Source organism: Abramis brama, assembly GCF_963993115.1.
Source record: "Abramis brama genome assembly, chromosome: 6".
Classification (NCBI taxonomy): Eukaryota; Metazoa; Chordata; class Actinopteri; order Cypriniformes; family Leuciscidae; genus Abramis; species Abramis brama.
Genome location: NC_139968.1, coordinates 27,351,159 through 27,423,247, shown reverse-complemented (window position 1 = coordinate 27,423,247; position 72,089 = coordinate 27,351,159). Strand labels below are relative to the sequence as shown.

Below are 72,089 nucleotides of genomic sequence, written 5' to 3'. Positions count from 1 at the left end.
CGCATCAGCGCTTTGTTCACTGCCATCATTTCCAGGCAGTTGATATGTTGGAGCTTCTCTCGTTCTGACCACAGGCCGAAGAACAATCTGCCCTTGAGCAGCGCTCCCCATCCCGAGGAGGAGGAGTCCGTCGACACCACCCTCACCCTCGAGGAAGTCCCCAGGCTTACACCTGATTGGTACCAGCCGTTCGATATCCAAGGCTTCAGAGCTGTAACACAGCTCTAATCGACTTTGAGACGCAGCCGACCGGATACCCATGCTCCGCGCGGTATCCGCGCTCTGGGCGCATGCGGAGCAAACCCAGCTGAAGAACTGGCGATGCTGAGGCCATGAGACCCAACATCCTCTGATATTCCCTGAGTGGGGTGGTCGCGCCGCAGCGGAAAGAGCTCGCTGCGCGCTGAATACTTAGCACGCGCTGTGGCGACAGCCGTGCCGTCATAGACTGTGAGTTCAGAACTGTGCCCAGAAACAAAGTCACTTGGCTGGGATTCAGTGAACTCTTCGTCCAATTGACTGTTATGTCTGACCCTCGAAGGCGAATCTCAAGAATCGCCTGTGACCTGACGCTATCTGTATTTGACAATACGCGTCCTTTAGATCTATCGACATAAACCAGTCTCCCCTGCGAACATGCGCGAGAATTTTTCTGGTCGTGAGCATCCTGAAACTGCGTTTCATCAATGCTTTGTTCAACCGTCTCAGATCTAGTATGGGTCTGAACCCTCCGTCTTTCTTGGGAACCAGAAAGTATCTGCTGTATAGCCCCTCCTCGCTTTGAGCTTGAGATACAGGCTCTATAGCCCCTTTGCTCATTAGTTTTGATATTTCGGCACGAAGTAGGTGTGCTACTTCTGAATTCACCATAGTTTCGACGCGCGCTGTGAAGCGGGGAGGGCATCAACAAAACTGTAGCGAGTAGCCTCTCTTTATAATGTCTAGCACCCATTCCGAAACCTCTGGCGACAGAGGTGCTTCGGCGTGCTGTAACATAGGCGTTATGCCTGTGAGATTCGAGGCGGGGAGCGCGCTGATCACAGCGGGCAGAGCGCTCGTCCTTGACCCCACTATGGTGCTTAACCGAGAGAGGGAGGGCTGAGCGAGTCTCGTGGGACTCGTTGTCTGTGAGTAAGTGTGGGGGGGAAGCGGGCACATTTACTGCTTTTGACGCGCTGTCTGCCTGAGCAGAGCGAGTTTGCACAGGTTTCGTTTTATAGAAAACACGTGACACGTGTGACATAGTATTTGTGGCACTGGGGAATGTGCACATTTACTATGTTGGGTGCGCGATCGACCTGAGTCGAATTTATGGGCGCGAGCCCCGTGTGAGGGGCTGTGCTTGTGTGTAGTGATGGGCACTGGACAGTGGGCATCAGTACTACATTTATAGCACCATCGGCCGTGGCCGGGACACCAGAAAATACATCCATATGGGATATTTCTGGGTAGCTGTAAAACGGCTTTTGTGTGCAGGCAAACAGGCACGGGTTGTAACACGTGGTCGTCGGCTGCAAAATACATATCTGCAGTCGCCTCTCAAGGCTCTGGCAGAGCGATTTGTATTTGGCGGCATAAAAACTTTTTACCGTCAGACCTGGGAATCGAACCCGGGTCGCCCGCGTGAACGCCTTAGAATCTACCACTGGACCACAGTGGAAGACACATTGACTTTCAGTTAACGCGAGTATTCGTTTGCAAGCATGCGGGTAGCATAACATGCAATATCGACATTTTCAGACGCACTCGACCTCGCCGCGGTGTTAAACCGAGTGAGGGAGGGCTGGGCGAGTCCCGTAGGACATGTAATGTCTGTGAGTGAATGTGGGCTCGGAAGAGCGGACACATTCACTGCATTGAGCGCACTGTCTGCCTGAGCAGAGCGAATGCGGACAGGCTTCTTTTATAGAAAACCCATGAGGCATGCAGAACATAGTGTTTGTGGGCACCAGCAACGGGCACGTTACTATGTTGTGAGCGCGATCGACCTGAGTCGATTCTATGAGCGCGGGCCGTGCTTGTGTGTAGGGATGGGCACTAGACAGTGGGCATCTTCTCTACACATATAGCACCATCGGCAGTGGCCGGAACACCAGAAATACATCCCAATGGGATTTTTCTAGGTAGCCGTAGAACGGCTTTCGTGCGCAGACAAGCGGGCACGGGTTGTACCACGTGCTCGTCGGCTGCAAAAATTCACATCTGCAGTCGCCTTTCAGGGGACTGATAGAGCGAATTGTATGTGACGGCATAAATTTTTCTGCCGTCGGACCTGGGAATCGAACTAGGGTCGATTGCGCGAAAGGCTATGAATGTACCACTGGACCACAGAGGCAGACAATAGCCTTTCAGTTACCGCGAGTATTAACCACACTAGCGTTTGTTGCAGGCATGCGTGTAGCACAACATGCAATATTGACATTTTCAGACGCCTGAAAAGTGTCAGAATGTGAGAAGAGTGGATATCGCCCGGTTTCAGCGGGGCTAAAACACTCCATTCTCTTTTCGCCAGTGACGCACGGGAACCGTAGAAACGGTGTTCGGTTGCAGGCAAGCGGGTACAACGCGCTTGCTGGTTGCAAAAATGCACCTCTGCAGTCGCCCCCGGGGGACTGACCGAGCGGAGCATTGGAGCAAGACCGGGAAACGAACCGGTCTCCCATGCGAAAAACCTTTCATTCCACCACTGAGCCACAGGGGGATACAAGCTTTTGGTATGCGTGAGCGTCAAAATGTATTCTTCGGCGTTTGCTGGCAGGCGTGCGCTTGCTGCAAATGAAATTTCCAGTCGCCGACAGGGGACTGGGAAATGTAAGAGAAAAGAGGCCGGTAACTACGAACACACTTTTCTCCTTTCGCCGGTGAATGACGCGCAGAGGCAGGGTAGTTTTTCTTGTAACGTAAAGAAAAACTAACCCGACCGTCCGCTTCCAGGAGGAGCAGCCTCGGAGAAGGATGCCAGGTGAGTCCTCAGAGTCACCATAGGCAATCGGCTCGGAGTGAGAGCGCGAGAGCTGCGAGATCCTCTAGGAAAAAGGGGGCGTCTTGAAAAAGACGCCCGGCTCTTTTAGTGTAAAGGTACGTACATAATACACATATACACAGAATATATATATAAGGATATACTTTATTTATTTTATGATTGATTGTCTGTGAGGACCGGGAAAATTAAATAAATTGGAATTGAATTGAATTGAATGGCCAGAACACATTAAACGTTTTTTTCTTTTCTTTTCTTTTTCAGTAGAAAACAGTCATGTAAGCGGCCCCTGAGTTAATGACTTATGATTTAAATTTTTTAATGATTTTTAATTTTTTATATTTTTACCAACCTATGACTCGTTACCTGTCCCTGATCTATAAGATATATTTTAGTGTATCTATATTATTTATACAATATCTAATATCAAAATCTAATTTCCATGTGTAAAGTCAGTTTTTCGTAAAATGTACAATATTTGCCTCTGAGATGAAATGGAGTTGAGTAAAAATCTGAAGATCTTTTGCAGCCACTGAATCGAGATGCAGCTTTTGAGTTGATTTGAAGTAAAACTTGAAACCGATGAACTCTGTTTACTCTAAAAACTTCAGATGATGTTTCGTTGTCCTGTCGCTTCTTGTAAAGAAGATAAATGAGTGAAACTCTTTCCTCATGGAGGAGGGCAGTGATCCGGCTTCTCTCCGGTGTGAATCCTCTCATGTCTTTTCAGGTTTACTGACTGACTGAAACTCTTGTCACAGTGTGAACACTTGTAAGGTTTTTCTCCGGTGTGAATCCTCTCATGTCTTTTCAGGTTTACTGACTGAATGAAGGTTTTGTCACAGTGTGAACACTTGTAAGGTTTTTCTCTAGTGTGATTCCTCTCGTGTGCCTTCAGGTTTCCTGACTGAATGAAAGTTTTGTCACAGTGTGAACACTTGTAAGGTTTTTTCTCCAGTGTGGATCCTCTCATGTCTTTTCATGACTTCTGACCATTTGAATCTCTTGTCACAATGAGAACACTTGTAAGGTTTTTCTTCAGTGTGGATCCTCTTGTGTGATTTCAGGTTTCCTAACTTAATGAAACTCTTGTCACAGTGTGAACACTTATAAGGTTTTTCTCCAGTGTGGATCCTCTCATGACTTTTCATGGCTTCTGACCATTTGAATCTCTTGTCGCAGTGAGAACACTTGTAAGGTTTCTCTCCGGTGTGGATCCTCTCATGTGTTTTCAGAGATGATGACTCACTGAATCTCTTGTCACAGTGTGAACACTTGTAAGGTTTTTCTCCAGTGTGAATTCTCTGATGCTTTTTCACAACAGCTTCTGTAACAAAGGTCTTTCCACAATCAAAGCACATATAATTCTTCACACCACTGTGTCTTTTCTGGTGTAATTTCAAAGCACTCAGCTGACTAAAATTCTTTCCACACAAAGAACACATGTGAGGCTTCTCCTTTGAATGAACGTTCAGGTGGCTTTTCAGGGATGATGCTGAAAAATATGATTTACCACATTGATCACAGCTATATGGCCTTTCTCCAGAATGAGAAAGCACATGTGATTTAAAATTTCTTAAATGTGCAAACCTCTTTCCGCACTGATCACACGTGTACGGCTTCTCTCCAGTGTGGATTCTCATGTGACTCTTCAGGTTATCTAGATACGTAAAACTCTTCCCGCACTGATCACACGTGTGCAGATTCTCTCCAGTGTGGATGTTCATGTGTATATTAAGGCCTCTTTTTTTTAAGAAAATTTTCCCACACTGATCACACGTGTGCAGATTCTTTCCAGTGTGGATTTTCATGTGTACATTAAGGCCTCTTTTTTTTTTGAAACTCTTCCCACACTGATCACATGTCTGTCGCTTCTTTCCAGTCTGGAACTTCATCTGAATTTTAAGGGTTCCTTGTTGTGCCAAACTCTTCCCACACTGATCATAGGTGTGAGGCTTTTCTCCAGTGTGGATTATCATGTGTCTCTTCAGGATTCCATTTTCTGTGAAACTCTTCCCACACTGAGGGCAGGTGAAAGATTTTCTCAATAAATTACTTTCAGTCTGTGAGCGACTTGATTTTTCACCAGCATTGACATGATGTTTTACCTTTGCTTCTCTAAGTTCTTCACTCTCCTTGTCATCCATCAGATCTAAAAGGAAACAAGGTTTAATTTTCAGTAAATCATAAAGAACTGGAGAAATGACAAGGGAAAGAACATGAATTTAACCTTGATATTTTATCAGAAAGAAACCAATAACTACCTTTACCAACAAAACGAAATCTGATATATTTAAATTTTCTTTCTTAATCTGATATCTATCCAATCCCAAATTACTTGTCCTTTGTAGGGTCACAGTAATCCTGGAGACTATCTCAGCATCTCTAGCCATAGACAGGGAAACACCCTGGATTGATTCACACCGAGTTCACAGATTACAGTGTTCACAGGTAGGTTAACTTGCTTCATGATTTGTGACATATTTATGTGACATAACATGCCATTAGAGGTGAACACTAATTCAGATATGTATGTCCTGTTTTGTTTGTTACTTTCCTAATGTATAATTATTCCAGTAAATAGGGGTAGGTGATTTACCAGTAGAGATAAACTGGAGAGAGTTAACAACAACCTCTATAAATTTGATACTATCATCATGGTTATACTCCCATAACCAAGGGTGCACATAACTTTTTTGGTCTGGTTTTTAAGGGAGCACCTGGAGATGATGATGCTCGGTACTAGGGCTGCACGATACTGGGAAAATATGCGATATTGTTGTTGAGTATTGCGATAACAATATTTCTTGCGATATAATATTGCTCTAGAGAAATGCTATTTTTCTTAAGTTTTTTTATCATTTATATATGTAATGATCATACTAAAATAAACAGGTAGGCTAATAGATATTCTTCTGATCTTCACAAGGAGTTATACGTTACACATGCAACACTTTGATTAATGGTTGTCTGTGATGCTGCGTTCACACCAAACGCGAATATGCATCTAAATTCGCGCCTGCCGCGTCTAGTTATACGCGTGACCACTTTATGTTCATTCGCGCGTCAAGAGCGAAATCAACGCGTGTAAAAACAAAAGTTTGAAGCGAAATTTACGCACGTCACGCGTGTCAGAGGCGAAAGTTTCGAAACCCGTTGGCGGCCATCTTTTTTAGATGTCTATCGAGCATTAGCATTAGCATTAAGCGAGAGAGTCACCGCTCGTATATGCTCTGGAGAGCAGAAACAGCTGCGTAGGGGACATTGTCGCTGTACTCGGGTCCACCAGACCCTCCGGAGAGTTTCAGGAGTTTCACAATTTGCTCCAGGAGCTAGGTTTGGTGGACCTAACGGTGAGGACACTGACGAGGACAGCGTAGGCCGTATAAGGCCTCGGCCTCGAGTGGTCGCTGCCTGACGAGCCCGCGCTGTACAGTCCGGCGCGAGGTTCACCCTCGCCCGCTCCCACCTAATCTGTCATTTATTTTTTGTTTTGATAATAAATGGAGCCAGCCTCCAAAAGTGAAACCTGTTTTTTATTTTTTTATACACTAAATTGTGTTTGTTGTCTTTACATTAGATTAATAATGTTTCATATAATCTAGAATAGATATGGAATAAATAGCATTCAATACAAAATGAGTATCTCTCACATATTGAAATGGAATTTTTATGTGAAAGATTTGCTTTGTTGTGCATTTTAGTCATATTACTAAATTTATTGAGGCCAAACATAAAATAACATTATAAACTGTCACTTCACGTGACAGCAGCAAGCAGGCTCCTCCTGATTGGTTAACGCGGCACGAATTGACGCAGAAGTTCAGATTTTTGTACTCGGGCGGCAGACGCGAATTCGCGTCAAACGCGTGAATGCACAAAAAGCACTAATAAAATCAATTTTATTGATTTTATTAGTGCTTAACGCTTAACGCGCCAGACGCTCAATTTGCGAACGAGGCGTATTCGCGTTTACCGCGCCGTGCTCTACGCTTCATTCGAGCCGCAGGATTTTTTTACGCTCGTAACGCGTCTTTGCATTGACTTAAAGGAGAACTCGGCAACTCTAGCGAACTCTAGTCACTTCTTCGCTGATTTTCCCTTTTATTGTCGCATGTTTTCCCCACGAGCTACCCCTACAGCTGTGGGGGGTGTATATGTCACAACATGGTCGTAAAAACCTCACTTGCGGCGGGGTGTCTACCGGGGTGGGTAATCTGGTAATACATCATACATGCGTGTGTGTTTATGTCGAATTGCCGTAAAGCAATTCGTGTTTCGCGCTCGCTCTCGTTCTCGCTTCTCACGAGACTTCCCATTTCTATCTCGCCTGGGAACGCTGGGGGGAGCGGGGAAAGTCACCAATATCACCAGAACAGGTTGTTTAACCATCCAAATGATTTCTAGACAGTTTTATTAAGTTAAAAAAGTTACCAAGTTCTCCTTTAACATTGAAATCACTCGCGCCTGACGCGCTATTCGCGTCCGGTGTGAACGCACCATTACACACAGGTTCTTCACTGTTGTCATTTTCCTCGCTTGTCTCTACTTCTGCCATTAGTTTTTATTTTCCACTCTCTGCTCTGAGCCACTAGGTTCCCCTTTGATCCCCTTTGATCGATCTAGCCAGTAGCATAATAGCACCTACTGGGGAGGCGGGTATAAAGATAGTAAGCATCTAATTGGTCGAATATGAATAAACAACATATGCATGCATGCATCACACACATGCTTGGTACATAAAATAAATGCAATTTATCGCACCTCTCTGCGATACGGATATCGAATATACTTTTATCGCGATAGTGATAATTTTTCGATATATTGTGCAGCCCTACTCGGTACTCACACTTTATGTGGCACTCTTGTCCTACAAGCTGCCTAAATGTAAAATAACACTATTTGTTCACTGTAGAAATTAAATACAGATTAATCTTTGTTAAAGCTGTATTTTTCTATATTATTAACATTAGCAGGAATATTAGGCTGCTGTCACTTTCTGAAAACAGGTAAGTTGCATCACACACTATCTTGGAACGGAATGTATATTTAAATACAGGGTTTTCCTGCATAGAGAATTATGAGGCGGCCGCCTCCGTTAAATTTCGTGCTGCCTCAGGCTCTCGACAAAACTCGGACAGACAGTCAACATGGTCAAATACACTTTTTCCACCATGACGGTTCTGTTGCGGTTACCGCATGTGTACATTCTCAAAACGTATAGCGCTGCGCGGATAATCGCCAGGTCAGGCGGGCCAAGTAATAAAAACATTCCATTCCAATTAATCGAGGGTGGATGACAGATAAATCATTATAATGTGTTGAGACACGGAATAAAGACACGAAACTCTCATCATGGTAAAATGCAATGAACAAGCATCTATTTTACTGTCGTTTTCAAAAACGTAATTCTCTTCAGGGAAAACCAATCAAGGAAAACATATCAGGGCTCAACAATAACACTTGTCCGGGACACGTGCTTTTTTATCTTGTTTTGAAGGGAAAAGTGAGAGAGAATTGTACTATTTGCCCGACCGGACAAATGCCCTGATTAGGGCTGCACGTTTTCAAGTTTTTCATTAACCGTTAACCGAGGCCCTTAGCGGTTAATACTCGGTTAACCATATAGTGTGCGCGCCGCAACCCCGAGGCGTAATTTGCGGGTGGGACATGTCCCCACCATATTTTCTAAGGTCGATATTGTCCCCACCACTTTGAAACATCTCGCGGCACGAATACCAATACAAATAAACAAAACATCTCCAGTTAACTAGCAGAGCATTCATTTCGTTCGTTTTTTTTTTTTTTTTTTTTTTTTAGGCGATCTAGCGCTGAAATGTTTTGTTTTTTAAATCAAGTGATCAAAGTGCTCGTTGCCGCTGCGATCGAGAAGGGTCTTGTAAATCGTGCTGAGGTATTATTAATTCGTGGCCACAAAACAATTCACCTGAATATTCACCAATTCACAAAAAAAAAAAAGGAATAAAAAGCTGTACGAGATAGTCGGCCTTCACTGAAGAGCTATCTTCACAGGTAAGAAAAACAGTTTAATAATTATTATTAATTCGTGGCCACGAAATAATTCACCTGAATATTCACCAATTCACAAAAAATAGGTCTTTAGCATTCACTATAATTAATAGTATCAAACTGTTTTTGGCCACGTTGTAATTCGTTAAATCAAAATGAGGGAGGGAATTAGTTCAACGTGTCCACGATTTATTAAAACGAGGGAACAAATAAGTCGTCGTAACAACTAATTATAGATCAGTGGACAGGGCGCATAGAACAAACAGTGAGAGAGCCCCGGCCGCGCGCGCGCGCACTCTCACCGCCTTCAAACAACACGAGCGCTGCATTGCTCTCTCTCCCTCGCGCATATCAACACAATAGTAAAAGGTCTGAAGACCGATTGTGTTCTATAGATTAGTAGTTTGTTCATATAAAGTGTTTGATTAGCAAGTACATGTTTAGGAAATTCATAATACAAATTGTATGGGTTAATGTAACGGTAAACGGACTCTGCGGGTAAAACTGTTGTGATGAAACTGCGCATGCGCGGGGTAAAACTGCTGGGGTAAAGCTGTGGCTCTGCGGCTCTGCAGACAGATATTATTGTGCTGCGATCAGTGGCGCGGATACTATGTTTGTTTCTGGCTCGCGCACAGCCTTCACTCTCGGACGCGCGCTTTCTTTGCCCGCTTCATATTAGAAAACTGGTCTAGCGGTCTCTGCTGGTGCAAAAATGTATTACAACTAAATTCAATGCACGCCATTGACGCCACTTAACCGAGCAAAATGTTTCACTCGGTTACGCAATTTTTAACGGTTAATCGGTTAACCATGGACACCCCTAGCCCTGATTAAAACAATTTTTAATATAAAAATAACAAATAACTAAGGATCACCGAAACCGTGAGGATGATTCTGTTTTATTTAATTTAATGTAAGTGGCGATTGATAGCCTATAGTTATAATAATATAGACCTACCTAATGCACTGACGGTAACAAAGTTGCGCTGTTGAGGCAGTTATTTATAACATATTATAGTTAAGAAACAATATATCCTAGACTACACACAACCAGACTGCTGTTTTCCTGAATGCATCAAGATTGAAACCGAGACTGATTTCATAACACTTCAATAAACAAATAGTTAAAATTAAGTCACTTACATTTTAGACGCAATGACTGCTTTTGTTCTGTTTCAGCATCGAAAATAGCTCCAAACAAAGATCACAGCAGAACCGTAACGCATCTCACAGCAACACTCAGTCATGATTCATTACTGAATGATTCAGCGTTTTGAATGAATCGGTTGAGTCAAATATTCAATTACCTATTCATAAACTGCCTCATTCTGAATAAATCAGCCGTTTGAACGAATCGTTTGAATGAATGACTCAATGACTCGCTCATTAAGACGGTCGCCTGCCGTCTCCTACTGGCGGTTTAGTTTCATAAAGTATCATTCTTTTCAACATTCCTTATTTGTTTATTCAAAAATATTTAAAATTATGTCATTTAATAGTTATAATTTTTCAATGTAAATTATTTAATTTGATTGGTAACAGCTGTTGTATTACAAATTTATTAAATGTTTAATTTGGGTTTCCACAACAATAGTATATAAACTGAGAAAGTTTAGTAGACTGATTTTAGCATTTGAGGTATAAATGTTGATTATTGAGTTTCCAGCAAGAGATTCCTGCCAGACCTGTTTTTCTATTGTAAGTTAAATTAGTCAGACTCTCACCCTTTGCCTTTAATGGCTCTTGGAGCCCGAGCCCCAGCCCCAGACATTGAATAGTTAGGCTGATTGGATTAGCATCGATGTGTTGAATAGTTATGCTGATTGGATTAGGATTGGTAACACTCTGGAGTCTAGGGCGGATGAAAGATGGAGCATACATTTAATAAAACTAGGGGGAAAATAGAGGACCCCCCCTAGAGGTACTGACCTCCACCCACAAAAATAATGTAGGAAACACTTTAGACTATATACGATGATCTACGATCTGGGACGATGCTCCCAGACTCCGTACAACTATTTACTTCATAAACATGTCACCTTTTTCACCTCTTGTGAGTTTGCAGGTCTGTTCTATGTTTCAAGAGTAAACATCACCATTCAATATACTTCTCTAACATTTCAAAACATTTCAAAACATCCCTAAACATAGCACTTTCTGCAACTAACGTTAATTGTTAATTTTCCAGGACAACAACAAGATTTTCCAAGGCCATTTTACATGTGTTTTCCAGGACTGGAAACAGGGCACATGAGAACCTTCACTAATGACTAACAACAACCATTAAATCAGATGAACTGGTTCAAGTTTTATAACCTTAAAGGATTAGTTCACTTTCAAATAAAAATGTCCTGATAATTTATTCACCCCAATGCCATCCAAGATGTCCATGTCTTTCTTTCTTCAGTCGAAAAGAAATTAAGGTTTTTGAGGAAAGCATTCCAGGATTTTTCTCTATATAATGAACTTCAATGGCAACCAACTATTCCAATGTTCCAAGAAGGTTCAAATGTCCGTCTCAATGCAGCTTCAAAGTATCTACATGACCCCAGTCGAGAAATAATAGTCTTATTTGTGGTTAAAAAGTATACAACTGTTTTCTTTTGTGTGTGTGTGGAAATGACCAATCGTTTTGTTAGATAAGACTCTTATTTCTCGAATGGGATCGTGTAGATACTTTACGTGTAAAGGTAGGTGTAGAGTAAATTAGTAAGATACATGTAGAGTAAATTATCAGGAAATTTTTATTTGAAAGTGAACTAATCCTTTAGCATCATCAGTGCTCGAACTATACGTGTCTTTTGGGGGAGCCCACTTTTGTTGATGGGTTTTTTTTTTCAACAGGGGGGAGGGGGATTGGTTATGCGCGTGCCATACGAGGATGGGAAGTTCGAATCATTTTACTGACTCTCTTGTTCGATCTCGTTCATCAAAATGAAAGAATCTTTTTTCGAGCCATTTCGTTCATCTAAGGGGCTTTAAATGTTATACTTTTAACAGCCAAATTCCCCGAACACATCCACCTACGCAATCTTGATTACATTCTGAATTAAGAAATCATTACAATGCAGTCAAAAATCATTTACAAGGAACATAAATAATTACTTTACCTTCAAAGTCTTTCGTTCATCTGTCACGTGACAGACGCAATGAATGGATCGTTCATGAACGACAGATATATAACAGCTAAGTCACAAGTGTATGCACTACTTGCTTTATGCAAGCACTATATAGGATAAATCACTATACAGGATTTACCTTATTATACTATTATACATCCTGAGCATCATTAATGAAGAATCAAGAATAAACACCAACCTATAAGATTTTCAGTATCTTCATGTTTTATCCTGCAGGGCTCTGGATCATTCATGTTCTCTAAACTCTATTTCTTCACTTGTAAAATGATGAAAATATTCCAGCATTCCACGGCCTATTGGTGAATGCCTGTGGGAGGAGCTTCACTGAACGCTAGTTACTGTATAATGGGAGAATCAGATCTGCAAAAATCAAAAATAAATCAGTTATTAAATTACTCATTATTAATGGATGAGGCATTTATATAGCGCTTTCATATGTACTACTGTACACCGGAAGCGCTTTACAATCATATCAGGGGATCTCTCCTCAACCACCACCAGTGTGCAGCATCCACACACCAGCTATAGGTGGAGAGAGGAGAGAGAGTGATAGAGCCAATTCAATGTAAGGAGATTATTAGGAGGCCATGATTGTTAAGGGCCAAAGGGTGGAATGTGGCCAGGACACCGGGGTTACATATTAAGCATAGTTACGTTTAAACTATCCACTAACAATCAATCAAAATGTAAAATAAATTAAATTGTTTTATATTTGACTCAACATTTCAACTACCCCGTATTTTTGTTAGCTGGTTATTATTTATTTGTTGACTGTTTTATATAAACCTAGCCCCCACCCCACCCCACCGATTATAACAAAATTAATGAAGTTAAGAGAGGATTATCTTTAAGATCTCAAGAGTTCACTTTGCCTCAGTCCGTTCCACCAATTAAATGACTTTAAGTGACAGATTAAAATGATTAAAGACAATTTACAAGAGATCTAACAAATAAGTTTAAAACAGAAGCTGTTGAGAGATAATCATTATATCAATAATCAGATAATATGAGTCAGTATTCTGAAAAGACGATAAAGCTGCACTATAACAGTATTATTTCTCACAGCCTAAAACGAGAAAAACATGTAAAAAAAATGTATCAAACGTACAAGAGTAACATTACTACTTCAAACATCGAAACAGTCATACACACAAACAAAAACACAAAATATCGCACAAAGAAATGTGTAATCCAGTAGGCAGACGCCAGAAAAAGGCAAACAAATAGCGCAGAATCCAATGAAAATAAGACAGAAAGGACAGCAAAAACGTTGCTTATACAAACGTTTTGTCATGATTGTGTTAATATACAAAGCGCTGTGAGTAACTCACCTCAGAAGACTTCTTTGACTAACGCGCCGATGGACACGTCATCACTCCGAGACGAAATGTACTTTAAGGAGGGCTGAAAAGACAAATATTTCCTTAGACGAATGAAAGTCCATACAGGCAGCTATTTCTTTAGACCTAACGTGTACAGACGATACAACGCGAAGACGCGTTATTGCGTGTTGACCATAGACATATGGTCAGAGAATGTCTAATAGGAAGGGAATTGGCACTCTCTGCTTACTTCCGGTTTCTGGACTGGCTGCAGTAACACGTCTCTGTCCATGCGGGGGCGCTCGCAGGCGAGTGCAGAATGAATGGAGGTCTATGGCGAAAAACCCTTAAAATCCACTTTTCTCAGGATATAATTTTTTGTCTAGTAATTTGAATGTTGTATTCGAAAGGAGATGCAAAGAAATTACACATTGCTGGGTGTTAGATTTTTTAGAGTCACTTATTTGGTTTAAAAAGTCTTTTAAAATGTCAATGACGTCAGAATGCTGACGTCATTGGCAGAATGCTAGCGTGTTATGGGCAACAACAACTCAATCTGTAAGAAATCGAAAAGAAATAAGTACTCGTTCATTCAACTTTCGACCTATAACCCATGTTGAACTTGCAAAATCTACAATAAAATCTGAGATTTCTCAACAGTAATCGGGTGAAAGAGACACATTTAGCCGTCTAGCCCCATAGACTCCCATTCAGTCTGCACTCGCTCGCGATCACCTCCAGTGGAATTCTAATGGAACTGCAACCAAGATCGATACAATGGGGCTAATAGGAAGTGCCAAGGCTCTCCGTAGACGAGCTCTGATATGGGCTGAATCCCAATTCTCTGTCTTACCCCTTCCCCTTACCCCTTCCCCTTAGTTTTGCACGTTCACGTGAGAGTAAGGGCTATCCCAATTCTCATTTTGATCAAGGGGTAGGGCTAAGAGGAAGGGGTAGATACCCCTTAAAACCAAGAATTTTCGCGAGCTTACTTGAAACCAAGGGGTACCCAGAATACACTGCGCAACCGGCAACAAAGGCGGGCATACCATCAAGAAAGTCTCATTTTCGGCTTAAATTATTTATTGAAAGGGGTAGGGGAAGGGGTAAGACAGAGAATTGGGATTCAGCCAAAGTGCAGACGTTTAAACCCAGAATTTCCGTTGTCAAAATAAAAGTCACATCAACTAGTAGGCTACCGCAAAATCTCCACTTTTTGTATTAAAGGTCCCATATTGTACACCTTTCTGGAGTTTTATTTCAGGTTTTGGTGTCCTTAAGAATATATATTTGCGGTATAAGTACCAAAAAACATCTCAATATATTTTTACATCTCCTTTCTCATGAGCTCTGCTAAGAAAAGGTTGATTTTAGCCTGTCTAATTAATATTCATGAGCCTCTCTTCTGATTGGCCTGTTGATTTCTGAGTGACGCACGGCTAGGCCAACCACAGGTAGGGTCATGTATGCTGTAGGCCCTGTCCCAAATGGCGCACTTCATGCGGACTTTCGGTCTCGTGGACTTGAATTGCGCGTGCTCGCCGAGTCTACGAGTCCGTAGGCCGTCCCATTCAGCATTTTACCGCTCTGAAGTGTGCTCAGCAGCGCCCCCTTTGTGCCCTTGAAGCGGTCTTCCGCGAAGCCCGCATAGAAGCAGGCTCCACGCACTTCAACTACCCAGGAATCCTTGCGAAAGGCCAATCAGACAACAGATGGGAGGAGATTTTACTCACGGATAATTGTTGACATGGCTGAGAAGAAAATATTACCGTTTTTATGACCTAAATGTACATTTTACCTTAGGCTACCTACAGTTTATACTAACATTATGGTCATCGAGCAGTGGTTGTCTCAAACATAATAATAGCACGTTTAATAATACGATCGCATTATGATTCATTAAATAGAACCGAATGTCAGGGCTTTACTGAGTCATATGTAAACATAGTATGAATATTGAAACCTGTAAATTTAAAAAATATGTTTAAATTATGTTTTAAAATTGTAATCTTAGTTCAAATGGAACATTATGTAGCCTATTATTATGTACAACTGTATACATCATTTAAATAAACATGATATATCTATTGTTTGATGCCCAGGTGGCATGCACAATATCAAAATATAGAACTGTAAAATTAGGATGTGTAGTTGACATGCAGATAAGACATCGGAGCGCAAAAATGTGATTTCTCCAGTCCAACAGCAACCAGACCGTTATTTCCGGCGTGCCGATCGAGTCTGTCCCAAAAATACCTCTCAATGCGCCCTCGTGGACTCGCACCAAGGGCCCTATAGGTCTGCACTACATGACGTCACCAAAGTGTGGACTCTGAGGAAGTCCACAAGTCCGGAGTGTGCCATTTGGGACAGGGCCGTAGTAGCCTGTCCTGCTGTGGCTTGGTGATGCTCAAGTAAGGTAAATAAAACACCTGTAATGATGGACATTGCAGAGGGAAATTTTATCCGGCTTGAATCGGCGACGACAGGAGACAACCAACCATCGAAGCTTTTCTATCAAAGCTTGTGGCAACAATAGACTGTACAAAACAACACAGCAGCACCAACTTAGCAACATGTTAGTGTTGCATATCTATTTCCAAACTATAATTTCAGATTATGCTGGCTCCATAATGTACCAAAAAACATAAAATGTTTTAGAAGTTTATTTACGGGTTGCGAATGTGAGGTCGACAATGTAACCCAACAACGTAGAGACTGCAGCATCTTTTTATTATTATTATTATTGAAGGAAGAACAAAGTGAAGTTTTACATACAAACGAGTTGGGACTGCAGCATCTTTGATGAGTAGCTTCTTTGAAAAACCGCCATTGAACTGTGCTTGATTGACGAAGCAGACAATCAGTGAAATGTGCAGAACAGACGGTTTGGATCCTTCCACCTCAACGTTATACATTTTATGGCTGTTAAAAGAGCTAATCTTTGAGAGTATATAGAAAAGTAAGTATATAGTAATGAATCAACACCGAACTTACTTTAAACTGGACAATGACGCTATTTTCTTAGAGCTGCTGTACAGCCAAAACAAACTGTGTTGCATTATTTTCCTGTTATCACTGTAAAGCTGCTTTGAAACAATCTCTATTGTAAAATACATGCTATATAAAAAAGGTGATTTGACAATTTTTTTTTGTTTTGTTTTTTCAAAATGCAAAGATACAGTAGCAATATTAAATTTTTACAGCTACAAAAAGTTGAATATTTACGAATCTGTATAGCAAAAGTAGTTAAAATGCCGATGTGTAGCAGTCGCAGCTGGCCGTTAGAAGTGCGAATGGTGAGTAATAAATGCAAACAATAACTAAGCTTGAGGTGGAAACAGTCTGAAAACAGGTAAGAGCCAGGAATGACACTCAACGATCAATGTTCTTATACAGGACTTTCAACCCCTCCATAGTTGTTTCATCTCCCACCTTGCTGGTTCCAGTCCAGATCCCATATTGAAGGACAGTAAAAGAGGGAGATAAAAGAAACACACACAACGCTTCCTCAAAGTGAAGTGTATTTTCCCAAAACAGTAGTCAAAGAAAGACTTTCAATTCACAATTCAAAGTATGAACAATATTCTTCTTATTATTTTTAGATTTTAATAATTCTAAAATACTTACTAAAATCACTCCATATAGCAGTGGTTCCGGAGTAAGTCATGAGAATGTTTAGGAGTTCCATACACACACAGAAGGATAATTTAGGGACTTCACTGACGTATTTAATTGCGGTTGTCACTCTTGAAATTTTACAGTGTGTACGTGGCCTTAACACCTTGACCATCTGCTTACATCTTTTAATATCTGATATCTGCATTTACACAATAGACTCGGCGAAACAACCCAAGGTAGGCATGCTGAATGGGAATGTAATACGGCTTTTATTACCAATATTTTGTTGTGATCTTGACCACCTTGTACTTGCTTTTTAAGCTTTTGATTTTACGTTGGCACTGTAGCCATGAGTGCTTAAAACCACGGTTTCCCATCTCGCCTGGAATTTTTTTAATGAAAAGAGTCGTGTGATCACGGTTGGTGTCCACCTGAGATGATTTCATTCGCCACCGTTGCAAGCAAGTATCCGATTTGTATCAGATTTATCTCCACATCAGATGAATGAGGCCTGAAACCGATCTGAGAATTTTTCTTCATTACTGGTGAATCCAAGGACGAGGTGCCTCTTCATATTTTTTTGTCTTAACACTGTCTACACCTTACACCGTTCCAATGCAACAGCTTCTACTGGATGCAACAATGTGTTAGCGCACCATGCATCATTAATTTATATTTTACCATGGACAATCCAAATTTATCCATTCTTTTTGTTCCTGCAACAACAACCGCTGCAGCTGACAACATGCCGCTCAAGAGGGTACTGTGAGACATCTTGATATAATAAAATATGTCAGATTAATATGTTTTGTCACATTTTCTATTTTCTTTTACTTATGTGGTAAGTAGCTGCATAATACGCGTGATAAATTCACTGTGGTTTCTTGCATAAAAGTCTGCAGACTCTACACTATCCATTAGCCTTGCTGCTCCCCCCTTTTTATAACTCCACACCCCTCTCCCAGTTTGGGAACCACTGCCATAAAGGATAAATGGTGATGAAGAGGTCATGAAGAATAGGAATCCATCCCCCCTCACACTAAAATCTAAATGGAACAAAATACAAAAATCATGAACTACCAAGGTGAACTACTCGCTGTGATTTCAGACAATTTTTTTTTTTTTTTTTTTGCATGACTGAGCAAAGAAGATAAACTAATTTAACTCTTCCCACACGGAGTGTGTGGATCCTCCAGTGTGGATCCTCTCATGTATTTTTAGATATTCTAACCGTTTGAATTTCTTGTCACAGTGTGAACACTTGCAAGTTTTTTGTCTAGTGTGAGTTCTCTGGTGCAGTTTCAGTTCACCATCTCTGACAAAAGTCTTCCCATAATCAAAGCACATGTGATCCTTCACACCATTGTTTTTTCTGGTGTAAATTTAGACTAGCCATCTGACTAAAACTCTTTCCACACAAATAACATACGTAAGGCTTCTCCTGTGTGTGAACTTTCATGTGGTGCTTCAGCGATGTGATGCTAAAACTCTTCCCACACTGATCACATGTGTACGGCTTCTCTCCAGTGTGGATTCTCTTGTGATCATTAAGGGTTCCTTTATGTGCAAAAGTCTTTCCACACTGATCACATGTGTACGGCTTCTCTCCAGTGTGGATTCTCATGTGAGTCTGAAGATGTCCTTTTTGTGTAGAACTGTTTCCGCACTGATTACATATGTGTGGCTTCTCTCCGGTGTGGATGTTCATGTGTCTCTTCAGGTTTCCTTTTTGTGTGAAACTCTTCCCACACTGAGGGCAGGTGAAAACATTTTTGTCTCTTCTTCTTAATAAACTACTTTCAGTCTGTGAGCCACTCAAAGATTTTTCACCGGTTTTGACATGATGATGTTTCTCCTCCGCTTCACTCAGTTCTTCCCTCTCTTTCATCAGGTCTAAAATAAAAGAAAGAAAGGTTTAATTTTCAGTAAATCATAAAAATTAGCGACATTTGTTAGGGCAAATTTAGGGACAAATTTGACCCCGGAGTCAGAATTATTATAAATTGAAGAAAAGTTTTACTGAAAATAATTTGCAATTTCATCAGCAGAAGTCAGCTTCAAGACTCACAGGAGTTCGTAGGTCGCCCCGCTTACAGTTACAAAGATCACAGGAGTTATACTCTACACCAGGGTCTATGTCACAGTGTCTGGTTGTGTTTCCCCGGGTATCCACTAGATGTCCTCCTTCCCCCATGGTGCCATTCACAGGAACTACCTTTCCCACAATTCCAGTCTGTGTTATTGCACCCAGGTGTTTGTAATCTGTTTACCCAGCTGTCTCTCGTTGTCATCTCGTCTGTTCATGTATTTAAAGCCCTGTTTGTTCCATGTTCTGTGTGTATTGTTGTTAATGTCACACCGTGTCTGTTTCCTGTGTTCCCTACCTGAGCCTGTTTATTGTTTTTGTACTGCCTGACTGGATATTGAACCCTGCCTGTTTTGACCACGACTTTGGATACCCTTTAATAAACCTCACTCTACTGCACTTTGGATCCATCTTGCTCTCTTCCTTGTGCGGATCGTGACAGAACGATACACCATGTATGGATCCAGCAGTATGGGGTTTCGTATCCTTCCCCCTACCACTGAGAAGGAGAGGAGGGGAAGACTCCAAAATTTAATGGCCCTACGCCAGCAGGGTCAGACAGTGAGTTGTTTGTCTCAATCCTTTTGGACTTTATCGAGAGGCATGAACTATAATGATGCAATCCTGAAGGACCTTTTTAATCACTGCCTGGATGACCCGTTGCCGCAATGGGAGATGAAGGGGCTGGAGATCCTTGACTTTTGGGGGTTTACTACGTATCTACACCATCGTAGCCAATGGGATACACCAGCCTCGCCTGCGTCTCCAAGCAAGATGGCTGTCATGTCCTTCTCAGAGAATGCATCGCCGCTGCCCAGCCCAGAGAATGCATCACCGCTGCCCAGCCCAGAGAATGCATCGCCACTGCCCAGCCCAGAGAATGCATCGTCGCTGCCCAGCCCAGAGAATGCATCGCCGCTGCCTAGCACAGAGCTCCATCCGCCATTAATTCCGTCCAGACCTGAACCTGCACCTCACCATCGAAGACGGCGGAGGAGGAGGAAGACCTCCGGCCTCCCCAATGACCCGGAGGCCGTCCCCGAGCAGCCCGCGTCGTCCCGGAGGCCGTCCCCGAGCAGCCCGCCGCCGTCCCCGAGCTGTAGGCGTTTCTCAATGTCAAGGAAGGATCCTCGGAAGCCAGAATATCGAGGATGCTACGTCATCGACATCCGTCGAAGGACTGTTCCAATGTCGAGGATCCTCGGAATTTCAACCAAGGACTGAGTCCTTCGTTCGAAAAATATCCCATATACAGGAAAGGATGCATATGTGAAGCCTTCGCGCTCTCAAATCACCCACAATCCTATGCGCGCAGCTTTGCTATCTTGTTCAAAAAATGTCAGACGTTAACGTTAAGAGTCAGAGCGTTAACGGGGAAATATGCTTTCAAATGTAATGTTTATATTTACGTTTCCAAACATTTGTTTTAAAATATAATTACATCCATTATGTTATGGGTCAAATTTATCCGCACTGTTTAAACACACTTGACAGTCAAAACTTTGGATACCCTTTAATAAACCTCACTCTACTGCACTTTGGATCCATCTCGCTCTCTTCCTTGTGCGGATCGTGACACTATGTCCTTGCTTCAGGTTGAATGATTCTCATTGGCTAAGAAATTGATAAACATAGTAATTTTCCACACATATACAGATAGACTGAAGCATATCTCCATAGATTATACAGCTGACACTCGGACCCTGAAGTTAGGCACGTCGTGACCTTCCAGGTCTCAGATTTGGGTTGCTGGGTGCCAGCATGTCTCGAACAACAACTCAGTCAATCTCCAATAATACCAGAATAATCTATATAATTAGATAATCTATAATTATCTAAGTAGATAATTATAACTATATAATCAATAATCTAACCCTAACCAAGAAGACCACAGCTTTTCCAAGGTTGGATTTGGCCAGGCTCAGGAGAGCTTTCTCAAAACATCAAGATAATGCGTTCTTTCTCTCAAGGAGACTTTAGTCTGACTGCAAAGTAAGGCTTTAACTGAGAAAGTTTCCCTTAAACTCAAGACTTCATTGACCCCTGTGACATGTATAATCAGAGTACCCTAGAAAAACACATGTATGTATTGACACATGTTAAAGACCTTTCTTAAAGGTCCCATTCCATGGATTATTTTTATTATTTTATCATGTTTCCAGGGGTGCCCTTATAATGTTAGTATGTTTTTTAGATCAAAAATTGTTATAATTTAGAAGTAAAAGGCATATTTCCTAGCCTGATTTCATTCCCTGGTTTGAACACTCTGTTTGAAGGGGCGTGTCTGCTGTGAGACTTCAGTGTAAACGCCCTCTGCTGTGATTGGCTGAAATGCTTGCATATGAAATATCTGGCATTACATGTGGAACTATTTGGAAAACTTTTACTATTACAGCTATTATACGTTTTTACTATTACAGCTATCGGGATTAACGAATCGTGAGAAGTTTTTTAAGTATTTAGATCTATTTCAATCACATAGAAAATTGCAGTGATGATGAGCATTGAGCAGATGACAGTCTGTTGATCGCGTGAAAAAAGATCTTATCATTGCAACACAGTTTCTGCACTCACTAATGATTTCACCAATGCAAACATGAGGTATATAAATACAGTAAGAGATTCGTTGTGCAGTGTAACAGCGTCATTGATTTCATAACGAGTTTTGGCAAGTGTCCAGATAAACTCGCGCTGTGTGATTGACAGCTTGGCCGATTGGAAAGGGATTGTTCTTTGATCGCTTTCTGTATATTAATCACAGTTTAAGTAAGATTATTTTCATCCTACTAAGAGAAACGATGTGAAGTTGATCGCTACTTCCATATTAAATCACTACTTGTACTTACCGCTTGCTGGAATATAGATGAAATTGCCCCCTTCGTCAGTATGAAACGCTGAGAGAAGCCTGCTTGATATTATCCCAGGTTAGAAAAACAGTCCGTGGTGAAATGGACAGAGCAAACTAACAACTTCGAATTAAACTTTTGCGGTATCCGATTATAGATAAACATCAACCGTCTGTTGACATTTCGCCATCAATACGCCTGTGTTCCTGTGGGCGGAGATTAGTCTAAACACGGTTCTGGTGACATCACTAAAGCAGGATGTAGAGGGGTGTAGTCCAATCCAGCCGTTTTTTGTAGTCAACTTCTGTTAAATAAAATATCTCGCTTGGCATTGAACTTTGAGCGTTATAATTTTACAGATATTATTTATACTCTAACAACAACATTACACACTAACTAAACTTTGAAACATGGAATCGCATGCAACGGGACCTTTAAAACCTCTTTCCATATTTCATTTCTGGAAGCCAGGCTAAATAAGTAAGCACCGTTTACTTACGTCACACAGTCGAACGGCTTGATTTGAGAGAGGGGAAAAAATATAAGAAGATTAAAAAAAAAAACACTGGATGGATTTTTAATCATTTTATGATGGTTGTGTACAGGCACTGCCAACACACATTTCAGTACAATCAACTTGTAAAAGTGCATGTACCATTATATGACCCCTTTAAAGGTGGGGTAAGCCATTTTTTTTTTTTAAATATGCTGTTGGCCAATGTTGATATTTGAAATCAACCCAAACAAACACACCCCTCTCGTCATTGCTCCACCTCCAAAACTCACACTCCAATCCTAACAGCCCTGCAAGTCGATCTCGAACCCCGATCCCCCTGCAAGCGAATCGAGTGCACTAACAATGGCGCTAAACACCACATTCACTAGCACTCGCCAAGGCAACTCTGACTATCTGGCCTCTGTTCCAAGAGAGTATGTTTGTTTATCATAGCAGAAGTGCAACAAAATAATGCTCACAAAAAATAAAGTGCAGATGATGTTTTGATCATTCATATATGTACTTCTTATTTCACTTACTTCATATTGTAATAATAATAAATAATATTTATTAATGATCAGGGAAGTTTAATATTGATGGTGGTCCTCTGGAAATCTGATCTCACTATCTGGGCTTTTGCCTACAGCTTTTGCCTACACACACACTTTGAAAATGTCTCCTGCGCCCCTGATGCATGCGATTAATTTAAACGTGTTAAAACATATATCTTTTATTTTAGCTCATCATGACAGCTATAGGACACAAGAGTCATTTGAAACAACAGTTTAAGTGACCATTTGTTAGTTTAAGCATATAAAAGTTCTATATTAAAGTTTCCACTCACTGAGAGAAAGAACATGTTATCTGGATGTTTTGGGAAGTCTCCTGTTTATAGTTAGAGCCCGACCAAATCCAACCTTGAAGAAGCTGTGTGTCTGTGTTAGTATTCTTGGTTACAGGTTAAGGAACAAGTGACATTACTGGAGAATAGACTGATTTGTTTCTTCGACATGTTGGCACCTAGACACACAATCTTGTGACCACGGAGGGCCACTTGTAAAGCCTTGGTGGAGGCTATAATTGTATCAAATTGAATACTGAATTTTTATATATGTGTATATGTATATATATATATATATATATATATATATATATATATATATATATATATATATATATATGGTGAATATAATTAACGCCAAGGATACATGACCAAAGATAACTCATGAGCTGTAAGGTATCTATTGTTCAAGGAATGGCCTACAAGAAGGTATCCAAGGCCAAGGCAGTGTCCAGACATAGATAAGGAGCAGGGAGAGGCAACATGCACAACACACACAGCCAGTACTTTTCCACTTAACTGAGAGCAAGTTTTTATTCTCACAGTAAATTTCTCACATATAATTTATTCACATCACTCACCCTACCAGTGAGTTTAACTCTTTAGCCTAATTATCAAAAAACAAACTTTTTTTTTAACTGTTAATTTATTACAAATTATATACATTAATGCAAAGTTCCCTTGACATTTAAAAAAACTCATTTATTTTCTCCACAACGTAAACATTGTAAATTTATTTGTCAGTTTTTAGTCTGATCTCTTGATATTGACAGTCAATGATTCTCAAATTTACTTTCACTGACCATTTGTTGAAAACAAAAAAAAATTGAGTTTCAGTCTCCATTCTGTACCCAGTCCATGGAATGTGTCTTATATATTATTTACCACTTTTAACTGTTTTATTATGACTGTTCTAACTACATCCATAAAATCTAATGAATTGCTTGAATGTATATAACCTTTATGTTCTTCAGCATCATTAATGAAGAATCAAGAATAAACGCCTACCTCTTTGTTCTTCATGTTCCATTTTACAGGGTTCTGGATCACTCCTGTTCTCAATAGCCATGTCTCCACTCTCAGGGCAAAAAGCGGCGAGTTAGTGCGTGCCAGGGCCAGTTGCGTTTCACTTCCAGGACTTGATCGTGCTTGCTCAGGGCTTCCTCTGGGCTAACACTGAGGGATTTTTGACCAGACGAATATCTTGGTCCAAAGCCAGCCAACTGGGGCTTGAGGAGTGGTTTTGAACAAAGGCGGAGTTTACCTGAGTCAGAAAATGGTCAATACCGCTGCTCATTTCCCATGCTTTCATATCAGGCTAAAAGCTAATAATGTTGTGGAAAAAGTATTCTCCACTTTGCAAAAAAATCACTCGACTCACAGAGTTTCAGATGTCAAAACTTTTGTTTTATTGACCACAATCATTTATATTTGTTTGAGAGGTTCTTTTTTTTTACACATGCCTGACCGTTACAATAAGGTATTTGAACTTCAAACTTTGTCAATTATCTTACCATTATATTCCAGTAAATATATTTCTACAATTTTAATTTCAAGAAAAGTTTTGTCTTTTGCCGTTATGACTGTATAAATCTACGCAAGAGGGAGGAGATGGTTTTTAGAATAAAGTTTTCGAGGGCACATGGGTTATAGAAAATAATGTGCACAGATAAATAATTTAGAATAAATTCTGCAATATTACATAAAAATAAGAATAGTCCATTTTGATTTCATGGTGACTTTAATGCTTGCCCCACCTAAAAGCTGTGGTGACAAAGGTGAAAATGTACATTATTGAAAAAAATATGTTGAAAAACCAATCAAATCTTCCGAGTTCATCTCGGAGGTGGGGCGATAAAGTGTTAAACCGTGCTTTGACGATAATTCACTGATTTTAATATTGTATTGAATTAGTATGACTAACGTAAGCTATATAATGATTTTGTATTGCCATTTTGGCCGTCATTGTAATGGATCAATGAAATTACCAGAACGCTGAGCAGTTTAAGTAAATATAAAACCATGCTCATTCGGGGGCAAAGTAAAAGTATGAAAGTGAAAGTATATTTATAATGAAAGTGAAAATATATTTATAATGAAAGTAAAAGTATATTAAATGAAAGTATTAAAGTGAAAGTATATTTATAATGAAAGTAAAAGTATATTTATAATGAAAGTAAAAGAATGAAAGAATATTTATAATAAAAGTAAAAGTATGGAAGTGAAATTATATTAATAAATAATATAAATAAAAAATGAATGAGTGCAAAGATACTCATTTATTCATGATGCCTATTTTAGAATGTAATGCGTTACATGCAAAACTATCGACATCATCATAGTATCTTGCATCTGCATTTGGTAAACAGGGTCTTATTAAATAACTAGATGATCTAAGCATAAAAATTAAGAACAAGTTATAAATCTTTAGATTTATTTATATAAATCAAATACATGTCTTACTTAAAAGTCTTATAGCATCCTTGTGTTAATATGAATCTCACACTTGTTCACTGTACGACTTTTGGTGACCGTTCTATGTCCAGTCATTTGTTGCAGCTGGCTAGGATAGATTTGTTTGGAAGGAAGCCTTTATTGCATCGGACAAATTCTTTTTGAATGGCTGCGTAGAGAAGCTAATTTACTAAATCTCTTCCCACATGAAGGACAGAGATACGGCCTCTCTCCAGTGTGGCTCTTCTCATGTATTTTCAGACATGCTGACCAACTGAATCTCTTGTCACAGTGTGAACACTTGTAAGGTTTTTCTCCAGTGTGAATTCTCTGATGCAATTTCAGTTCAGAATTTGTGATAAAGGTCTTCCCACAATCAAAGCAAATATGATTCTTCACACCACTGTGTATTTTCTGGTGTCGTTTTAAACCACCCAGCTGACTAAAACTCTTTCTACACAAAGAACACGTGTAAGGCTTTTCCTTTGAGTGAACTCTCAGGTGAACCTTCAGGGATACTGCCAAAACAAATTTTTTACTGCACTGATCGCAGTTATACTGTTTTTCCCCAGAATGACAAAGCAGATGTAATTTAAGAGTGTTTGCATGTGCGAAGCTCTTCTCGCACAGATCACACGTGTACGGTTTCTCTCCAGTGTGGATCCTCTCATGTATTCTCATGTGTCCCGCCTGACTGAAACTCTTCTCACAGTGAGAACACTTGTAAGGTTTTTCTCCAGTGTGAGTTTTCTGGTGCTGTTTCAGTTCAGCATCTCTAATAAAGGATTTTCCACAATCAAAGCATATGTGATTCTTCACACCACTGTGTCTTTCCTGGTGTATTTTTAATGCACCCATCTGACTAAAACTCTTTCCACACAAATAACAAACATGAGGCTTCTCCTTTGTATGAACTTTCAAGTGCTTCTTCAGGGTTTCAGGCCTTGAAAACAATTTACCGCACTGATCACAGTTATATGGTCTTTCTCCAGAGTGAGAATGTAGATGTAATTTAAGAGCGTTTCCTTGTGCGAAACTCTTCCCGCACTGATCACATGTGTACGGCTTCTCTCCAGTGTGGACTTTCATGTGTTCCTTGAGGATTCTTTTTTGTGCGAAACTCTTCCCACACTGATCACACGTGAACGGCTTCTCTCCACTATGAACTCTCATGTGATGTATCAGATTGTGTTTGTATGAGAAACTCTTTCCACACTGAAAGCAGGTAAAAGATTGTTTGGCACTTCTTTTCAACAAAGAGCTTTGTTTGTTGACATCAAGTTTCTCCTCGGCTTCAGTAAATTCTTCACTCTCCTCTTTTTCTTCTGTCAGGTCTGATTTTCAGTAAATCATAAAAAGAGAATATGAAGGAAAATAATACACAAGTGAACCCTGATATGATAGCAGAAAACTGCTATAAAAATATTTTGATGAATTTATTTTGATGAATTATCTTCAAATTATTATTATTTAAATATTTCAGGCACAATTATTATTATTTGTTATGATTATTCATTTCCTCCTTTAACTATGTTTTTAACTACATCCACTAAATCTGATGAACTGATTGAAGATGTATAACCTTTATGTTCTTCATCATTATTAATGAGAAATCAAGAATAAACACCAACCTCTTTGTTCTTCAGTATCTTCATCTTTTATTCTGTAGGGTTCTGGATCACCTCTTCGTTCTTCAGTATCTTCATGTTTTATTTTGCAGGGTTCTGGATCATTCATGTTCTCACTATTTTTTTCTCTTGTAGGCTGATGGGAATATTCCAGCATTTTTTGGTGAAATATTGTAGAAGAAGCTTTACAAGAGGAGAAGGTATCTGGTTAAATTGAAAAACAATTAAATAAGTTATTAAACTGGTGATATTAATTAACATATTTTAAGCATTTAAATTTTGTTTATCCATCTGTCAAAGGATAAAATTATTGAATTTGTTATTTAAAAACAAATTCACATATTCTTTCACCTTTATTTATTTTTTTAATTCTTACCTTTATCAACAGTATTGCCATATGAACAACAAACACCATTAAAATAACATTACAGCTGAGTTCATTTAACTTGTCATTTAGAAGAGGTTTTGTTAATTGATGAAGTGTTTTATTGTGTCTAAATGAAACATATATTAGAGACTGTAATTAAGTAAATGCTGTTAAGAAATTTATGTATCTTGTAAATATAAAAAGTGGTGATTGTGTTTTGTTTAGTTTGCCTTATCTATTGACACTAGGGCTGCGCAATTAATCGAATTTCTAATCGCAATTGCGATTACAGAGACCATGATTACGTAATTGTTCAAAACCGTGATTACAAAAAAAGTCCACTTACATTATTCTGCTTTTACGTTGCGAGAGGCGAATCACGACTTCAGCTAAATATGAACTTCCAGTGATTTAAGTGTAAGCTGAAATAAAAAATCTCTCACCTCAGAAAAACTGACTTTCCTGTCCTGTCAGCCATTATACTGTGCTCCTAGGGCCCTCTTCAATTGCACACGCAAATGCTGCAGCGTGCGCTGTACATCACTTCACTATATATAAAGTAGTTTCAGCCTCAAACCTTGCGCCCACGGACCATTGGCTGAACGTCTGATGCATGTGGCACACTTTTCTGGAAACACTTCAGGAGTTTCAAAGTCGCGATATGATTGGTTGAATTTTACAGAAAGTCCGGGAAACGTGAGTGTAGGGCTGTACTGTCGTAGTCGATTAATTGGTCGATACGTTCTGGTTCGACCAAAATTCTGATTGGTCGATTTTCTGCCGCGTTTATTTCATCAGTTTTGCCGCGCTGAGGCGTGCTCATTTCATCAGGTGGAAAGCACTAACTGCTAATGGGGGTGTTTTCAGAGTACCCTTGTTTCACTGTAACAGTCTGTCTTCAAAACACCCCCCTTGTTTTCACCTTTTTTGGATTAGCCCAACCCAAGAGAGAGCGTCGAGCATAGAAGGTTTGATGCTGAATATTATTTATTTAATTGTGAGAGCGTTTAATAGTCAGTCCTCTTCTAACATGTCAACAACAAAGAAATCGACAGTGTGGCAGCATTTTGTTAAAATTGATAACAGGAAAAAGGTCGAATGCAAAGTTTGCAAGCAACAGTTTTCCACAGCTCGACGACAAACATGACATATCATCTAAAAGTGGTAAGCTCACTTGTCTGCGTTAGCTTGCCCTGTCTGTTTTGAGTAGGCTATATGAACATATCAGAATTTGCATATTTCAATGTTTTAGTGTGATAACCTAACTTTTTTATTTTTTATTTGGAGCCTAATGCGCAATTGCGCTGTGCTGTTGGTTGTGTTAGTTTTGAGCCTAGGATGTTTTATTTTTCAGTTATGCACTTTATTTCGTTTCTGCTCTTGATCTGGTTTGTTTAATAAATATTCTTTTTTTATTAAAGTGGACGTGCCTTTTGTGTTTATTAAGAGTAAAAGCTTTAGTTAATAGTCTATTCGTGTCTCAGCTGCGAAGCTGAGCTCATGTTCAGCCTCGCTCGGTGCGAGGACATGCACGGTGAAATGATAGTGTCTGACAGTTATAACTTATTATTATAACATATGACAAAAATAATTGTCTAAATTATGTTGCATATTCCTCAACAGTTCTTGTGATGATATCACTAGTTGACAACATAGTACTATTTTCGGAAATCATAAGCTATGATATTGCGCAGGTGCACGTGATGCAGCGCTGTCAGAGCTGACAGACTCGAGTGTCAGACTCATTTCAGTGCAAAATAATTAGGTCAAAAACGATTTAATATACTGCAAATAGCCTACTAGTTGTTTATGTTTATTTATAATTCATTTAGGCGGACAACAAGGCTACCAAGTACTGCGCACAGTGCGCATCTAATTAATTTAACGTTTTTTTTTTCTAACGTCATTTTTAGTCGATTTTAGTCGATTTTTAGTCGAAAATTTCAGGACTTCAGTCGATCAAGATTTTCTTTGGTTGAGTACAGCCCTACGTGAGTGTCATGTTTTTTATCGGTCCGCCTGGAAACAAATGCTGTGACGCTAAAACCTCTCGTGGAAGAAGAAAATCGCTGTGTTTACAACTGTGACAATGAGCGCTTATTAGGATTAACTAAACACTGGATTTTCAAAAGTATGTGAAGTTCACGGCTCCATTGTTGCAGTAAACTTGCACAACGTTCTTCAATGAATCATTTGTTCGATGCACGCTGATTTGTTATTGTAGGGACATCAACATTATATTGTAACGCCCCTGAACATGACGCAGAACAAAACGAACTGTGATTGGTTGTGTTAATGTCAGTCAAATGTTCTCTTGGGCGGTCCTTGGCCAAGAAAAGCTGTGATAGAGTCCAGACCTTCTTCCGTCAGTCTGAAGGTCTGGCTACGCGAGACTATATATCAATCACAATTTAAACTCCGAGCATGCAACGTTGTTACATTATAAACTAGTAAGGCATGAAATAAAAGTAAAATACCAATAAATCATGTTACTATACGCCATGTGTCAGCTGAGAAGGATTTGCATGCAGGTATGATGTTCAATCTAATTATCAGGAGCAGCTTCCATGTTTCATTAACAGTTCTTGTTAGTATTGTGTATTCACCATGATAACTCTTGTTTCCATAACCCCAAAATGCCCCTTTATTTTATTAATTGGTTTTTTTTTGTATATTTTTAAATGACTGTGGTGGCACATACCAACATTGTATTAACCATTTAAAAAGTGGGTCACTGCTTGATGACCATGGGAAAATGTGGGTCCCAATGCTAAACGAGTTTAGAGCCACTGGTATAAAGCTATTTAAAGCATAATTTAATGTAAATTGTGATAATCGTAATTAATAGGCCTATGTCACGAAAAAATTGAAGACCGGAAGTACATCTTTTAGTAGGGATACCGCTCTTCCGGTTAGCTTTTTACAATGGCTTAGTCCGATAGATACTGCTGGACCAAATCTCTCCGCAACCTGCCTGAAGTCACATATGACGATGTAGTTCGGATGGTAAATGAAAACTCTCAAGTGAAACGTCAAAACTGAGGAAAGGGTACAAGTTCTTCTGGGAGAAATTTATTTTCAATTACAGAGGTAAGTGTTTGAATTCCGCCGCCAGTAAGGTAAACATTTCTATGGTAACAGCGAGTTGGACCAATCAGCAGACGTTGCTGCTACACTTAGGATTGTGGGTAGTGTAGTTTTTTTCATAAGATCGCGGGTAAAACATGTTTTTCTTAAAACAAGGTTGATTTCATACGAACTTATAGCTTCTACAGGAGCAAAAACCTTCGCTTCACAACCTCATAGCTCGTGGTCAGTCTACCTCGGATGGTTTAGATATTATGGTTGATAATCTAAATCCTTATCGAGAAATACTGTTGACCGGAAGTTCTGAATCCCTACTCCGCGTTCCGGAAGCAGGAAGTGTGACATAGGCCTATAATCGCAATTAGAATTTTAAAGCCACACCGCGGAACTTTTGCGGGCGCTAGGGGCGCTAGACCTGTAACTTTCACGTCTAGCGCCCCTAGAGGCCACAAGCGCCGCAGCACTGTCGCAAAAGTCTGCTCCATGAGTATATCAGAGCCTATGGTCACGTGATGGCCGTAAAGCGATACGTTCTCCAGGTCACATGACCTGGCCAACGACGGTCCGTCTTCTCCAAACTTACATAGGCGGTATTTCAAGAGGGCAGCCCCGCTCGGAGCATTAATAGTGTCAAACGCTGTATATTGGCCTGAGGAATCATTTAAAATAACTCGTATGCGTCAACTCTTTAGGTCACAAAGTCCGCGGTGTGGCTTTAAGGGAATAATCGACAATTATGATTTTTGGCATAATCGTTCATTCCTAGTTGACACTAATAAAATGTGCTTTAATTGGCAGTTTACATGTGATCCTAAGTCATTAACTTGACTATTAACTAGAACTCAACTACTGACATGAATTTGAGGCTTGTCAACAGCTGTTAATAAAACGTCATCAGCAGAGATCTCACTTTATTCTAAGGGACTGTGGTAGAAACAATTTATTAGAATAAAATGTATGCAGAATGAGCATAAAAGTGCTCTGTAATAGCATATATAAATCTGAGACACATGTACAAGCCACAACTATATAATAGTTCTTCTTCTGCTTCCTATCTGTGTGAGAGAACATTTCATGAAAAGGTACAAGTAAAAAATATAGCTGCGAGCAGCGATTGCGGGCCCAAGCCGGTGGCACCGCCACCCTGGTGCCTTTAGTTACACTAAAGGCACCGGGGTGGCGGTGTCACTGGCTTGGGCCCTATATTTGGGCCCTATATTCAGCTATATTTATTTATATATATATATATATATATATATATATAAATAATGCAACAATATATATATATATATATATATATATATATATATATATATATATCAGACAAGTAATATTCTCTGTCTTGTCCCTTAATGTTTTTTTATATATATATATATTTTTTTTTTTTGGATGCTAAACTATTGTTTATTATAGGCTTTGTACTTCACTCACGTTCCAATATTGAAGGGAAAACTTCACATGCTCTTCACATGCGCAAAAATGTGCTTGGAAACATCACAGTTGAGCAGTGATTTCTGTGAATAGTATGAGTATGAATTGTACTACTGTCTATTTAAACAGAGCAGTGTAATTTTTATATGTTAGGTTGACTATTTTATTATTATATTTTATTAAGGCTATAATGAACAGGCTGCGATGTCAAGATTGCAATGCTGGAATGCACAATATGTTGTTGTTGTGTTTGTGTGTGTGTGTGTGTGTGTGTGTGTGTGTGTGGCGCGGGCGCGATCGAACAGTGGAAACATAAAAATATAGTCTCCGTAATTTTATTCATACAGGACATAATTTAAATTGCAATGTGTTTACTTATATTTATGTACACTCACAATAAAACACAACATTGTGCTTTTGTAAAAAAACATTCAAGCAATCCCACCCCCGAAATGGCGCCATTTTTAAAATGAAACTAAAATGCTCACGGCTGCATGGGCAATATGTGTCTACAGCGAGGAACGAGCAGAACAGAGTGAATGTTTTTTAGTTCATTCCTACTGGACGTCCATATTTCACTTTCGCTTTTAAGGTAGCGATTTAAAAGCCCCCACCGCGCTGTCACACATCGATTAACCAGTGGGAAAAAATTCTCAGTCACATCGCTAATATATTTATATATAAATACAATATACAATGGGCCTACCTGATTTTGAACACAAGAGGGCAGTATAGCCCTATGTATGACTTTTTTCTTTTTACTAAATAGCTCATTCTGGCTGTTTTTAAACTTGTACATAATTCTTGAATTAAAAAAAAAACTGAATAAACCCAAAACTGGGTTTAGATCTGATATTTGTATAATTTTATATAAAAATAAATAGTGTATAATTAAATTTTTAGAAGATCTGAGACGTTTTCTGATTCCTTTTTTGACATTACTTTAATCCCTCGCCATAGCAAAACCGTTTGAGATATTCAATATCCGTTCACAATTTAGCATCTTTAATGTATTTTCATCATGTTGAAAAAGTTTGGTGTGAATAAAATAAACCACTTAGCAGGAGTGGGTAAAAATGCAGAGGCTGAATTTGCAAATAAATCCACATTCAAACCAAAATATCTGACTTCCTCTTGGTCAGAGCTAATGATTGTAAATTAGAAAGTTGTCCGACTCGATGAGACCAATATACTTACTGATTTTTATAATTGTGGGTAAACCTAACCCCCCCCACTTTTGTCAAAAACATTTTGAAAGTGACACACTTCCTGCTACCAGTTGGTGGCGCTATAACTTTGACTCACAATAGTTACATCCATCTGATCGGCCTCTTACCACCAACACACTGCTGAAGTTTCATCAAGATCAGTTAATGTATGCAGAAGTTATACCACTTCGTGTTTCTCTTTTCTCGCCATAAATGCGTTTCCACGCCACGGCCAAACCGTTCGAGATATCAAAAATCCGTCCGCAATTTAGAATCCTCAATGTCTTGACTTCATGCATACAGAGTTTGGTGGCGATTTAATTAATTTTCTAGGAGGAGTGTTTCAAATTCCATAGCAAACGTTCTCCAAACAACACATAATAGCTGACTTCCTGTTGGACGGAGCTAATAACTTAGAGTGCGGAAGTTGTTCGGCCCGATGAGATCTATATGTGTACCGAGTTTCATATTAATTCATGCAAGTGTGTTTGATATATGGACCAAGTTTTCAGACTGTGTTCAAGGGGGCGCTGTTGAGCCCCCCTGCCACGCCCGGTTACCAGCTTCAGCCCGGCACTGATGGCCGTGGGTTCTGAACTGTGTGCAAAGTTTCAAGAGTTTTTGAGCATGTTAAGGACCCCAAAAGCCCCTGAAACCTTGAAAAACTAAGATTAAATGGAATAGACAAATCCCCCACCCCCACCCCCCTACACACACACACACAGAGACGTAGGCTAGAGGCAGAGAGAGAGGGAGAAAATCCTCTTTCAAACCAAAATATCTGACTTTCTGTTGGTCGGAGCTAAGGAGTATAAATTAGAAAGTTGTCCGGCTTGATGAGAACAATATACGTACCAAGTTTTGTGATTCTAGGAAAAACTAAGCCCCCATTTTTGACTAAAGGTGGCGCTACTGAGCCATTCCACCACACCCGTTTCTGAAACTTTGCACATGTCTACTGGCTAATACATGTGATGTGTCTGTCGAGTTTCATCCAATTTCAAGCATGCTAAGAGTCTCAAAAACATCAAAAAAGAATATTAAAGTTTGATGTGTTGCCATGGCAACAGTATCTAAGATATCAATAATCCTTTCACAGGTCTACATCTGCCGTGTGTCTACATTATACACATAAATTTTGAAGCAAATCGGGTAAAAATAAGAGAGTGATTTCAAAGCATTTTGAAAGTGACACACTTCCTGCTGCCAGTTGGTGGCGCTATAACTTTGACTCACAATAGTCACATCAATGTGATCGGCCTCTTACAACGAACACACTGCTGAAGTTTAATCAAGATCAGTTAATGTATGCAGAAGTTATAACACACTTCCTGTGTCCCTTATTCGCCATAAATTCGTTTCCTCGCCACGGCCAAACCGTTCGAGATATCAAAAATCCCCTGGCAATTTTTCATCCTCAATGTCTTGACTTCATGCTGACCGAGTTTGGAGGCGATTGGACGAATTTTCTAGGAGGAGTATTTCAAACAACCCATAATAGTTGACTTCCTGTTGGGCTTTTGTAAAATTTAGAGCACGAAAGTTGTTCGGCCCGATGAGATCTATATGTGTACTGAGTTTCATATTATTACATGCAAGTGTGTTTGATTTATGGACCAAGTTTTCGGACACCATTCCAGGGGGCGCTGTCGAGCCCCCCTGCCACGCCCGGGTACCAGCTTCAGTCCGGCCCTGATGGCCGCGGGTTCTGACCCGTGTGCAAAAATTCAAGAGTTTTTGAGCATGTTAAGGGCCCCAAAAGTGGCAAAAAGGCGAAAGAAAAATAATAGAAAAAAAAAAAAAATAATAATCCTACCGGAAACAATAGGGACCTTCGCCCTTTCAGGGCTTGGGCCCTAATAAATCAGCATAATAGTCCAAATAAATATAGGCTAGTTCGATTTTTCTAATATCTTCATAGCAATATAGGAATCGCATAATTTACATGTACATACTGGCAATAAGAGAAAGTGACACCTTGACAAGTGACATTCAGTCACAGTAACATTATTGTTCCAAACATCGACACACGAACAAAGAAAAAACACACAATAGCTCGTCTTAAAGAATTTAACACATACACATCGTTGACAACTAAATGTTAATTTCCGTCGGCAAACGCATGAAAAGACGCACAAATACAGATGTACCCGATGAAAACAATACATAAACCATCCCTTTAAAGGCTGCTTAAGCTATTTCTGCACTTTATAGTGTGATTAATATGGCTGCACCGTGAACTGCTCGACTCACCTCAGAACCAGAACACTCGATGCTGATGACTGACGTGATGTCGTCATAAGTGACGTCTGGTGACGTCGTTGCCGCCTACGTTATCAAAAATGCGACACATATTATCCTCAGATATCATATAAAACAGGTGCTATACAAATATGAAACAAAAATAACAGTATAAATTCCATTCTGTGTCGAGCTGTTTGTTAGAACAAATGAATGTGGGATTGTCATACTGAATGTTAATGATGTAGACAGACAGCCACTTTCAGTCATGTTTGGGGTGAAATATAATTTATTAGACATATTATAAAAGCTATATCGAGCCCAAACAATACAGTAGCTTTCATAAATAAAATGATTCAATTATTTTATATTCAAGAATAAAAGCAGAGGTGGACTAGGACTAAAAGTGGCCTTTTAGCTAATTTCAATACAGACAGTTTAATAACTAAAGATGAAAATAGTAAAATCAGTCCATATGTGCCACAATGATCTGGTTTGCTCTCAGATGACTTGGAATGTAATGTAGTCGTTTTTTTTTTTTTTTTTTTACTGCAGGCTAAATCAGGGATTCCCAATAACATTCCTGGAGCCCCAAAACTAACACTAAAGACCAGGATTATTTTTATATAAGTTTCTACATATAACAATTCAATTTAATATAGATATGAAGTGATGTATAATTAAGAACTAGTGTGATTTCACAATAGACAAAAATGTATTTATAAATTAGCATTAACCAAAAAACAAATGTGTTTTTGCAAAATATTCACTATTTAATGATATCTCATTCAGAATGTAATACTTGTACAACTGGTTATGTATACAACGTTGTTGTAAAGCATTAGGAATAACAAAATAATAATCACCTTTATACATGCCAAAATCATAAAATATTGCCCCATCATTACAGTATATCAGGCATCTGCATTTGGTAAATATACCTGAAGTGGTCAAGTAATTAGATGATATAATAACAAGGATAAAGAAAAAAATTAAACATAAATACCATATTCATGTCTTAAAAGTGTTTGTTTTCTGTATGACTGAGTAGAAAAGCTAATTTACTAAAACTCTTCCCACAATGATACAGCTTCTCTTCAGTGTGGCTCCTCTCATGTATATTCAAAGATGCTGACCACTTGTCAGGTTTTTCTCCAGTGTGAATTCTCTGGTGCAGTTTCAGTTCATTGTCTGTAATAAAGGTCTTCACACAATCAAAGCACATGTGATTCTTCACACCACTGAGTCTTTCCTGGTGCGTATTAAAATTGCCTATATGACCAAAACTCTTTCCACACAAAGAACACGCGTGAGGCTTCTCCTTTCTATGAACTTTCCGGTGGTTCTTCAGAGAATCTGCCCTAACAAATGTCTTATTACACTGATCGCAGTTATACTTTCTTTCTCCAGAATGAGAAAGCAGATGTAATTTAAGAGAGTTTGCATATGCAAAGCTCTTCCCGCACAGATCACACGTGTGTGGTTTCTCTCCAGTGTGGATTCTCTCATGTATTCTCATGTGTCCCGCCTGACTGAAACTCTTCTCACAGTGTGAACACTTATAAGGTTTTTCTCCAGTGTGAGTTTTCTGGTGCTGTTTCAGTTCAGCATCTCTAATAAAGGATTTTCCACAATCAAAGCATATGTGATTCTTCACACCACTGTGTCTTTTCTGGTGTAGCTTAAAAACGTTCAGCCGACTAAAACTCTTTCCACACAAAGAACAAACATGAGGCTTCTCCTTTGAATGAACTTTCAGGTGGCTCTTGAGGGATTCTGCCCTTAAGAACATATTACCGCACTGATCACAGCTATATGGTCTTTCTCCAAAGTGAGAACGTAGATGCGATTTAAGAGTGCTTGCATGTCTGAAACTCTTCCCACACTGATCACATGTGTACGGCTTCTCTCCAGTGTGGATTTTCATGTGTTCATCAAGAGATCCTTTTCTTGTGAAACTGTTCCCGCACTGATCACACGTGAAAGGTCTCTCTCCACTATGAATTCTAAAGTGATGCTTCAGATTTTGTTTGTTTGAGAAACTCTTTCCACAATAAGAGCAGGTGAAAGATTGTGTAGCACTTTTTTTCAGTGTGTGGCTTGAATTTTGTTTAACAGATTTGGCATCATGTGTCTCATTCTCTTCAGTAAATTCTTCACTCTCCTCGCATTCTTCCATCAGGTCTGAAATGAATGTAAAACAGGTTTGATTTTAATTAAATCATAAAATTCAAAATAGAAATATGAAGGAAAAAAACACAGGTGATCACTGATATTATAAGAAGAAAGTAACAGAAAACTGCTATGAAAAAAATTCACGAATGCAAACTTTAGGCCAGATTTTCGCTCACCGACGAGTTTTGTGAGATCGCCGACAAATGCCCGAAATCAAAGGCAAATCGATGCTCGTTCACGCGAGTGACAATCACACAGTGTGAATTATCAAAGACGCGATCTGAGATAATTGCAGATGAGTCGCAGACGCCCGTGAGATATTTGGAATGCTAAATATCTGGACCTGTCGGCGATTCACAATCCTGCTGTGTGAATGTGTTCTGACTGAAAACTACATCGGCGATGACCGACAGCCAATGAGAGAGCAAGAAACAGGGCAGAGGGAGTGTCGGGGAGGAGTTATAGGCCATAATATCAGTATTTTAATAGATATATTTACAATTATATCAAACAGAAACAAAGCACAAACAGCGCAGCACAGCTCACTTTGCAGAACACACAATTCTTGCTCTTGTCTCCCCAACCATTCCCTCCTGCATAATCTGTTTTTTCTCCTTTTCGCTGCAGATAAGCACACAGGCAATTTGGATCGCTATCGCTATCTAGGGAACTACACTGCGACCAAAATGGTCGCATATGCAACCTTTTGAAATGCCATTGCGACCCTAATTTTTAATGGGTCGCAAATGTATCACTGATTATTTTTGTACCTATGTTTTAGGCAATATGCTATGATTTACTATGAGCATTCATTAAAACAGAAATGTGTATTTTAAGAATACGTTTTATAACGTGCTCTGAGCATTCAACACATCAAGTTGGCTTCAGCCCCGCGACCGTTACTTAGATTAAAACGTACCATTGTATCAGTGCTGCGCTCTCTCTCTCTCTCTCTCTCTCTCTCACAAACACGGACGCGTGCACACAGAGAGAGAAGATAATTGTAAAATGAAAATTGACAGGCTATAGTTTAAATTTTGTTCTTGCTTGTTTTTTTTTTGTGTCAAAGTGTCAAAGCATTTTGTATTATCCATCCATCGTTTCTAAAATTCGTTAAATGACGGACGTTTTACTGTTAACACAGCCCTCGTTATGTGTCGGATTCATCTAACTTATACTTGATATTATTTTTAGAATAAGTGATTCGTTATGCTATTATTGGACTCCTGTCTATTCATTGTCAACTGTTTTCTATAAATATGTTTGTATTGGCTAACATTTATGCATGACATTTATGCAGCTAATGCGTGTCCTGTTTAAAATGTGCAATGTTCAAACGCAAAGACAGCACGTCACAAATAGAAGCCCTTTTCCCGGTATCATATTTGGATATTGGAATAATAAATTAAGTAGCCTATCTTAATTGTACACAATGTTCCTGTTTTTTGTTTTTGTTTTGTTTTTTTACTGTTTTTTAGGGGTTTCTTGACCAGCACACATTAAATGCAATGCAATATAATGCATGTGTGTCCTATGTGTGACATATTTTGCACACAGGTAAAGGTGCCCAATATCAGTCATTTCTAAAGTAAAAAAAAAAGAAAGTGCTTTGGAAAATCTCTTTGATATTGAATCTCTTTCCCTTGAATATTTGATTATCAGTAAATTTGTTTTCTATACAGAGATATCGATATCGGTATCGGCCATAACAGCAATATTAATATCGTTTATTATCGGTATCGGCCACAATTTTCACATCGGTGCATCACTACTTAAGAGTTCAGGAGTCTGCCCATCTGTGCCAACCATAGCATGTTGAGATCCATTTTGTACTTTATTGTGTACTGTATTTTCTATCGCAGTAAATCTATCCCAAACAATGTTAAAGAAAACAAAAACAACAAGGCATGTGGTTTAAAAGATGGCAAGTAAAATAAAAAGCACATCTGTATGCAATACAGTTTCATTATTGTTCATTATTATCTAGAGCGGCTTACTATAAATAATTTGTGCGACCAATCTTAAGTATATCAAGCGACGAAAATACTTTTTGTGCGCAAAAACAAACAAAAATAATGACTTTATTCCACTATTCATTTGACAACATTTAGGTTTAAAATGTAAGTCACTTCCATTAAAGGAGTAGTTCACTTTCAAATGAAAATTAGCCCATGATTTACTCACCCCCAAGCCATCCTAGCTGTATATGACTTTCTTCTTTTAAACGATTCATTTTCATTTTGAAAGTGAACAACTCCTTTAAGCTTATTTAGTGAACTGTTGCAGAAAATCAGAATAACATTTGCCTGCACCTCGTGTTCACAACACTAGTCTGTGCTGATCAGATCAAGATCATGATGCCCTCCATGATGTCCAAAAAAACCTCAATCACAATAATTACCTATTATTATCTCTGCTTAAAAAAAAAAAACAAATAAAAAGAAACAAACAAAAAAAAAAGTTTTATTCTAGCTTAATGAATGTGGTTAAGTTTCATTAAAAAAGCAACATTTTGAGAAAAAAGCTGAGAAAATCTTCTTTTTCAAAGACTACATCAGGATCGGATTCAGAACAATGATTAAAGTCCCCCTAGTCAATCATTTTATCCCTTAAAACTCTTCTTTGATCACCAAAATGACATATTTCAGCGTAACCTTAAAATAGCTTTAATGTAACTCTAAACCCTTGCATCGTTTAGTATGTACACAGATCCATGTTCAGTAATATGCTAATTAGCCACAATGGCTGAGAAAGAGTTAATTAAAAAAATGTTTTAGTAATATGATTGTGAAACGGATATAAAATAAAACCACTTTTAGAATATCTAATCTGACCCTCTTATTTTAACAATCAATATGAATGTTTTTCAAACCTCTTTACACTGACTATTTATTGACACTAAAGAAAAGAAAACTTCATTTTGTACTAATTTTATGGAAAGTATCCTGTATATTATTTGCTCCTTTAACTATGTTATTTCACCGCTCTTGCAAATTTTCTAACTACATCCACAAAATCTGCTGAACTGCTTGAAGTTTTATAACCTTAATGTTCTTTAGCATCATTAATGAGGAATCAAGAATAAACACGAACCTCTTTGTTCTTCAGTATCTTCATCTTTTATCCTGCAGAGTTCTGGATCACACATGTTCTCGCTGTTTCTCTTCTTCACTTGTAGACTGATGAGAATATTCCAGCATTTATCGGTGAATTGTTATAGAACCTTCACAAGAGGGTATTCCTGTGTAGTAGGAAGAGCAGATCTTATTAAGCAGAAGTTATTAAACTAATCATTTTAATTCACATATTTTAAGCATTTAAATTGTGTGTGTGTGTCCATCTTTCAAAAAGGTAATGTTATTGAATGTATTTTTAAAACAAATATATTCTACATGTTTATATTTTGCCTGTGATGTCTATCAATTTTTAACATTTTTATTCTTACCTTTATCTGCAGTATAGTCATAAGAACAAACAAATATTGAAATAATACTAGTTAAAATAACATTCCAAGTGATCCAACTTCATTTAACTTGTCATTTAGCAGATTTTGTTTGTTGATTTTAAGTGTTTTATTGCTGTTACATGAAACATGTGTCAGAGACTGTAATAGTATTATTTCTAACGATCTTATATTTATAAAATTATTATTAAATTAAAATAAATACAAATGACACCTAAGGTTACAGACCCTATTTCGATTTTCTAATAACTTCAATAGCTAATAGTCCAGTCATTTTAAGCCAAAATGGGGGTCAACCTTGAACAAATGGCAACAGAAGCAAACTCAACTGATTTTGTATCCTCAATATGTCCCGAGTAAGGAAAAAAGAGTCCCGAAGAATCCCATTAGGGGAAAGTTTCGAAAAAGACCCAAATATATCCTATTCATACGCATTCACTATTTTTCTTACGTGAATAGGGTAAAAATTTTAACCTTTTTAGATATCACCATGAACATTACTGAGTTGATTACTTACATCAAGACAAACAAAAAAATGTATTACAAGTTTTTTTTAAATTGTTTGTTAACATGGACAAACGGTGCATAATCGAATTACGTATGCTAATTTGCATAAATAACGTTACAACAACAGATCTAAACATTGGGTACAGCCAGGTGAAAATGTCTTGTTGAATCTTGTTGACATTTTACAGTAAAATACTTAATGTTAAGGTCTGAATGGAACACATTTAGGTTATACCCATGATCAGTAATACATAGAGGCATAGATGGGGTTTGGGGCTGTTTCCGCAGAGATAGCTAAGATCGTTTCCATACAATAATATTATCGCTCCAAACATCGAAAAACTCAAACAAAGAAAAGACAGACACACACACAAAAACCATCCTGATTTTAACACACACTATCGTGTCCTGCTCAATGTCCATTTCCGTCGGCAAACGCCAGAAAAGACGCACATATAGAAAACAATAAATCCCCTCTTTAAAAGGCTTCTTGAGGGTAATTGTGTGCTTTATAGTTATATAAATATACGCTTCACCGTGAACTGCTACACTCACCTCATCAGAAGATTCGACGCTGACAGATGGCGTTAGTAGTTGACGTCTTCTTCTTCTTGTAGGATTCCGGCGGTGTAGACGCTGCTGGGCGTATTACTGCCCTCCACAGGTCAAAGTTTGACCTAAATTCTCACATACAGTCCTGTATCATGCAAGAACTGAATAACTGCCTTGGAGATCAGTTTATGCTCGTCACTGTGACCAAACAAAGAGAAAACGCCTTAACTCCACGTCCTGCAAGTCTAATAAAGAATATATTTCTTTCTGTCCTATACTTTCTGCATTCTAGGAAAACATGCCCTATACTGTCTCAAGACTCCCACATTCACACAAGCCAGAAACATGCTTTCCTACAATGCACAAAGAATAATTCAACCCACAGTGCCCCAACCTCAATCTACACATTTTAACTGAGTCCCTATGGGACAAAATGTTAAATGAACATCTTTTCCTAACTTTAGGTTGTATGGAAAAGTAGTGTCTACTACACTGTTAGAAAAATCTGTAGAAATTACAGTATTACTGGCAACTACTTGCCAGTAACTTACTGTAGATTTAAATTGATGTTATTTATTGGCAACAATTTGTTCAAAATTAAATGAACATTAAACATTAACAAGTCTTTATCTTTACAGAATAAAACTAAAATAACAGCCTCATGCAAAGCATTCTGGGAACCAAAATCTGAAGGAAAAAAAACAGAAAAAGGTTGATGAAGATTTCTGGTTCCCAGAATGCTTTGCAGTAGATTGTTATTTTATAGTTTTATTCTGTAAAGACAAAGACTTGTTAATGTTTAATGTTAATTTAACTTTGAACAAACTGTTGCCAGTAAATAACATACATTTAAATCTACAGTAAGTTACTGGCAAACAGCTGCATAACTACAGCAAATGTTTTACAGTGTACCCCTAATTTCCTTTTCCCACCCTCTCTGCCATTCATTTATTAAGCCCTCTTTAATTTGTTCCCTCAGTTCCACTCTCCCTAATAGACCCCTTCACGGTTGACGTCACAGGAAAATTCTACGTTCGCAGTGCGCATGTCAGGGTCAGAAAGTTCATTCCATCCCATTGAATTGTGTGTTAACCAGAGAATTTCTCGTCAAGAAAAAATGCCTACTTGTTGCGTCGTGGACTGTGAAAATCACACCAGTTGTGGAGTCAAGTTTTTCAGGATTCCTGCAGAATCTCATCCGTTTAAAAAAAAAAAATAGACGACATCTGTTCAGATCTATTTTTTTTTTTTACAGTCTATGGTTCAGATAGATACTGCTATCTGCTAAGTAGCATGACACAGGTCACAATTAATGCCAGATATCGAACTTCACCTAACTATTAAACCAGTCTACAGTTTACAGAAAACATTTGTTTACTTACCATGGGCTTACCGTTGCTGTCACAATAACTGTCATATAACACAATAACACTACAAACACGAGCATCTTTGATCGTAGCATTGTCCCAGTCTGCCTGTTTATTATATAAAAAAATACACATACTTAACAGTGTTAAATTTGAAAAAGTACTGTTCGACAGAACTGCTTGGTTTGTTACCACAGTTATCTTGCGTGGTTCCTCGGCGATGAAGTTCCACATTTGCGGCTATCCAACACGAAAATGCATGCAGCAAATAAGCCGTTCACAATATTTTCTTCAGATAACTCCAAATTTCTCCCATACACTGGACTTGATTTTTGATGACTGTCGACAACTTTACAATCTCCACTAGCTATTCTTCTCTTCAACTCCTCAGCATACATTTCGACGACTGCAAGCAGGCTCTAATAATCGCCATTAGCTAAAACAAGTTTATTATGGTTATGTTCCCGTTCCTGTGATGGCAAAGACAGTGCATACCCTTGACACAACATGCCGGTCTATCAGCCGCACCATTTTTCTGCCCCCATGCTGCGCGCGCACCCAACCTAGGCGTTCGATGTTTACAAACATTGAAGGGGTCTATAATACATGGACATCTACTTCTCTTCCTAAGCTCTCCTTTGCAATTTTATCCACCCGCTCATTCAGTAGTTGACGTCATCACTGCTAGGCGACAACGTATGTTTCTCAAAAACCAAGGTAATTTCCAAGGCTGCATCCTTTGAAGTCTGCGAAGGTCGGACCGATAATGGTTTACTCATATTTAACGGCTCTGGTTTACTCTAGCCTACGAAGGATGAAAGTTAGACGGTCCGTTTCTGTATATGGGCCATTCTACAGATTGGTGCAAACTGCACAACCAAAAAACACATTTTAAAAGCATTTAAGTATTCAAATGTTAGATGTTTACAAAGATCCTTCTATCATCAATTGAATCCCACAATAATATTTAAAATCAGTAAGTTTAATTATATATAAAATCATCATTTATTTGGGTACTTTCAATTGGGAGGTGGCTGTCCCAAACCCTAACCCCTAAATTTCAAATTGTAAAAAATTATATTGAATTATTTTTTATTTTTTTATTTTCATGGTTGTTTTTAAAAAATATCTTGTGGATTTCTTTTAAAAAGTGAAGTAAAAAAAACAAAACATATTTTATATTTAATTTTTAAATCATGAAATATTATGTAAAAAAAAATGTGTCCCGCATTTTCATATCACTACCGAAACAGTGTGTGTTTTAGTCCATTGGCTGAGACTGATTTTAACCACACCCCTACATTTTTGATCAGGAAATATTCCTATGTCCCTCTCTCATAGCCTCCATTTCATTGTAGATGAAGGAATGTCACTACCAAACACCCTTTTCTGCAATTTTAGGGTGTTATTCCATAAAATTATTTTTTTTGTGTGTGTACAATTGCTCAGAACTGTGCTAGTTAAAATTTCACAATTCACAATTTAAACAATTTAAATTAGCTTGCAATGCTCAGAGAGCATTACAGCATATCAGACAATATAATAAACTACTGTGAGTTTATACGAGACAGACACCAGAGGGAGATAGTGCATGGTTGCAAAAAACTAAAAAAAAACTTCAGATGTTGAATAAAATGTGTAAGATGCAAAATGTTGTTATAAATATCCAGAGGACCAAATGTTTGCATGTTCTCAGCAGTGCCACAAGACAAAAACGTTATACCTATGAAAATGTGTTATCACAAAATGTAAGTAATTTTTTTTGTTAGTCAAGAGGCAAAAAAGATAATGATGATGAGCTTGATGTGTCTTATTTCTGGTCTTATTTCTATTTTGTTTTCAAGCAGATATGCACATTGTTTTGCTTTTTTTTATTAATGCACAAAACAAACATGAGATGCTTCATGCACTGTGCAAAACGTGCCGTAGAAATGCTGCATGCGGGTGAAGGGTTGCAGTTGAACCCACGGCCTGCTACGGTTACAGTTCTCAGTGCCAAGTTCCCAAGAGTGAGTGCAAAGCGTCAACTGAGATGCGACAGAATACTAAACAGTTAGGCTTCAGATCCCACAATGTGCTGATTCTTGTCCATTATGCATGTATGGAGACGATTTTGTAAATCATGATTTGATGGACTCATAAATCCAAGACTTCAAGTGTTAGTAGCACTTCCTTGAACATTAACCTCAACAAAACTACTGTTATGATCAACATTAAAAGAAGATTTCTGTCTCTTTGTTGAACAGGAAATAGTGGCCTACCAGAACCCAAAGTGTAAGAAAATTTCTAGATAGTGTGAACGAGTGGGTATAGAAATGAAATGACATTAGCTATTCAATGTACAGCTTACATGTAACTTTTGCGCAATGGTTTGGGATTGTTTATCGGATGCCAGTGGGATTATGTGCTTTATATTGAATGCTGTGCTGATATAATCTATATATCTATTTAAGACTGCTGCCTTACCTTGTCACTAGAACACACACCAATGGACTCTGTGGTTTATGTTCTGCAAATGATAAAAACATTCAGTTGATCAGTTCAGTTGTAAAATCTGAAAATATTTTTTCTTCTTGCTGAGAGAAAAAATGACAGGAAGGAGATGTAGAGGTTAGATAAGAGCAGAAACCACAAAGTAATGCATCTATACAGGGAACACAAGAGCTGATTTTTCTCTGATGCTTATTTAGCTACTGTAAAGACATCTCAAATACTGATAAATCCACACGGAATACGTCAACTATTCAGCTGAACTCATCACTCAAGCTGAGAGGACCAGTGAGGGCCGTGGCGAAGTAACCGAAATCTGGAAATCTGTAAACTGAAATCAAGAACTAGTGTTTTAGATTCTGTATTTCTATACCTTTCACTGAAAAACATTGTGCATTTTTGTTTTTTAAAATGATGGATTATCTACAAATAAAATACGCTATATTTTAATTTAAGGCCAGCATAATGCGACCTTAATCGACTAGCGTTTCCCAAACAGCAACATAGCGTTGTCCCAGATCCGGCCCACATTTGGTACTTGTGGAATCCTTGTGTACCAGATGTGGGCTGGATCTGGGCCCTGTCTGGGTTGCTTTTGTGAAAAATGTAAACAAAAAATATACTAACTTATCACCTTTGACTAGTATCAACTTTATCTATCAATATCATTGTTTGTTTTAAACGTAGGCTTATTACTTTTAATATTTAAAATTTTCACTTGTTTGTGAAAAGCAGAATTGAATTTGTGTTAGTACTTTTTATATTTTCAACGCTCTCAGATGAGAAGTTGTTAATCGGATATGATTAATAAATCTTTTTTATTCTCTTTGTGAATTTGGCTTTCATGTGGTAAGTTTTTTTTAATTATTTATTATGGGCACGTATTTTAGTAGGCATATTTGTCAGAATCTTTTGTTGTAATGTAATTTTCTCAAAAATTTTAACTGTAAATTCTCAGCCAGCATCTTTGTAATACATTGAGTATATATTAAACAAACACTACCAGAGGCTAAAGACAGATTTAAAACCATATACCAATTATTTCTATAATGGCCTCTGCAAATTTTGTGCAATGATCTTTCCACACACTGTAACTATGTCCCGTAATCTATTTCTGTTTTTAAGATTTGGGGCCCTATACCTGGTGCAATGCAGTGGCCAGGCGCGACGCAAGTGTTTTTTTGCTAATTTCAGCCTGACGCAGTTATAATTTTTACGTCCTGCGGCCCTTTGTTTAAATAGCAAATGCATTTGCGCCATGTAAATAGCGAATCTGTCATGGCGCGAGCGCAACTGCCTTTTAAAGGGAATGGGAAATTACAATCTGATTGGTTTATTGCACGTTACGCCCAAAAAACACCCATTACTCATTAAGAGAATAGGGACAACCCTTTTAGATCATGCACCGTGCGCGCAGACCATTTTTCCCGTCGTTAAACTAGCAAAAGTGGATCCATCGTGCGCTTTAGCCCATGCACTTAGTTCGTTAAAATAGGGCCCTAGTGAACCCTATCAGCACACAAATGAAAAAGTAATGACAGATTCAATAAAACAAGAATACATTTTTTTTATAAAAGTACTGTCCACATTAAAACCACAAAGCTTCTGTAAAAAATACATATACTGGTGGGCTTTCTTACACACAGCATCCACATGAGCTTCAAAAGTCAACTTTTCATCTATTACACAGCATAGGCTATGCAGGGGTCTCCAACACGTCGCTTGTGTATGGGATGAGAGTTATGAGACATTATTTAATAAATTTAAGTAATATATTACATGAGTAGCTCTGGGCCACTTTTATTTTTAAAAAGTAGCTCTCAAATGGAAAAAGGTTGGAGACCCCTGGGATATATAGGGACAGTTCTGTGTGAACGCCCACCTTATGGTCCTCTGAGTGTTAACACCTGCCTTCACAAAAAGTTTTATTGTTCTTTAATGCTTTATTATGGTTTCACTTTACATAGAGCAGATGTCTATTGTAACTGTAGGGGAATAACACTGCCCACATCACACCAACTCTTTGTGCGGCCCTATGAAGACAATCTAGCTCATGTCATTAGTGACCCATTGTCCTAGTAAAACTACACCTACTTGTTGCTGAGACGCTGAACAAAACATCCGATCTCAGTTTCCGCTCGGCTGCCAGAAGGTCCGTGTTCTGGAAAAAAAAAATACTTGTGATTAACGAAGGCTTGGATTCAATATCCCAGATTGAACATCTAGTGCATTTATCATAAACCTCTAAAGCAGAAGTAATGGATTTGTAGGTCATGCTGGTCACATGCTTTTTGAGAGTGTTTACAGGATGTGGCTTGTTACAGTTAGTTGTTTACAAGTCAGATCTACCAATATGAAACACAGAAATCAAGAGTTTATCATTTTAAATCTGAACTTTAGGAATAAGTGGCCTTGGCTTACTCTCAAGATAAAAACATCAAAGTAAAAAGCATTTTATCTTCTTTTTTTTGTGTGTGCTATTTTATAAGAAGCTTTAAAGTACTTAATGTGCCATTAGTCAGTAACACCATTAAAGCATCAATAATTTAGATGAAGAGCATCAATGAGCCACAGAAGCAACCGAATCACCCAAAAGTAATGACTGAGGTAGATTCTTTCTTCTGTTTTAGAAAAATATATACAAATCTGCAAATAAATCACATTTAGACGCTAAAACTAAATGTACGCTACTATAAACAATAGTTGCTGACAAATTCATGTATTCAGGTTTCTGACGTCAAAAAATTATTGATTTTTTTGTGATTCAATAAATTGACTTTTTAGGCTTAGGAGAAAGTCTTGAGTGATAAACAGTGTGCTGTATTTCAAGGGGAAAATTGATTTTTCAAGATTTGACCACTTTAATATTTACAATTATTATGTAATATTTACAATTATTATTATTATTAACAAGGGACAATAGGGAACGCTTATTATTTTGGTTCTATTTTGCAGTCTTGCACATGCATTTTTTTAACGCACAGATTGAATGCGAGAAGCTTCAAGCACTGTGACACATTACCAACTCCGCTCAGAATGAGGCATGCTGTGGTGTTTGGTCAGATGTGGTATAGGTGTCTATTATCGGAGATATGAGCAGAAGGTGCTGGAAACACTGCATGTGGGTGAAGGGCTGCAGACAAACTCACGCCCTGCAACTTAAAGAAATAAATGTGTTGCATTACTTCAAGACAACATAATTCATCACATTAACACAGAACAAGCAGTTCAGATCAACTTTTACCAAAAAACATGTATAGATACTGTAAAAATGACTGGCTATAGACTTGAACAGAACAAACATACTCGCGTTACAAAAAATGCAAAGAACTGAGCTGAGAATTGAAAGAAGCGGAAGAAGCTAGAGGTGAGAAAATATAACTGGAGGAAACTCTTACATAAACATGTCATGTAAGTCATGAAAGGCTGCACTGAGGATGATGGCTCACCTTGACCTTATGTTATATTCAGTGAGAACAATGAGTCGACTGAGATTAGACTGAATACAATGAACAAACTCTGAATATCTGTATTACATTTCCTACAATACAACATGCATGTGTGCAGATGCTTTTGTAATTAAGAATTGGCAGACTATAGGAACATTATGGATGGAATTCAAAAGAACATCCTTTTAATGTGTCAATTGAATTTCGTAATAGTGCTCTCCATTATTCCCACATGCACAAACATTCACCACACACACTTCTTTTCAACTTAACTAGATTTCTTTACAGGAAGTAGTGGCCAACCAAAACCCAAAGTGTCAGAAAATCTCTTGATAATGTGAACTAGTGGCTATAGAAGTGAAATGAAATCAAATATTCAATATATAAGTTTATGTAACTTTTGTTCACTGATTTGACATCTTAGATAGCCTATATTGTATTTTTAATGGCTTCTTGTGCTGCAGGATGTGCTAAGCTGTTAAACACCATATTTCTTTGTCATAATCACAACATTTCCTTTGTCCAGATTAAAACACCTGCCAACCCAACCGACTCTGTGATTTATTAGCTAAGCAGCAGCTTTGCCATTTGTTTGATATGCAAATAATAAAAACTGTTGTATTTGGTATATTAGACTGATGTGGGCAGGAACATTTTTTACATTCAGCTGTTAGTTATAGAGCTGTACTCTGAAAGGATTTTTTTTTTTTTTTCTGAGAGGAAAATGACAGGAAGGAGTTGAAGAGCTTTAGAGAAAAGCAACAAACCACAAGTAGAGCAAAGTGAACATAATCATGCAGAAAATCGGCACTATAACACCCTCATAACAGTCCCAACTCACAGTCTTCATCCTGTTTGTGTAGATGAAAGAGATGATTTTCCTCTAATGCTATAGAACTGTAACCGCCTCAAGATTCAAGAACTGAACTGAAGACTATTGGGCAACAATGGGAGTATGGGACGACCGAGGGGCGGGGCGGAGCGGAGCGATGTTTTCTAGACGAAGTAGCCTAGCTGCAATCTGGAAAGCTGAAACTGAAATCATGAAGTAGCGTTTTGGGTTCTGTATTTCTTCTCTATTTGTTTTGTTTTTGTTGCACACACACAAACATTTTTTTTTTTAAAACGGGTTCATGAATCACGAATAGGCCTTTAGGCTATTTTTTAATTACCAGCCGGAGCCCACCCTCATTGTAAAGGTCTTTTGTGTAACTAATCCCGCCTTTAGAAGCGAAAGCGAATTCACATATTTTAGTAGCACTATTAACTAAATGATCTTCGAAATGATCTTTTAGACGTAGGATTAGGCTACTTGAAGTTATACTTCGATATTCATAGATTTGAGAAAACTGGATCGAAATGGTCTTAACGCATTGTTGGATTTCATTACTCAAACGAACGCGCTCTAAAGTTTTTTAGGTTTCTCGGATATGTAGGGAATTGTGAATATGATTCATACGTCATTGTTCTTCTGTCTGTGGATTTGGTTCTCACGTGGTAAGTGTTTTTCATTTTTATTAAATGTGGTTTCACTGTCAAAAATAGCTATTTTATATCTTTCCACACAATGAATTCATTTGGCATTTTCAATATTGGTTAGGGTGGAGGAGGAATTGCGAAATAAGTGGTAAACTGTGAGCTTCCAACCAACAAAAAATCTTCAGGGAAAAAAAGGCATGTACGTGACCTACATGTTTGAATATGTTCAGCCTTTGAACTCAACAACATCTGGAAAACATCCTCTGTGAAAGAGAAAACAACTGACTGCAGTTCAGTTCCAGAAGAAATGATGTTAAAATTATGAACTAACATTTTTTTTTATAATGGGATAATATAATGGGCGTGAGTTTTAGTTAGTGAACTGTGGAAACTGTAGGTTTTTGTAATGTAATTGTCTCTAAAAATATAAACACATTTTTATTAAAGTTTAAAAAATGTTTCTGTTTGTGTTTCAGGTGTGTTTGGTGCTGGTGCAGATGAAGTGAAGTCAGTCTCAGTGATGGAGGGAGATTCTGTCACTCTAAACACTGATGTTAAAGTACAGAGAGATCTGATGGTGTGGGCTTATAGACATGACAGTTCAGAGATGCCTATAGTTAAAATCCATAACCAAATCATTGATATGTTTGACAGTAATGTGACATTTGGAGACAGACTCCAGATGGACAGTCAGACTGGATCTATGACCATCAGAAACACCAGAACCACAGACTCTGGACTTTATAAACTGAGCATCTTCAGCAGAAATATCTCATACAGAAGTTTCAGTGTTACTGTCTATGGTGAGTAAAATTAAGTGTTGATCAAGAAATCAAGATAGTGGGCTGGTGTAGGGGGATTGAGGGTTGGAGATATACAGATGTTTATGTTTTGTGATTGCTGGGATTATTATTAAATGAACATGCTGCTCCTGACCTGAAACATTTTAATGTTTTCCAGCTCCTCTACAGACTCCTGTCATCACCAGTAACTCTTCAAACTGTCCATCATCATCATCTGAACGTTCATCAGAGTCCAGATGTTCACTGGTGTGTTCAGTGTTGAATGTGAGTGATGTGACTCTCTCCTGGTACAAAGGAATCAGTGTATTGTCCAGCATCAGTGTGTCTGATCTCAGCATCAGTCTCTCTCTACCTCTGGAGGTGGAATATCAGGATAAAAACACTTACAGCTGTGTGATCTACAATCCCATCAGAAACCAGACCAAACTTCTGAACATCGCTCACCTCTGTCACACATGTGAAGGTACTTCAGTGCTGATATTATTGATGATTTAATTAATTATTTTAGATTTTGTTTAAAACAGATTTTCAACAGAGACGTATTAATTGAGATGCAAACATTGCAGGACTCATTCATAATTATTACTATTTTCTGTTTGTTCATTACAGAACTCATGCGGCCGTCACATTGGGTGGGAATATCATTTAGTTTAGTGATACTGGCTGTATTAGTTGTGGCGGCAATAATCTTTCTCAGAAGGAAGAGTGAACAACCAACACAAAAGGGCAAGTAATACTTTTTTCATCAAAGATATGAACATTCAGGGTATTAAATTAAGTTGTTCCACAATATCTGTTTTTAAAACACTATTTCAGACTTATTTTGTAGTTTGAAAATGTGATTATTATCATTAAAACAGTCCAGTCTTGTGAGGAAGAGGTACTTTATGCCGAAACAACATTTCGTGCACACTGTGTTCACAGTACGGTAAGACACTGTATGATTGTGTACAGAAACCTCAGCTTTTACCACAGGCGCTAAGAAAAGAGCTGTTTGTGCTTATGTGTCGAAGCAGTCGCTGTGCCATCCTGTGCTGATATTAGCGTTCATACTTTATCCGTGCAAAATATGGCCTAAGACACGTAAGCTATTTTCAAGCGTTTTAATGCGCTCTATTTTGCTTAATGTCTGTTTTTGCTTGCACTTGTCATGCTTAGGTTTCAAATTTACACAGTAGCGTCCTCAAGGCACTGTGCCATATCAGACAACTTTAGAAACTTGCAATTCAACACACAAACATGTGCTCTCATTTCTCAGGCCCAGAAGGGTTTGGGGAGGGTGGAGGTTTTTCAGTTGACTGTATACCAAGATTAAAGAATTACGAACCACCAGTTGACATTTTTGCTGCTCCACCATTGATTAACATTGAACAAAAATAATAATAATGTTGTTAATTAGCCAAAAATTCCCCAAAAAGTAATTTCAATAGCAAAAGCAATACTGAAGGCACCCCATTATGGCAGAAAATATTAGTAAGTCTAGTAAGTGTTTTTGACAATCTAGTAAAATATCATGTTTTGCCGCTATCATGTCCTGTGCTTGTAATTGTTTTGTTTTTTTGTTCAGCCGTTGTCCTTGAGGCGAAGTTGGATTTATAGTTTGTTTATTACTGTGGCCTAGAGAGGTCAATGTGCGGAAACTAAAGAAAACACAAAATTAAGAAAACAACATCACTTTAGCAACACATGTGCTGCAAATACTCACACAACACAACCAAGTACAGAAACACGCTGCAAATACTCACAATGCAACCGAATACAAAAACGCATTTTCAATGTGTTTCAGTATTTGGTTGCGTTGTGAGCATTTACAGCAAATGTGTTTTCAGACTGATGACAAGTTTTCTTAATGTGATGTTTTTTCTATTTGCATGTGGGTTTTTTTCAGTTGCAGCATGTTGAGCTTTACAAGGATTACAAGTACATTAACAGTCTGCTGGTGTGTGTGTGTGTGTGTGTGTATATATATATATATATATATCAGACACACACCAACAGACTGTTAATTATAACTATAAGCTTATAATTAAAATCTTAAAGGGATGGTTCGGAGTAAAATCAACCTAGGGTCATTTGCACCATGACCTCGATCCAACCCCCCGTGTCGAGTGTCGAGGTCACTTCTGTTATTTGGGAAAAGCATGTAAAAGTCCTGGCAGAAAGCGATGCATAAGGATGTAGTGAAACGACGCCCAGTTCCAGGAATGCATTAATATTTTGTTGGTAGTACCAGTTTGCAACAATTATTAGTAAACACTAAGTTGTTAACACTTCGGAAAAAATTATAATATGTCGTTTCACTACATCCTTATGCATCGCTTTCTGCCAGGACTTTTACGTGCTTTTCTCAACTCAGTGAAGTGACGTCGACGTCCGGGTTAGCGGTAGCATTTTACTCTGAACCATCCCTTTGATAAATTATAAAAAAGTGTGTGTGTGATATACAGTATATACACACACAAACACAGTTTTTTGTTTTACATGTTTTAATTTCTATGTTTTGTTTTCTTTCAGAAAGGTAATGGAGAAGACCACATCATATATTCCAGTGTTAATGTAACATGACATGCTCAGTGTATGTCCATGTTAAAAATACTGTATAAAAATACTGACATTTTTTTTTTGTATTTTCTATGACTAATATAACACTGCCATGTCATTTTCAAGTAATTAATTTTAGAGAAAGTCGCTGTGGGCTCAAGTGCATCTTTAGAGACCATAAGGGTAGATTTGCAGAGAGTTGTGAACAGTTGTTCAGATTTATTATATAAAATCCTGAGCTTCAGTGTCATCAGTATTTTATCAGTATTCCAGTATCAGGATTGTCTCTAGCTTGCACTAACATTCCATGTTATAAAATTTCAGTAAATGTATTAATATTCTTTATTCATTGATACATGTTTCTCTGGAATACTTGATTCCGATTGGTCAATTGCCATTTAAATATTTGTGAATAATCACAGCTCAGTGTTTGTCACCCATTTGAATCCTACAGTGATCTTCCATCACGCTCTAACTTGTTCTGCGGCGAGATGTTTAACTGTTAGACACAACATGTTCATACAAGCTCGACTATTATCATATTTATATTTGAGATTTGAACAGTGAGCTGAATGCATACTGTACTTATAAATACACATACACAATCATATTACTCTCATTTAAGTCAGTTGCTGTAGCCGTTCACATCAACCTTAACAAAAACCTTTCAGCTCTTTTAAAAATGGCCTTAACTCTGCATGTGTGTAGAGTTTTTTATATTGATTAAATACAGTATAAGCCTATTATTAGGTTTATATTTTTTTTACATCATTTTGTGTACATTTTTATATACGTTTGTATATTTTATTGTTAGATTTTTTTTTTACCAAATGTTTCATGTATTATGCCTTTACTGTGCCTTTAATTTTAAGACCAGCATTTCTAAGCACAACCTGACATTTTTTACAAGATTTGTGTGAACAGTTTGAATGGATCTACACAACCTGTCCAGGATGTTTTAGTCTGTCACCACTGCCAAGTCAGCATCCGGTTTCTGCTCTTCTGAATCCTGTTCCAGCTGAGAAACTGCCATTGATATGAATGATAATGCTAACAGATAGATTGTGTCTTTTGTTCATTTTATGGAAATCTTCTGTTATTTCTCTACGGTTATTTTTAGTTGTTCAGCTTGTCAGACTGGACATGTTTGTGTAAGCTGAGCTCAGTGCAGGAGTCTTTACACCCTTATTTAAGATGCTTTGAGCTCAGCAGAAAAACAAGTTGTATACCGCAGTGCCTTTTTTTAAAATGTAAAACCTCAACAAGAAAAAGTGTCCTTAATCCCAGTGTTTCCTACTGACATTGACATACTAATGTTATTTTCATTTAAGTCACAGGTACAGCAGTAACACGGCACCCTTAACAAAATACTTTGGTATTTTTTCATAATGTAGTGCTATCTAAAACTGCACTGAACTGTTTTTTAATCTGTATTGCACCAATAAAACTTTCTTAACCCAGTATTTATAAAGAATCTTTTACTTTTTACTGACTTCTGCCCGGACTAATATTCATTAATTATTTGATTAATACATAACTCAATAGTGTGTGTAAACTCTGTTAATTGTATAATGGAGAGAGTTCATGTCTGTGACACTAGAGGGAGCCAGAGCAGAGCTGACAACAGCAACCCTGTGTCCCAACAAAAGTTGAGTCCCAATTAACACACACTATGTACTTGTAATATCCAGCTGTCTAGTGTATGAAATTTATATGTGTTGTCATTTTGACATCCAGTGTCTCCACAGGTGAGTGTATAAAGTGTCTAACTTTCCACACAAATTAACTTTTTTCTTTTGGTTAACTGCATCATCCAGGTATTTGAAGGGCACATTTTCTTTTGTGGAATTTTCAGTTTGAACACTACTTGCACTGTTTGTACTACAAAATGTAATAGAATAGTGCACAAGTACACAAATTGGGATCCAGCAAAAGATTGTATAAGCCTATATAGTAAGATGGTCCACTAATATTATTGGGAGAAAGGGCAATGCACAAAATGGTGAAATTATGCTGCCATTACACTATCAAAAATGTCCTACTTTCCACTTATGAAGTCGTGATTACAAGTGCTTTGTTAATCATATTACAGTCAAAATGATATTTAGCATCCCATTCACAGTCAAAAAAATCACCACACTATCTATCTGACAATTCTGGAATTTCTGTCAAATACAGGCTATTTTGACTGTTTAAAACCTACAGTATGCTCTACTCTGTAAATATGCACTGCTTTAATGACAAGGCGATGAAGCTGTTGTGGAAAAACTAATAAAGAACAGCAGTCACAGCAGCAATCGTCAGTTCTCTCCTCCTCCATGTTTAAATTTTATTGCTCACCCAACTCGGGAACTTGGGTATCAAAATGATCCCCGAGCTTCCCAGTGGTAAATATAACCTGAGGCGGTGTTCATGTCCAATTTTTAACTAGGAAATCGTATTTACGATAATTCTGATAGCACGTGAAGGCAGCATAAGTCCCTTCTAAACATAAGAGCTATGGGTGCTGCAGGGATGATGTATTTTTGTAGGTCAAAACCCAGAAAGAAGTTAGCATTTTAGCACTTCCGGTTCCATCGTCTCGTAGTCAATGGGTTCTTCAACAGAAGAGTCGTGTCGAACACTGAAGCAGAAGAGCCACAGCAGCAGAAGACACCGGTGTGACTCCTGTCAGCTAAAAACATGAAACTGAGACTATTATTCACACAGGTGTATGTAATGGTAGTGTAATGGTGTGGAGGATATTTTCTTGGGCCCATTAGTACTAATTTAGTATTGTTTAAATGTCACAGCCTACATTATGTTGCTGACCAGCATCTCAAATTGATTTCAAATCTGCAGCAACTGCGTGATGCTATCATGTCAATTTGCACCAAAATCTCTGAGGAATGTTTCCAGCACCTTCGATACCATGAAGAATTAAGGCAGTTCTGAAGGCAAAGGGGGTCCACAGCATTACTAGAATGTTTATTTGTAGGCTATAAAAATATTTTTGAACTTGACATGCTTATCACAAAAAATTTGCATTGAAGCAATTGTGCAGAACGCCTCAGCTTCTTTGTGCCTTTACTAGCAGCTCGGAGTCAGAATGATACCTGTCTTCTTCTTCGAGTCCGTTGCAATTTCAGATGTCGTTCTGCCAATATCTGGCGCAGGTCACAGCTGATGGGGTCGGTTCAGCCAGGTCCTGGGGGCTGCACTGGGGGGCGTTTTCACACTCCAGTAGATGAGACATTGTCTGAACTGCTCCACAGCTACATGTGTCATCTGTCTGGTGGTTCCATGTTTTCATAAGTGCTTTGCACCTCCCCTGTTCCACTCGTAGTCTGTTGAGGGTCTTCCAGGTTAGCCATGGGAGGTCGTGCCCGCTGGCAAGACATTCAGTCGGGGTGATTCCTCTCTCCATCCAATCCTGGGCTCGTGTAGTTAGCTGGTTCCAGTCATCTTTCCAAATGTTGGTCCTCGCTATTTTTTTGGTTGTCTGGAGAAGTGGGACTGTCAGCAGGAAACTGGCTCTCGATTTCAAACGGGGTGGGGGTGCAATGTGTCCGTGCAGGGGGTGCCTGGTGTCAAACTCCTGTGTTCTCCGCTCGTCTTGGGCAATGATGGATCGTCTGATGTAAGGGGGGGCAATGCCAGCTAGAGCATAGAGGCACGGGACTGGCGTTGTCTTTATACATCCCGTGATAATGCGGCAGGTGTCGTTGAGGGCTATGTCAATCAGTTTGGTATGGTGGGAGCGGCTCCAGCTTGAGCACGCGTATTCGGCTGTGGAGAAGCACAGGGCTAGGGCAGTTGCACGGATGGTTGATGGATCGGCACCCCATTTTGAGTTTACCAGTTTGCGCAGAATGTTGTTGCGAGTGTTGATCTTGGCTTTGGTATTCTGGAGGTGAGTTTTGAAAGAGAGTGTCCTGTCGAGTGTGACTCCCAGGTACACAGGGTGAGGGTGGTTGGAGAGTTTGTGGCCATCCCATGGGATGCTCAGTTCTTTTTTCGCATCTCGATTTTTGAGATGGAAGCTGCATAGTTGAGTTTTTGATGGGTTCGGTTTCAGGTGGTTGTTTTTGTAGTAGGTTGACATCTCTTGAAGGGCATTTTCCAGGACTGCCTCAATCTTCTGGAAGTTCTCCTGTTGGGTGGTGATGCAGAGATCATCCGCATAAATAAAGCGGCGGCATTGTGAGTGAAGTGGTTGGTCATTAGTGTAGATGTTGAAGAGGAGTGGGGCCAGTACACTGCCTTGTGGTAGGCCGTTCTTTTGGGCTTTCCATTTGCTCTTCTTGTCATTTAATTGGGCAAAGAAGCGCCTGTTGTTGAGGAGGCTTTTGATGATTTGGCACAGGTCGAGGTCACCAGTCATGTCAAAAAGTTTCCTAATCATGGTGCGGTGCTGGACTGTATCGTAGGCAGCAGTAAGATCTATGAAAGCTGCTCCAGTGATGAGTTTACACTCAAAACCATCCTCAATATGTTGGGTGAGGTTCAATAGCTGCCCAGCACAGGAGCGACCAGGACGGAAACCAGCTTGATCTTTAGTAAGCTTGGAGTCTATAACTGGCATAAGGCGTTGGAGTAATAGCCTCTCATAGAGCTTGTAGGTGATGCAGAGGAGTGAAATTGGTCTGTAGCTCTTTGGGGATGATGGGTCCTTTCCAGGTTTGACAATTGCGACTATCTTGGCCTTTCTCCATGCCGGAGGGATTATTTTCTCTGCCATGCATGAGTTCAACATTTCTAGGAGCCAGGTCTTTGCTTTAGGTCCCAGGTGCTGTATCATTTCCGTCAGTACGTCGTCGGTTCCTGCTGCTTTCCCAGGTTTCAGCATGTTCATTGCAGCTTCCAGTTCTTGTGGATCGAATGGCTTGGTAAGTGCTCTGGCTGGTTGTGGGTGGTCCGGTACCGCTGTCCGGCGGTATTCTCCTGTGGGTCTGCGCCGGTTTTGGCTGCGACCGTTTGCCACCAGCTGTGCTGCAACTGCGTTTGCTGTGACTGTTGAGAGCGTGGGTGGTGTGGTATGGTCTTCGCCGAGGCGGCGGATTGTGGCCCATGCCTTCCTGCTGTTGTTGGTCATGTTGGTATTTTCTAACAGCTCCTTCCAGGCTAGCCTTCGATCTTCCCCAACTTTGTTTAGCAGGGTCTCTCCGAGTTCTGTGACGGTGGGGGAGAAGGGGTCCTCATGATATGCCTCGTGGTAGGCTTTCAATAGCTCATTAGATGTTTCTGACAGTCCGGAGATGTACTCGGTCTGGCATCCTCTTGGTATATGTCGCCTGGCTGACCTTTTCAACAAGTCTATGAACATGTTGTAGTTGTTGGGGTGTGATGGAATGCTGGAGATGGAGTTTTCAATCTCCTGTTGGAACGGCAGCCAGTCTGCCCTCCGCAGATTAAACCTTCTGCGGAAGGGGACGGTAGTTGCTTGGAGGACAGATTTGATGGTTATGGTGATTGGCCGGTGTTGCGTGTGGGGGATAGGATCCAAGACAGCTTTCACAACTCTCGATGTTAGTTCACTGCTCACGCAAACAAGATCTGGGTTATATCCTCGTTTCCATCTGGCGCTGTGGAAAGATTTTGACAGTTTAGCGTCATGGATCAGGGTCAGGTGTTTCGACTCAAGCCAGGTTTCGACTTCATCTCCATCTTGATTGTTCACTTCATAACCCCACAGTGTGCTATGAGCATTGAAGTCCCCAATGTTAATGTGGTATTTCCTTTTGCATCTATCTGGCAGTTCAGGGTGGAGGAACGGGCTATGGGGGGGTTTATACACTGATGTGACAGAGACATTCGGGAGGGCAACTGTGATGGTTTCCATTTGCCCTTTGGTGATGTGGGTGCAGACCTCTTCGATCGCAAGGTTTGGTCTGCTGAATACAGCTGACCCATACTGTCTGTGTCGGATCTCAGCCACCAGCTTCATTCCAGGGATGGCTGGTCGGTGTTGTGCAGGGCCGATATGGGTTTCCTGCATGCACACTATGTCGAAGCATCTGACCGTTGTTGCTAGTATGTCTGCCTTGCGTCTGGAGAAACCTTCAATATTAATTGAGGCGATTGACAGTGCAGGCCCCGAGGGGGGCGAGTATCTGTTGCGCTTCGGCATCGTTCATCTGTTAGATTGCTCGGGTTGGTATACAGATATTGGCCTACTGGCAGTAGTAATATCGGATAGAAACTATCAGATTGTACCAGTCAGCGTTTCCCAGGCTGCACCACGGGGAGGTTTCTGTATTAGCAGCCCGAATGATACCTGTGATCAGAAGTCAGAACTATTTAGGTCAGTGTAAGGTATCAAGTGTTTTTGTGTTGTTGTTGGTTGAATGCAGCGGGTGGTTTTTTGGTGAACCTATTATTGGGCACACAAGAGTGCACTTGAGTGTTAGTGTGTTTAAGGTGTATGAGTGGGTGAAGAGATGCTCTTGTGAAACTCCCTTACCAGGCCTCAGCGCTTCACTGGAAACTAATGTTGTCAGAACGTTGTGGGAACTAGAACACACATGAATACTTCAATACAGGTAAAGGTAAAAGATTAGTTTAAACATAGATTGTTTAGTGACATTTACTATGGAACATTTCTCAGTTACGCTTGTGTGGATGACATAATTCCTGCCGAAATGAATATGGCCAAGAACATCAAATATGTGTTTAAGTGAATAAACCGAGTCAAGGTTTTATCCTAGAACATAAAAGTCCCAGTTGAATGATTGCATTTTCTGGTTCTTTATGTTTGTAAAAAGGTGTGAACTCAGGTCAAAGAACACTTAGCCTAGATGTTGTGTCTTAGCTGTGAAGGAAATGGTGGCCTACCAGAACCCAAAGTGTCATAAGAAAAACCCCTCTAGATGTTAACTGATAAGAACAAGGCTGTTACGGTTTCTCAGTGGTCTGGGGTCGTACATTGGCACTGTTTTGAATAGCATGCTACCATTCTACTCTATTTATGCAGTGGTCACTCACACTTTGTTGGCAAAAGAACCTTCGTTTGATCAAGTGTTACCCAGCAGTCTCTGCTGTCCCTCACCCTCATCCCTGTTTGCATATCATAAAGGTTCTTTAACAATAGAGTATTGAAAACACAGCAAATAATCCAATATAATATTAGGCAACTTTTATGTGTGCATGCTTCAAATGTGTTTAAAACCCTTTAAATGATTCAACTCAGCAATAGGATAGTTTAAGATGCAGAATACACAGATGATCAGAATAATGGATACAATTAGATAACCATACACTGATCTGCATTTTTATTTGACAGATATTGTGAAAAAATCATGTTGATTTAATGCGAAATTATTTTACTAAATCATACTAAATCATATATAAATCATATATAAATATAAAAAAGTATTACGCTTTGAAATAACAGAAATAACAGAAATTAGGAGAGAAAAAAATCACACTTAAACTTGATAATAAAGAATTAGTTCTTGATAATAAAGTTCACCAGCACTTTTCTACAACCTTCCTGTTTTTTCCTTTTTTTTAGTTGAGAAATGAGAAATGCAATGTCGAGAGAGAGAGAGAGAGAGAGAGAGAGAGAGAGAGAGAGAGAGAGAGAGAGAGAGATGGTGTGTGCATGTAAATGTAGTGTAAACTCCTAGATCCTGTTTCTGAACGGACTTCTAACCTGGAACTGTATCAGCTTATTATTTCTTGCTTTTAAATGCTTTAAGTTCTTACTATGGATATATATATATTTGTGTTATTGAAAATGTGTCACCTGAGAATGGAAATATTTTTTTCTAAGTGGAGCTCCAGATCATTTTTTTTGTTTTCCTCACGCACTCAGTTTTTCGCGTCATGTTTGCCTGTATGTCGTCGAGTGTTTATTGAGAAGTTCAGAAAAATGATTCACAGCGCATCTTTCTTCTGTCTGTGTTTATTGCTATCGAATGGTAGGCCTACGTTATAAAATATCCTTTGAAATAACACGAAAAAAACAGTGCGATTTAAATCTGCCATGTTGCTTATTTGTTTATTTGTTCAGGGGGAATTCCTAACAGCAGGAGATTAGTTTAAATGCCTTTTTTTTAATGGTGTTAAATATTTAGTGCAATCTTTTTGTCCTAGTTGATCTTCCTCATAAATATTATATTTGATCTTGATCAGGGTTTTTTTCTGTTTCAGGTGTGTTTGGTGATTCAGATGAAGTGAAGTCAGTGTCAGTGACTGAGGAAGATTCTGTCACTCTAAACACTGATGTTCAAGTACAGAGAGATGATCTGATACTGTGGATGTTTGGACCTCAAGACACTCGAATAGCTGAAATCATTAAAAGAGACCAAATAAACTTTGTATCTGTCAGTAATGATGGAAGATTCAGAGACAAACTCCAGATGGACAGTCAAACTGGATCTCTGACCATCAGAAACATCAGATCTGAACACACTGGACTTTATGAACTACAGATCATCAGAAGCAGAGGAACTTCATACAAGAGATTCAGTGTTACTGTCTATGGTGAGTAAATGATTCTCATGATGATTCAGACTGTGATGACACTCAAAAATAAAACTTCTCCTGATTAATCTGGATGTTCATAAGTATATAACTGACAAACGTGTAACCAAAACCCATTATCTACACTTGGTATATACATAAATTGTTGTACTTTCCTGAAGGAAATACCAGTGCTTACAAGGAATCAAAACAATAGTGTTAAAGTTTTAGGAACAATGTTAGAAAAGCTGCAAACCCACATTTAGAGACAATAGAGATTAATATTAAAATAATGTTTAGATGAATAAAAACTGTCATAATGAAGAAATTCCTTGCGAACACTATGCTGACACATTTATTGACCTGCATGTTTGAAAGTCTTACTTACAGTGTCTTAAGATATCATTGATTGTTCCTTAAAAAACATTTTCGTTTTTACATTATATTTTTACAGCTCGTCTGCCCACTCCTGACATCACCAGACACTTTTCATCAGTTCAAAATCCTTCATCATCATCATCATCATCATCATCATCATCAGAGTCCAGATGTTCGCTGGTGTGTTCAGTGTTGAATGTGAGTGATGTGACTCTCTCCTGGTACAAAGGAATCAGTGTATTGTCCAGCATCAGTGTGTCTGATCTCAGCATCAGTCTCTCTCTACCTCTGGAGATTCAGTGTCTGGATGATTCCTACAGCTGTGTCGTGTCTTATTCATTCACCAACCGAACTACACACCTCAACATCACTGATCTCTGTCACACATGTCCAGGTACGTCAGAGTAGTTCAGTAGATTTTGCTGGATGTTAAGGATTTGACAGGCTACAGTAAGGGGAAGTATAATACGCATAGACATATGTTATTAATAGTGTTTATAATGTTAATGTTGTATTTTATTTACGGTCTTTTACACTATTTCTGAATAGGCTAATAATACAATGCGTTTGTTTCCCTCTCAACATGACCGTGCGCTGGGGCTTATTCAGATACAGCACTAGCCTAGAGTACCTTATTGCTTTTTATAAAACTCAAAGCACATCTTTGAGATATAAATTAATACATTTCAGAAGAGTATGTATTTTAATATCTCTGTTGTTCTCTGTTCTCCGGTTGTTAGATAGTCAGTCTGAATGACAGTTCATGCGTTTACGTTAAAATAGGCCTATTATATAGCCTAGTCAATGCATTATTCTTTTCTTTGTGTATTAGTGTTAAAAATATTTAATTTACAACTAATTATATTGATTTATATCTTCATTTATTATTAAAAAAATAAAATAATTACTGGGTGAGGCGACCATGGTAGCCGTCACAGCCGTCATTTACCCTGCATACCCAGCTGATGCAAAGCGTAGGTGAATTTATATCTACACAGAAGAAAGCCCTGTCTAGTCTATTCCCCAGTACGGGTTGTGTCGAACCATTCGTTAGTCTGGTTTTTTGATGAAAAAAAGATTAAATGTAGCCTAGTTGCAATAAACGCGTTAAGAATCTGCACAACGGAGGACTCTTATTCTGCAGTGCAGAACTGAGGAAAAACATTCTCTGGGAAAATCTTCGGCTGACAAATCAGAGGAAAGGGGCGTTTCATTCCCGCCCATGTGTAGAAATCGAATATTCAAGCTGTTTATTATTTTTTCTACCTCAGAACGAAAAACGAAAAATCAAGCTGAATTCTTGTTTTTCGTTTTTTTGGAAAAAATGAAAAATCGAAAAAGGAACTGTTTTCTCATTTTTATACTTTCAATATTAAATAAAAAACGACTGAACGAATGATACACGGATTCATAATCAGTGCTCAGTGCTTCCTTTGTTAGCGCATATGGATCCACACCATTTATGACTGAAATTTTCGCATTGTACCTCTCTCTGTCTTGTGTTAATAGAGTCTCTTTATAATCCCTGTCACTTTGTCTCTTCATGATTTTCGTAACATTATAAATGGAAAGAAATATTCGAAATTTGCTTGTAAAACTCATAGACAGTATGGTAAAACATTGTAAACACAGCAGCTTTTGCCCTCAAAGATGGCGTCTCCGGGGAGGTCACGTGACAACCACTTACTGATACTCCACCATGGAAAGTCCCGGAACCACTTGTAGATTTGAGTTTACTAGACAAGCCCAAAGAAGAGTACATTGGAAATGAGGTTAATGCTTTTTTAAATAACACATTTTATTCAGTATTACAAATATTTGCAGATGGTTCTAAGGAACCTATCAGTCAAAAGGTTGGATTAGGTGTATATATTCCACAATTTAAAAAACAGATTAGTTTGAGGTTGACTGATGAGATGTCTGTGTACACTGCAGAGTTAACAGCTATAATAATAGGACTACAGTGGGTCGAACAAGTCAGACCAAATAAAGTGGTAATATGTTCAGATTCTTCTTCAGCTTTAATTAGTATAGTACATGCAAGATCAGACAGAGATGATTTATTAATGGAAGTATATTTATCACTATACAGACTGAAAGAGGCTGGAATAGTAGTGTATTTCTGTTGGGTACCAGCACATGTTGGGGTATCTGGTAATGAAGTTGCTGATAAACTAGCAAAAAAAGCACTAGACAAGAGGGAGGTGGATGTTAAAGTACCTATGGGGAAAAAGGAGGCAAAATCGATTTTAAAGAGAAAGTTAATGAATAAGTGGCAAATTAGATGGGACAGTAGTAGCACAGGGAGATGGTGTTATGGTATCACACAGACAGTAGGGAGGATAAATTGCCAGGGAAGAAATAGGAAAGAAGAAGTATTGCTGGCTAGGTTAAGACTGGGACATACAGGGTTAAATTCAACACTGGCAATGGGGTTACATGAAAATGGATTATGTGATGTGTGTGGTATGTCTGAAAATGTATGTCATGTATTATTTATTTGTAGTAAGTATAATATTTTCCGGGATGTATTATTCAGTCATCTGAAGAATGGAAAGGATAGAATGAAGAATGAGGATATTTTAGGAAAAGGTTTAATGGATAGACAGATATATAGAGCACTAATTACGTTTTTATATGATTCAGGTTTGGGATTTAGAATATGAAATGCTTGAAATGTTGAACCTGCCATGGGGGCTGAGTGTGGACGGAGGAGCTGAACACGCAGCGCCGGATGAAGCTCAGTGAAACCTCTATTGCAGGTATGATAAATAATGATGATGTGTGTGGGATGATAGAGTAGGGTTCAACAAGGAAATATAGTTAATGGTCCATTTGTGAAAGAAGGAAGAGGAAATAGTTTTAAACTTCAGACTTATCACCCAAGGTTAATTTGCCATCCAGCACAGCACAGTAGGTGGCGGTAATGCTCCTTTGGAGTTAATTGCCATTAAACAAGAAGAAGAAGAAGGTCACGTGACATTAATTGGCCTGTGGGAACTATGTATATCGTCTTTGTATTGTTGATTTGATATTATATTTAATATTACAAATTTGCATCAATCTCTTGTTTTTTTATGTCTAAAACATTTTTTTCTGTGTTTGAAATTCTCAGCCAGCATCTTTATAACATTATGTTTGTATTAAACAAACACCACCAGAGGTTACAGACCGATTTAAAACACCAATTATTTCTATAATGGGCCTCTGCGATTTTTTTGCAATGATCAAAGACACACATCTAGTGCATATTTATTTAGAAAAACATTTAAAAACCCACATGGTAAGGTAATGTTTACTTTATTATCCCCAATATGTTTCACAGCCAGCAGTAAACCATTCAATCAACAAAACAAGCACAACAACACACAAGGAAAAGAGGAGGAAAAAATGTCTTCCATAAATAATTTACCTATAATAATTTAAAAAACCATGACAGCTGGTTCAAAATAATTTTTTTATCTATTAGTCCAACAAAATAGCACATAATATCTATGAGTAGAAGGAAGCCACTTATCGGTGACACATTGCACCAGTAAAACTGCAGCTGCTTGTTGAAATACAGTGTGCTGAAAATAAGCAAACAAAATGGTATAAATCAATAAATATAAAAGAAAACTATTCATTTAAACATCTAGAGGATTGAATGGTTGCATGTTCTCAGTGTTAATCTTTTATAGTGAAATATTACAACAAAACGCTTATTATTTAGGTACTTATTTCTATTTTGCAGTCTTGCACTATAGTATTTTTTTTAACACACAGATTGAATGCGAGAAGCTTCATGCACTGTGACACATTACCTGCTCCGCTCAGAATGAGGCGTGCTGTGGTGTTTGGTCAGATGTGGTATAGGTGTCTATTATCGGAGATATGAGCAGAAGGTGCTGGAAACACTGCATGTGGGTGAAGGGCTGCAGACAAACTCACGCCCTGCAACTTAAAGAAATAAATGTGTTGCATTACTTCAAGACAACATAACTCATCATATGTAGGCCTATACATTAAAAGAGAACAAATAAGCGGAAGAAGCTAGAAGTGAGAAAATATAACTAGAGGAAACTCTTACATAAACATGGAAGTCATGAAAGGCTGCATTGAGGATGATGGCTGGCCTTGTTACATTCTGTGAGAACAATGAGTCATCAACAACAACATTTATTTATAAAGCACATTTAAACACAATATAGATTGATCAAAAGTGCTGTACATAGTACAAAGCAGGTCTACACTATATATAAAATATATATTAAAAAAACAACAATTATAGGTTCCCAAAAGCTAAAGAATAAAAATGCGTTTTAATAGAGGATTTAAAAATGTCCATTGAAGGAGCAGACCTCACATGATAAGGGAGACCATTCCAAAGCATGGGCCCAGCCACAGAAAAGGCCCGATCACCCTTTGATTTGTAGCGACACAGAGACACATTTAAGAGGAAGTGATTGGAAGATCTACAGTAAGTGCCCTAGCAGGACAGCATGGCACAATAAGATCACTAATGTACCTTGGTGCACGGCCAGACAACGCCTTATATACGAACAGAAGGATCTTGAAATCAACTCTGAATTTAATGGGAAGCCAGTGAAGGGATGCTAAAACAGGGGAAATATGATCCCTCTTTTTAGACCCATGTCAAAAGTCTTGCAGCCGCATTCTGAACAATTTGCAATCGAGAGAGTGAAGGGAGACCAGAAAATTGACTGAGATTAGACTGAATACAATGAACAAACTCTGAATATTTGTATTACATTTCCTACAATACAACATGCATGTGTGCAGATGCTTTTGTAAATAAGAATTGGCAGACTATAGGAACATTATGGATGGTATTCAAAACAACATCCTTTTAATGTGTCATTTGAATTTCGGAATAGTGCTCTCCATTATACACACATGCACAAACATTCACCACACACACTTCTTTTCAACTTAACTAGATTTCTGTACAGGAAGTAGTGGCCAACCAAAACCCAAAGTGTCAGAAAATCGGGGCGGGGCGATGTCTTCCTGACTAAGTAACTGAAATCTGGAAGGCTGAAATTGAAATCATGAAGTTGCGTTTGGGGTTCTGTATGTCTTCTCTTTTTTCCCCGCAAAAAAAAATTACTGATAAATAAAAATACGAATAACTTATTTGAAAGGATCTTAGACGTAGGATTAGGCTACTTGAAGATTTACTTACATAGATTTGAGAAAAGCGGATAGAAATTGTCTTAACGCATTGTTGGATTTCATCAATCAAACAAACTCGTTCTAAATTTTTGGTTAATTTTTTTTAACGTTTTTTGGGTGGCTCAGATATAGGGAATTGTGAATATGATTCATAAAGAATTTTTCTTCTGTCTGTGGATTTGGTTCTCACATGGTAAGTGTTTTCATTTTTATTAAATGTGGTTCACTCCCAAAATGTGCTATTTTATACCTTTTCAAACAGTGAATGCATTGTATTTTGGCATTTTCAATATTAGTAAGGGTGGATGAGGAATTGCGAAACATGTGGTAAACTGAAAATCCAACCAACAAAAAGACTTCAGGGGGAAAAAAGGCATGTTCGTGTCGACAGGCAGATCCAGGTAGAGTTAAGAGAAATGCCCTCAGACCTGAGAAAAGATAAACTTATGCTTACGTGTTATCTACGTAGATGTGGTAATAAAAACCCTATAGTGTCATTAAAGAATGTTGGGAATATAATTATTTTCAAGGTAATGGATTTGGATGGGTAATGTTTTAGAAAGATTTGTAAAGGCTAAAGCAGAGGAATTAAGATTAGAGAATTTCCGTTTTAACTCCCCTACCCCTATTAGTAGTATCCCTATATGGATGTTTCCAAAAACTGAGGTAGATTTAAACATAATGAAATTAAAGAAAGAATGGGAAGAGTGAGAGAAATGACATATGGCAAGTCCTAAGCAGTACATAAGAAGTGAATATTTTAATAATTTACATATTTATACATATCAATCCAAAGACGAAGAAGATAGGGTAGGCATAGGCATATACATACCAACACTAAATGTAAGTGTTGGGAAAAGATTATCCAAACAGTTGTCAGTTTACACGGCAGAGATGATGGCCATTATTGTAGGGTTACAGTGGGTGGTGGAAGTAAAACCAGATAGAGTGGTTTGTTGTGTTGACTCTATAGCAGCCCTATACAGTATTCAAAATATGAAATCTAACAGAGAAAATTTAATGTTAGAAATTCATCAAAGTTTATTTAGATTGCGAAAGCTGGCAGGATAGGTGGGACATGGACAATACTGGAAGGAAATATTTTGGTATGCAGAAATCTCTCAATACACAGGGTGTGATCAGAAGGAACAGAAGGGAGCAGATAGTTTTAACCAGACTGAGGTTTGTATTTAACCAGACAGGGTTAAATAAAACATTGGCTATGTTAGGTAAAAGTCAATTAGATTAATTTTTGGAGTGCAAAATTACAGAAAATGCAGAGCAAATACTGTTACATTGTAAGAAATATAGAGAAGAGATGATTAAAAAAAAAGGCAAGAAGAAAATGAAAGGGTGTATTGGGAACAACAGGAGAAGGGGTAGAGGACACACAGAATGAATATTGTGGAATAAAGAGTATAGGGGTATGTTTTAAGATCTAGGGATATAAATATATATGTAATATTAAAAAAAGTTATATAGGAAAGTTTTTTTTTTTTTTTTTTTAAGTAAAGTAGATCATTGAATCATTACCCATATTGCATACTCCGGTACAGTAGGTGGCGGCATGCACCTGTTAAGTCGTGGATGCAATCCGCCATAAAACTAAAAGAAGAAGAAGACATGTTTGAATATGTTCATCCTTTGAACTCAACAACATCTGGAAAACATCCTCTGTGAAAAAGTAAACAACTGACTGCAGTTCAGTTCCAGAAGAAATGTTGTTTTTTAACAAACATGTTTTTTATAATGGCATATTATTTTGGGCATGTGTTTGAGTTAGTGAACTGTGGAAACTGTAGGTTTTTGCCATGTAATTTTCTCTAAATGTGCAAAAATAAAGTGTTATTAAAAATTAAAAAAGTGTTTCTTTGTGTTTCAGGTGTGTTTGGTGTTGGTACAGATGAAGTGAAGTCAGTCTCAGTGACTGAGGGAGATTCTGTCACTCTAAACACTGATATTAAAGTACAGAGAGATCTGATGGTGTGGGCTTATAGACATGACAGTTCAGAGATGCCTATAGTTAAAATCCATAACCAAATCATTGATATGTTTGACAGTAATGTGACATTTGGAGACAGACTCCAGATGGACAGTCAAACTGGATCTATGACCATCAGAAACATCAGAACCACAGACTCTGGACTTTATAAACTGAGCATCTTCAGCAGAAGTATCACAAACAAATGTTTCAGTGTTACTGTCTATGGTGAGTAAAATTAAGTATTGATCAAGAAATCAAGATAGTGGGCTGGTGTAGGGGGATTGAGGGTTGGAGATATACAGATGTTTATGTTTCGTGATTGCTGGGATTATTATTAAATGAACATGCTGCTCCTGACCTGAAACATTTCCATGTTTTCCAGCTCCTCTACAGACTCCTGTCATCACCAGTAACTTTTCAAACTGTTCATCATCTGAACGTTCATCAGAGTCCAGATGTTCACTGGTGTGTTCAGTGTTGAATGTGAGTGATGTGACTCTCTCCTGGTACAAAGGAATCAGTGTATTGTCCAGCATCAGTGTGTCTGATCTCAGCATCAGTCTCTCTCTACCTCTGGAGGTGGAATATCAGGATAAAAACACTTACAGCTGTGTGATCAACAATCCCATCAGAAACCAGACCACACATCTGGATATCAGTCGACTCTGTCACACATGTGAAGGTACTTCAGTGCTGATATTATTGATGATTTAATTAATGATTTTAGATTTTGTTTCAATTGAGATGCAAACATTGCAGGACTCATTCATAATTATTACTATTTTCTGTTTGTTCATTACAGAACTCATGCAGCCGTCAAATTGGGTGGGAATATCGGTTAGTTTAGTGATGCCGGCTGTATTAGTTGTGACGGCAATAATCTTTCTCAGAAGGAAGATTAAACGAGCAACACAAGAGGGCAAGTAATACTTCTACTACTACATAGCAACTTACTCTCTGAACTTAACCTTCTCCAGAGCAGGTTCTGTTTCAGGGTTAGTTTATTTCAGAGGTATTCAGCACTTGATGAGGCTCCAGTGAGCATCACAGATTTCACACAGTACTATATGATATCGTTATATATTATAACATAACATAAAGCAACCTAATTTTTCAGAATAAAAGATAAGATTTAAAATATAGCAAAGCCGCCCACTAGGTGAAAATATGCACGAAGAATGTAAATTGCCATTAAACAAAAGAAGAAGTAAGTAGTGGCGCTATTCTTCTTAGCATCCATTTCCATGGTGACTCCTGGATTCGGATCTTGCCACTCGGTTGATAATATCTTTGTGTGGTCACCGTTAACTCTTTAGCTTCATACTCCGGGTTGAGTGAACTTACTCCAGACCACGGTTTTGGACCTGCATACCTCAAGTATGCAAGGTTTAGGTTAATCAACCGAGAGTTAGGATATATTTGATGGTAAGCTAACCTTACTGTCTGGAATAACCCCCAGGATGGTCATATAAAACTGATGCTAAATACAAAAAAGTATCT

General features: G+C 38.5%; 4 protein-coding genes across 10 annotated transcripts; 1 reads left to right on the top strand and 3 right to left on the bottom strand.

The window, feature by feature from the left end:
• Positions 1–3,241: 3,241 nt before the first annotated feature.
• Positions 3,242–13,741, bottom strand: LOC311085645 (uncharacterized protein). 3 transcript variants are annotated; one of them, XM_084118202.1, is made up of 4 exons: positions 13,485–13,741; positions 12,332–12,513; positions 5,089–5,132; positions 3,242–5,001 (listed from the first exon to the last, which is right to left on the bottom strand). In XM_084118202.1, the coding sequence occupies exons 2-4, from the start codon at positions 12,384–12,386 to the stop codon at positions 3,904–3,906; spliced, it is 1,197 nt and encodes a 398-aa protein (XP_083974328.1). In that variant the 5' UTR covers positions 12,387–12,513; positions 13,485–13,741; the 3' UTR covers positions 3,242–3,903. The 3 variants fall into 3 exon arrangements, with proteins under 3 accessions (XP_083974328.1, XP_083974327.1, XP_083974329.1); XM_084118203.1 differs by having other exon boundaries at positions 3,919–4,475; positions 4,571–5,132; positions 13,485–13,719; XM_084118201.1 differs by having other exon boundaries at positions 3,242–5,132.
• Positions 13,742–24,758: 11,017 nt separating this feature from the next.
• LOC311085644 (uncharacterized protein) lies at positions 24,759–35,947 on the bottom strand. Its single transcript, XM_084118200.1, has 3 exons — positions 35,794–35,947; positions 27,451–27,651; positions 24,759–27,153 (listed from the first exon to the last, which is right to left on the bottom strand). The coding sequence occupies exons 2-3, from the start codon at positions 27,602–27,604 to the stop codon at positions 25,958–25,960; spliced, it is 1,350 nt and encodes a 449-aa protein (XP_083974326.1). The 5' UTR covers positions 27,605–27,651; positions 35,794–35,947; the 3' UTR covers positions 24,759–25,957.
• A 584-nt stretch (positions 35,948–36,531) lies between these two features.
• On the bottom strand, positions 36,532–42,631 carry LOC311085647 (uncharacterized protein). Of its 2 annotated transcripts, none has more exons than XM_084118206.1 (3): positions 42,482–42,631; positions 41,050–41,197; positions 36,532–37,965 (listed from the first exon to the last, which is right to left on the bottom strand). In XM_084118206.1, exons 2-3 carry the CDS (start codon positions 41,102–41,104, stop codon positions 36,800–36,802), a joined length of 1,221 nt encoding a protein of 406 aa, XP_083974332.1. In that variant the 5' UTR covers positions 41,105–41,197; positions 42,482–42,631; the 3' UTR covers positions 36,532–36,799. The 2 variants fall into 2 exon arrangements, with proteins under 2 accessions (XP_083974332.1, XP_083974333.1); XM_084118207.1 differs by lacking the exon at positions 42,482–42,631 and adding an exon at positions 42,297–42,408.
• A 7,804-nt stretch (positions 42,632–50,435) lies between these two features.
• On the top strand, positions 50,436–56,067 carry LOC311085663 (uncharacterized protein). Of its 4 annotated transcripts, none has more exons than XM_084118235.1 (6): positions 50,436–51,281; positions 51,385–51,462; positions 51,740–52,066; positions 52,224–52,529; positions 52,676–52,792; positions 52,927–56,067. In XM_084118235.1, exons 3-6 carry the CDS (start codon positions 51,784–51,786, stop codon positions 53,046–53,048), a joined length of 828 nt encoding a protein of 275 aa, XP_083974361.1. In that variant the 5' UTR covers positions 50,436–51,281; positions 51,385–51,462; positions 51,740–51,783; the 3' UTR covers positions 53,049–56,067. The 4 variants fall into 4 exon arrangements, with proteins under 4 accessions (XP_083974361.1, XP_083974359.1, XP_083974360.1 ...); XM_084118234.1 differs by lacking the exon at positions 51,385–51,462 and having other exon boundaries at positions 50,439–51,281; positions 52,927–52,994; positions 54,581–56,067; XM_084118233.1 differs by lacking the exon at positions 51,385–51,462 and having other exon boundaries at positions 50,438–51,281.
• The last annotated feature ends 16,022 nt before the right edge of the window (positions 56,068–72,089 follow it).

What these genes read in the sequence shown, in the direction of transcription:
- LOC311085644 (XM_084118200.1), bottom strand. Translation starts at nt 27,604, where the DNA reads ATGCTGGAATATTCCCATCAGCCTACAAGAGAAAAAAATAGTGAGAAC. An exon ending in AGATACTGAAGAACAAAGAG is followed by an intron (nt 27,154 to 27,450) that starts GTTGGTGTTTAT and finishes ACTGAAAATCAG; the next exon opens with ACCTGACAGAAGAAAAAGAG.
- LOC311085647 (XM_084118206.1), bottom strand. Translation starts at nt 41,104, where the DNA reads ATGTGTGATCCAGAACTCTGCAGGATAAAAGATGAAGATACTGAAGAA. An exon ending in AGATACTGAAGAACAAAGAG is followed by an intron (nt 37,966 to 41,049) that starts GTTCGTGTTTAT and finishes CATTCATTTCAG; the next exon opens with ACCTGATGGAAGAATGCGAG.
- LOC311085645 (XM_084118201.1), bottom strand. Translation starts at nt 12,386, where the DNA reads ATGAATGATCCAGAGCCCTGCAGGATAAAACATGAAGATACTGAAAAT. An exon ending in AGATACTGAAAATCTTATAG is followed by an intron (nt 5,133 to 12,331) that starts GTTGGTGTTTAT and finishes GTTTCCTTTTAG; the next exon opens with ATCTGATGGATGACAAGGAG.
- LOC311085663 (XM_084118233.1), top strand. Translation starts at nt 51,233, where the DNA reads ATGATTCATACGTCATTGTTCTTCTGTCTGTGGATTTGGTTCTCACGT. An exon ending in TTTCAGTGTTACTGTCTATG is followed by an intron (nt 52,067 to 52,223) that starts GTGAGTAAAATT and finishes AATGTTTTCCAG; the next exon opens with CTCCTCTACAGACTCCTGTC. An exon ending in CCTCTGTCACACATGTGAAG is followed by an intron (nt 52,530 to 52,675) that starts GTACTTCAGTGC and finishes TGTTCATTACAG; the next exon opens with AACTCATGCGGCCGTCACAT.